At 54.8% G+C, this 68,678-nt stretch overlaps 3 protein-coding genes and 1 pseudogene across 11 annotated transcripts; 2 read left to right on the top strand and 2 right to left on the bottom strand.

Moving 5' to 3' along the window:
- The first annotated feature begins 17,406 nt into the window (after positions 1-17,406).
- On the top strand, positions 17,407-35,069 carry FAM131C (family with sequence similarity 131 member C). The gene is made up of 8 exons (XM_025384302.1): positions 17,407-17,518; positions 29,001-29,116; positions 30,299-30,334; positions 30,631-30,724; positions 32,740-32,922; positions 33,356-33,416; positions 33,540-33,589; positions 34,969-35,069. The coding sequence occupies exons 1-8, from the start codon at positions 17,497-17,499 to the stop codon at positions 35,067-35,069; spliced, it is 663 nt and encodes a 220-aa protein (XP_025240087.1). The 5' UTR covers positions 17,407-17,496.
- A 1,202-nt stretch (positions 35,070-36,271) lies between these two features.
- Positions 36,272-41,526, top strand: HSPB7 (heat shock protein family B (small) member 7). Of its 9 annotated transcripts, XM_025385139.1 has the most exons (4): positions 36,272-37,789; positions 38,348-38,481; positions 39,787-39,819; positions 39,891-41,525. In XM_025385139.1, the coding sequence occupies exons 1-4, from the start codon at positions 37,591-37,593 to the stop codon at positions 40,188-40,190; spliced, it is 666 nt and encodes a 221-aa protein (XP_025240924.1). In that variant the 5' UTR covers positions 36,272-37,590; the 3' UTR covers positions 40,191-41,525. The 9 variants fall into 9 exon arrangements, with proteins under 9 accessions (XP_025240924.1, XP_025240950.1, XP_025240931.1 ...); XM_025385165.1 differs by having other exon boundaries at positions 39,787-41,526; XM_025385146.1 differs by having other exon boundaries at positions 38,333-38,481; positions 39,787-41,526.
- An 8,037-nt stretch (positions 41,527-49,563) lies between these two features.
- SRARP (steroid receptor associated and regulated protein) lies at positions 49,564-52,253 on the bottom strand. The gene is made up of 3 exons (XM_025385222.1): positions 52,128-52,253; positions 49,907-50,334; positions 49,564-49,860 (listed from the first exon to the last, which is right to left on the bottom strand). Exons 1-2 carry the CDS (start codon positions 52,207-52,209, stop codon positions 49,907-49,909), a joined length of 510 nt encoding a protein of 169 aa, XP_025241007.1. The 5' UTR covers positions 52,210-52,253; the 3' UTR covers positions 49,564-49,860.
- A 7,118-nt stretch (positions 52,254-59,371) lies between these two features.
- The window catches only part of LOC112623603, a 20,973-nt pseudogene continuing 11,666 nt past the window's right edge, over positions 59,372-68,678 (bottom strand).

The following is a 68,678-nucleotide window of genomic DNA, read 5'->3' as shown; positions in this document are numbered from 1 at the left end:
AGGAGGTGTCCCTCCCGTGGGTCCCTGTCCTCTTCCAGAGAGCAGGCAAGTGAGGCAGGTTCTTGGATTGTGGTATGCAGGAGAGGCTGACGGCTCAGCTTCAGCTTGCGCTGGCTCTGGCTCGGGGAGTTCTTGTTTTCCAGGCAGGATGTTCTCTCCTGGTCGCCTTCCAGAGTTTCATTTCTTTTTTTCTTTTCTTTTTTTTTTTTTTTTTTTTTTTTTTTGGTTTTTTGAGACGGAGTCTCGCTGTGTTACCCAGGCTGTAGTGCAGTGGCGCAATGTTAGCTCACTGCAAGCTCCGCCTCCTGGGTTCACGCCATTCTCCTGCCTCAGCCTCCTGAGTAGCTGGGACTACAGGTACCCGCCACCGTGCCCGGCTAATTTTTTGTATTTTTAGTAGAGATGGGGTTTCACCGTGTTAGCCAGGATGGTCTCGATCTCCTGACCCTGTGATCCGCCTGCCTCTGCTTCCCAAAGTGCTGGGATTACAGGCGTGAGCCACCGCGCCCGGCCCAGAGTTTCATTTCTTGAAGCAATGAGTCACAGCTGCAGAGTTGGTCTCCCCTACTAAGGATGTGGGAGCACTGGCAAGTAGGTCCCCGTGCCTGCTGTCCTCAGCTCACAGGGCTCAGCTCACAGCCGGCCCCTCCGCTGTCCAGGCAAGAGTGCTACTCTCTAGCCCTGTGGGTAGTTCCTGCTTCCTTGCATCGGTGTCTGGGTTCCGGGCATCCGTGGCCCAGGGTGTTTGGTGCTGTGGTGTTGAGAGAGGCAGGAGGCTTTCTTTGTTCTGCCTCAGTTCCAACCTCACTTTTGTTACGTTCAAAAGACAAGAGGGATGGACTTCACACCCCATCAGGTACACAGTGGGCCACGACACCAGGAAGAGGAGGGGCTGCCTGACTCCAGCGCCTGCACCTCCAATTTCCCTCCCTCCCTCCCTCCCTCCCTTCCTTCCTTCCCTCCCTCCCTCCCTCTCCTCCTCCTCCTCCTCTTCCTCCTCCTCCTCCTTCTTCTTCTTTTCTTCTCTCCCCTCCCCTCCCCTCCCCTCCCCTCCCCTCCCCTCCCTCCCCTTCCCTTCCCTTCCCTTTCTCTGACAGAGTCTTGCTTTGTCACCCAGGCTGGAGTGCAGCAGCACAATCTTGGTTCACTACAATCTCTGTCTCCTGGGTTCAAGCGATTCTTGTGCCTCGGCTTCCCAACGTGCTGGGAGCCACCGTCCCCTCTCCTCCCCCTCCCCCTCCCCCTCCCCCTCCCCCCTTCCCTTTCCCAGGCTGGAGTGCAGTGGTGTGATCTTGGCTTACTGCAACCTCCACCTCTTTGGTTCAAGTGAGTCTTGTGCCTTGGCCTCCTAAAGTGCTGGGATGACAGGCGTGAGCCACTGTGTCCAGCCTTCAATTTCTTTATTTTTCTTTCCTCTCCGTCAGTCATAGGCATCCATTAAAGCTTATTCCCTCATCCCTCTTCTATCATCTCACTGAGGCCCAAGCTGTGGTATCCTCCTTTCACCTGGGCTCTACCCTCCCTCTAGCCTCCAGCCTGGCCCTTTCCTGCACCCTCATCTGATCACCTCCCGCCCCGGTGCTGAATCCTTCAACAGCTCCTCTTTGCCTCCTGATGAAGTCCCGACTAGTGGCTCTGGCCTTCAGTGCCTGCCCTGCGGAAACTGGCCAAGCGGTGAACCACGTGGGCCTGCGGGGCCTTCTCCTGACAGCCAGTGTCCAGGCGCTGAGTCAGCCCTGTGTGTGGAGGTGAGGGAGACAACGGCTGCATGAGTCGCTGGGGAAACTGAGGCCCTAAAAGGGGCCTCAAGTCCCATGCTCCAAGTCCCACGGTGGGGAAGCTCAGCAGAGGCCCTTTCTCCTGGGTCTTGCCCCTGTGGGCACTGGGCCCCTGGGAGCCAAGTGGCCCATGGATAAGGCTGAACTCTCCTCCTGCCCTGTTGGCTTCCCAAATCCCCATAAGTCAGAGGTGAAGAGTGGGTGGCATTCTGCGCAAATCACGCTCAGTGCTGTGTGTACCCATTGGCCCTGCTGCCCGCCTGCTGCTCCCCGGGGCCGTGCATATCAAGGAAGCAACAAGCCCAGCTACCCTTCACAGGCAGGTTTGGGGCACAGGCCCCTGAGGACTCCTCCCAACTCTGTCCCGGGGGAAGCCTGCAGCTTGGCCCACTTCCCCCTCTCCAGGCAGCGAGGTCTCCACCCTGGTGCCCACCCTCCTGGCCCTGCCCAGGCGGCCTCCAGCAGGTTGTTTTCCTGGCTGGGCCTGGCTCAGCCTTCAGGGCCTGCCGGTCACGTAGCCAAACTCGTTCCTCTTCTCCTACTGCCCAGGCTGCTGAGCACAGCGGTTTCCTGCTGGGGAGAGTACAATGGAGCCCGCCCCAAGGGACCCACCCCGGGGAGGCGCCAGCCCAGCCGTCTGTGAGTGCTGTGTGTCCCAGGACCGGGCCCACGCCCTCTCTGAGCCTTGGTTTCCCTCCTGAGAAGTGAGGAGGTGAGGCGAGGTCATGGGAGGCCACTCTCCAGTAGTGACAGCCACCTTTCCCTGAGCACCAAGCCCACGCCAGGCCCAGCATCCCCACGTCCTCACTGCCAGCCTGCAGAGGGGGGCGGGGGCCAGGACAGAGTGTGGTTAACTCACTTGGCCACAGCCGAATCTCCCTTTTCTGTCCAACATCTCAGAGCTGCTTCTTGTCTCCTGTTTGGGAATCTGCTCTCCCTGTCCCCATCCCTGCTGTACCATCCCCTTCTTCCTCCCAGGGGGTGCCCAGCCCGGGCTGGTGCAGAGAAATAGGAGGAAGTATTAGAAAGTACAAATTAGATCAGAGGGCACCTGGACCAAGGTGGTCCTGGTCTGCCTGCCCCAGCTGGCTGGTGAGAAGGAGAAGGTTTGGGAGCTGTGGGGAGAGAGGCTGATGTGGGGAGGCACAGGGAAGAGGGAGAGGGACTAGGGAGGTTCAGAGGCTGAGTCAGTGGCCCTACAGAATTCTGTTCCTGCCTCCCTGCCCTCCTGCTTCCGCCCTCAACCCGAACAACCTCTTACTCCTCTTCCACCTAAAGCCTGGGACCCAGGGCTTCTCAATGGTGGGAAGGAGGGAGAGGGCTACCCTCCCCAGAGTGACACTGCCCCAGGACATATCAACGAGCAGGGAGCAGGGAGGACTCCCCAAGTTCTCACAACCTCAGTGTGCCTCCCCAGTGTAAAGCCATGTTGATGGGCTCCATTCCCAAGTCCTGGGTGAAGTTGAATTAATCCCAAATTGGAGCACGAGAAAACTGTTATTTGCAAATATTATTGTTACCATTTAGAAATATGTGCACGACCTGTTTTGTCTTTCAAGAAAACTCTCCACCTATAAAAAACTACCTTGACAAAAACAATTCTGGTTTGACTGATCATTTTGTTTCTTTCTTTTTTTTCTTCTTTTGAGATGGAGTCTCATTCTTGTTGCCCAGGCTGGAGTGCAATGGCACGATCTTGGCTCACTGCAGCCTCCACCTCCCAAAGTTCACGCGATTCTCCTGCCTCAGCCTCCTGAGTAGCTGGGATTACAGGCACTGGACACCAAGCCCGGCTAGTTTTTTGGGTTTTTTTTTTTTTTTTTTTTTTTGCATTTTTCGTAGAGACAGGGTTTCACTATGTTGGCTAGGCTGGTCTCAAACTCCTGGCCTCAGGTGATACACCTACCTCGGTCTCCCAACGTGCTGGGATTACAGGTGTGAGCCACTGTACCTGGCCCATTTTGTTTCTTTCTTTCTTTTTTTTTTTTTTTTGAGATGGAGTTTCACTCTTTTTGTCCAGGTTGGAGTGCAGTGGCGTGATCTTGGCTCACTACAACCTCCGCCTCCCGGTTTCAAGCGATTCTCCTGCCTCAGCCTCCTGAGTAGCTGGGATTACTTATAGGCATGCACCACCATGCCTGGTTAATTTTGTATTTTTAGTAGAGATTGGAGTTTTACTATGTTGGCCAGGCTGGTCTTGAACTCCTGACCCACCCACCTCCGCCTCCCAAAGTGCTGGGATTACAGGCGTGAGCCACCGTGCCCGGCCTCGCATTTTGTTGCTTTAAGCAGTAAGTGTATGCAGTGTGGGTCCTGGGTGAGCCAACATTGCACTGTGGATACATTTCTATGTCCACATGCTATTCGAACAGAAGGCACCCTAAATAGAAATGTTGCTTTGAAGCAATATTTGCAGAACATGCAAGCTTCTGTGTTTGTATTTGGAAAAAATAAAACAGATTCTTGTTGCTAAAGGAAAAAAAAAAAAGAACAAGGCGCCAGGCACAATCGCCTAGGCTTGTAATCCCAGTACTTTGGGAAGTTAAGGTGGGAGGACCGCTTGAGCTCAGGAGTTCAAGACCAGCCTGGGCAACATAGCGAGCTCCATCTCTAAAAAAAATTTAAAAAATTAGCTGGGCCTGGTGGCATTACTACTCAGGAGGCTGAGGTAGGAGGCTAGCTTGAGCCTGGGAGGTTAAGGCTGCGGTGAGCTGAAGCCAAGCCAAAAAAAAAAAAAAAAAAAAAAGCAAGCAGGCATGGTGGCTTGCACCTGTAATTCCAGCACACTTTGGGAGGCTGAGGTGGGAGAATGGCTGGAGTCCAGTAGTTTATGACCAAACCTGGGCAATATAGTGAGACCTTGTCTCTATTTAAAGAAAAAAAAAAAAGTGACCGGACTTGGTGGCTCATGCCTGTAATCCCAGCACTTTGGGAGGCTGAGGCTGGTGGATCACCTGAGGTCAGGAGTTCGAGATCAGCCTGACCAACATGGTGAAACCCCATCTCTACTAAAAATACAAATATTAGCCAGGCATGGTAGTGCACTCCTGTAGTCCCAGCTACTTGGGAGGTTGAGGCAGAATTGCTTGAACCTGGGAGGCAGAGGTTACAGTGAGCCGAGATTGCGCTACTGCACTCCAGCCTGGGCGACAGAGCGAGACTCCGTCTCAGAAACAAACAAACAAACAAACAAACAAACAAACAAACAAAGGCACAGCCCAGACCCTCCACCTGACAGTGCCATGGTGTGTCCCCAGAAAAGTGGGTCCCCAATGTGGGACTTCTTCAGAGCACCGCTGAGGTTTCTGGTGAGAACCAGGGAGATGGGGAGGAGCAGTCCTTCCTTGGCAGGGCCTGGGAGGCTCCCTTAAAGGAAAGAGGAAGTGACTACTGTCCCCAGAGCCACATCTCTCCCCTCCTCAGTCCGAGGCCTGGCAAACACGCTTGAAGCCCACCACCCCCAGCCCTCCAGGGTCAGAAAGCTTGACCTTGCCGCTGCCTAGCCCTGAGAAGTGTCAGCAGAAATCCAGCCCTGAACCCCGGGGTCCACAGAGGGACGTGCTCCATCCAGCCCAGCTGACCCACGCTCTCCTCCTCCCCTCCTATCTCCACCTTGAGATACGGAGAGCTGTGCTCTGGATGCCCTCTCAGGTGATGGAATTTGGAATCCTAGCACTTGCCTTTCAGAGCCTCAGTTTACTTATCTGCACAACCATCCTCTAAATAATCCCACTACCTCAGCTGGTTGTGAGGACGAAAAGGGACAATGTACATGAAGAGCCTCACCCAAGAGGTACAGAATCATATGAATGTTTACTTGTGTTTTTTTTCTTTTTTTTTTTTTGAGACGGAGTCTCGCTCTGTCGCCCAGGCTGGAGTGCAGTGGCGGCAATCTCAGCTCACTGCAAGCTCCGCCTCCCGGGTTCATGCTATTCTCCTGCCTCAGCCTCCCGAGTAGCTGGGACTACAGGCACCCGACACCACGCCTGGCTAATTTTCGTATTCTTTTTTTTTTTTTCAGATGGAGTTTTGCTCTTGTTGCCCAGGCTGGAGTGGCATGGCACGATCTCGGCTCACCACCTTTGCCTCCTGGGTTCAAGCAATTCTCCTGCCTCAGCCTCCCGAGTAGCTGAGACTACAGGCATGTACCACCACGCCCAGCTAATGTTATATTTTCAGTAGAGACAAGGTTTCTCCATGTTTGTCAGGCTGTTCTCAAACTCCTGACCTCAGGTGATCCACCTGCCTTAGTCTCCCAGAGGGCTGAGATTATAGACGTGAGCCACCGTGTGCAGGCTAATTATTGTATTCTTAGTAGAGATGGGGTTTCGCCACATTGGCCAGGCTGGTCTTGAACTCCTGACCTCAGGTGATCACCCTCCTCGGCCTCCCAAAGTGCTGGGATTATAGGCGTGAGCCACCGTGCATGGCCATGAATGTTTATTTCTAATTGTTTCGCCCGCCCTCTGTGTCTCCCACCCAGCCCCTTCTTTCCCACACGTCCGGCTTTTTAATTTCCACTGTTGCCTCCTCTTTGGCTTCTAAGTCTGTGGAAGTTCCCACTTCCTCATAAAATGTGTCCTGGAGCCTGTTTCCTCTCACCCTTCCCCACCTGGCTTCTGTCCTTCCCAGCAGGTGTTAAAGCCCAGTTCGGGGAGCCAGGTGTGGCGGCGGCGCCTGTAGTCCTAGCTACTCGGGAGGCTGAGGCAGGAGGATTGCTGGGGCCAGGAGTTCACGCCTGCAGTGAGCTATGATTGTGCCACTGCACTCTAGACTGGGAGACAAAGCAAGATCTGTGTTTTAAAAAAGTGGGATGTTGGGGAATTTTTTTTTTTTTTTTTGAGACAGAGCCTTGCTCTGTTGCCCAGGCTGGAGTGCAGTGGTGTGATCTCGGCTTACTGCAACCTCTGCCTCCTGGGTTCAAGAGATTCCCCTGCCTCAGCCTCCTGAGTAGCTGGGACTATAGGTGTGAGCCATCAGGCCCGGCTAATTTTTGTATTTTTGTAGAGATGGAGTTTTATCATGTTGGCCAGGCTGGTCTCGAACTCCTAGGCTCAAGTGATCTGCCCGCCTCAGCCTCTCAAAGTGCTGGGATTACAGGCATTGAGCCACCACTCCTGGCCGGAATTTTTTTACAAGAAGGGAAAAAAGTCCCATCTGGGGACCTCCTACATCAGTCCCTTATCCCCCACCCCAGCAGGGAGCTCAGAGTTCCTACCAACTTAAGGAACCAGGACCTGGTGGTGAGGAGTGGGGGTGGCAGGACTGTAGAATCTGCACATTCAGTGAGTTTGCTGGGGGGCTTCTGCCCACTGTTTTTCCCCCAGGAAGGAACATCTTGCAGGCAGGTGAGCCCTGGGGCTCACCCCTCAGCTGGCCTGGCCTTGTGTCCCCTTCACACCTCTGCTGGGAAAAACACTTTCCCACAATGTGAGTTTCTCCCCCACTTTCCCACCCGCTTTTCGGATTGGGAAGGCAGGAATGGGCTGGGCAGGGCTGGGCAGGGCTGGGCAGGGGAGACCAGCTGGGCTGTGTTTGTTTTTGGGGTTTTCCTCTTAGACTGGTTCTCTAAACAAAAGGCCTGGATGGTTGTGGAGACAGAGTCAGCCCCAGCCCCTCCTGGGGCCAAGGGGGTTCCAACAGAAGATTATGTGGGAGGGGGCATTTAGAGTCCCCCAGGGCCATGTCATCTTAGGGAACATTTGAAGCCCAGTGACATGGGTGCTATTTTCCTATTTTACAGAGGAGGAGACTGAGGTTCAGAGAGGCCCAGTGATGCACCCAGTGACAGCTGAGAAGGGGCTGGCAGGGGGTGTCTCAGCAGGAGGGCTTATTTTGGGGTTGCACTGGGTGCTTGGCTACCCTCTCCTCCTTCAAACTCCCTCTCTCCCCTCATTGCACCCTCCCCGCGAAGTCGTGTTTCCTTCCCCAAATCTCCCAGCCTGCGCCTCTCGCTCTTTCTTCTCCAGGCAGCTCCATCCTCAGCTTTGTCCTCATCCGTCTTCCCCAGTGTGGACATAAGCCCCTGGTGGCAACATCCAAACCACTGACACCGGGTTATAACAATGCCATTTCAGGCGTTTGCATGGGCCATGCTCTGTCCTAAAAGGCGTTACCCAAAATTAGCTGCTCATTCCTCACAGCAGCTCTGGGAGGTGAGTCTTCTTATCCTTGCTTTGCAGGTGAGGAAGCTGAGGCCCAGAGAGGGGACGAAACTGACCATAGGTGGCAGAGCTCTATTCAAACCCAGGCAGCCTGGCCCCAGAGCCCACACGCTTGCTTCTCCAGGTTGCCCCTCTGGCTCTCCAGCCTAGACCTCCGACCTGGGCTCTCCCAACTAAGGAGAGATGGGAGCTATGGTGGCAGAGGTGCCCCGGGCACCATCCCTGCCTAGCCCCCACCATAGCTCCCATCTCACTCTGCATTCGGCCTAGTTGCTCCATGACCCCACCCTACCCCCTTGGGTCCCATTCATTCATGGTCACGTCCCCATGCCCAGCACAGCAGACGTGGCACACAGTAGGACCTCAGCTGTGTTCACAGAGGAACAAAGCGGATTCCAGTCCTAGATCCAGCCCCAGCTTCCCCAGAGTGCCCTCTGCTGGTCAGACCAGACACTGCCCCAAGCCCTCCAGGCCATCAGCCCTGCTTGATCCCGCATCATCTAATAAACCCCTGGGTTTATAGAGCTCCTTTCTCCCACCGAGCTCAAAGCACTTTCCCATCTGTGATCTCTCTGGCCTGGGACCCACCCCAGAAGTGTGGGAGGGCCGAGTATTCATCTCCCCATTTTACAGAGACGAACCAAGGCCCGGAGAGTGATGGGACGAGCCCCAGCGTGCTGCTGGCAGCTGCAGAAAAGAACTTACAGGTCCATTCATCCAGCCCTCTAGGGTACAGATGAACACACTGAGGCTCAGAGGGGAACAGACTTGCCCGAATGAGTCCTGGGCTAGAACCCTGGTGTCCTAAATGCCATCCAGGGCTTTCCCACGACATCAAGATCTCTGCCTGCAGAGACAAGGAGCAAGGCCTTGGCCAAGTCATCAAACATAAGGAGCCTCGGCTGGGCACGGTAGCTCACGCCTGTAATCCCAGCACTTTGGGAGGCTGAGGCAGGCGGATCACGAGGTCAGGAGATTGAGACTATCCTGCCTAACATGGTGAAACCCTGTCTGTACTAAAAATAAAAAAAAAAAAAAAAAAAATTAGCCGGGCGTAGTGGCGGGCGCCTGTAGTCCCAGCTACTCGGGAGGCTGAAGCAGGAGAATGGTGTGAGCCCAGGAGGCGGAGCTTGCAGTGAGCCGAGATCACGCCACTGCACTCCAGCCTGAGCGACACAGCTAGACTCCATCTCAAACAAAACAAAACAAAACAAAAACATAAGGAGCCTCTGTTGTCCCGTTGTACTTCCCGCTCCTGCCTTCCTCCCAGGGGATGACTGACAGCGAAGTGCCACAAGGCCAGTTGAGGCCAGGTGAGGCCAGGTGAGGTGGTGATGAGAACACTGGCCCCTACTGCAGATTTGGGCGGGACCCTCACCCTGCCTGGCATAAACAACGACCCAGGAGGAGGCCCCCTTCCAAGGCTTTGCTTTCAGAGGGGCCAGCACACTCTCCGCTACCCAACCCTGCCCTGGCTGACCTGGTCGGGGATCAAAGGTGAAAATAAATGGTCAAGTAGTGTGACCCTGAGCGTCAGTTCCTGTCCCCTGTTGTACCCCTCCTGGCACTTCGGATTTGTCAACTAATTTATTCCAGGGACTTGTTTTTTTTTTTTTTTTTTTTTTTTTTGAGACAGAGTCTTGCTCTGTCGCCCAGGCTGGAGTGCAATGGCGCGATCTCGGCTCACTGCAAGTTCTGCCTCCGGGGCCCACGCCATTCTCCTGCCTCTGCCTCCTGAGTAGCTGGGACCACAGGCGCCCGCCACCGCGCCCGGCTAATTTTTTGTATTTTTAGTAGAGACGAGGTTTCACCGTGTTAGCCAGGATGGTCTCGATCTCCTGACCTTGTGATCCGCCGGCCCCAGCCTCCCAAAGTGCTGGGATTACAGGCGTGAGCCACCGCGCCTGGCCAGGGACTTGTTAATGTTGTCTCCTCTGCCACACTCTAAGCATCATAGTTCACTGTAGCCTCAACCTTCTGGGTTCTAGTGACACTCCCACTTCTGCCTCCAGAGTATTTGGGACTACAGACGCATGCCACCACGTGTGGCTAATTTAAAACATTTTTTTTGTATAGACAAGTACTAACTATACTGCCCAGGTTGGTCTCGAACTCCTAGGCTCAAGTGATCCTCCCATTTTGACCTCCCAAAGTGCTGAGATTATAGGCATGAGCCACCAGGTCCAGCCTATTTTCAGCTTTGAGGGCCCTGCCATCTCTGTCTACACCACTCTGCCAGGGGAGGGTGAGGCAGCCAGAGACAATAGGTAAACAAATGAGTGTAGATATGTTTCAATAAAACTTTGTTTAGGCCGGGCACGGTGGCTCATGCCTATAATCCCAGCACTTTGGGAGGCTGAGGTGGACGGATCACCTGAGGTAAGGAGTTCCAAGACCAGCCTGGCCAATATGGCAAAACCCCCATCTCTACTAAAAATACAAAAATTAGCCAGGATTGGTGGCACACACCTGTAGTCTCAGTTACTCAGGAGGCTGAGGCAGGAGAATTGCTTGAACGAGGAAGGCAGGGGTTGCAGTGAGCCGAGATCATACCACTGCACTCCAGCCTGGGTGATAAAGTGAGACTCCGTCTCAGATAAATAAATAAATAACATAAAATAAAACAAGACCTTGCTTACAAAAACAGACTGTTGGCCGTATTTGACCCATGGACCATAGTTTGCTGGCCCCTGCTCTTATCTCCAGGACAGCTGGACCACCTCCAGACCATGGGTGTGGCCTGAGCTGTTCCCTCTGCCTTGGAGTCCGAGCATGGCTATTCATTGTCAGCTGTAACCCATTGTAGGTGCTGCTTCAATCAATATTTGATGAATAAAGGTGTGAACGGAGAGTGAAACAGGCAAGACTTCTGTGGGACTCAAAGGATGTGTGAGGTATGGACTGATCGTGACAGGGTGAAATGTCCAAAGGCAGAAATGGGGGGCGATGCTCAGGCCCCAGGGGTTACCAGGCTCAGAATCACCCCCAAGGTCAAGATAGAGGGGAATGCCAAGAGTCTAAGGGCTGGCCCAGCATGGTGATGGCTTGAACCGCCTTCTCCCCCTCCTAGGGTTACTGGGAGGGTGAAACAGGACAGCAGGGAGGGTGTCTCCAGAAAGCTCCCGACACACAGAAAGGCCTCAGCTGCCATGATGATTATCGGTACTCTTTTGTTTCTTTGTTGTTGTTGTTTTTTGAGACAGAGTTTCGCTCTTGTTGTGCAGGCTGGAGTGCAGTGGCGCGATCTCGGCTCACTGCAACCTCTGCCTCCCGGGTTCAAGCTATTCTCCTGATTCAGCCTCCCGAGTAGCTGGGATTACAGGCATGTGCCACCATGCCTGGCTAATGTTGTATTTTTAGTAGAGATGGTGGTTCTCCATGTTGGTCAGGCTGGTCTTGAACTCCCAACCTCAGGTGATTCACCTGCCTCAGCCTCCCAAAGTGCTGGGATTACAGGTGTGAGCCACCTCACCCGGTCAACTATTGGTACTGTTAATAACCCAGACACCTGAAACTGCCCCTCAAGCTGCCACCAATGGCTTGACCTCGTCAGCAGGGCTCTCGCCACACTGGGGCCGGGCCCTCATAATGGCCATGAAATGTCTCTGGAGGAGCTGGGGACACCTGTTTACTCACTAGGCTAGGAGATTTCCCAACACAGGGACTGGATTCATCCATGTTCCCAGTGCTCAGGACAGGGCCTGGCAGCATGGCTGTGTCTCCTGCATCAGACTTGGAATTCCCTAAGGGCTCTGTCTCCCCCATCAGACTAAGGGCTTAACTTTTCTGTCTCTCCCTATCCCCCCTAGTCCAGCTGGTTGCCTGGGAAGGGCTGTGACCTGACATCCAACTCCAGTCAGAGCCTGGAAGTGAGAGTGGGCATATTCCAAGAATGGCCTGTGACTTTCTCAGGCTCCCCAGAAAGGGCCCAAGCCCCAGCCCCAGGGAACCCCCAGGCAGGGCCAGGACACGAGAAGTGACACCTAGCACCTGACCCCTCCAGACTGGAGCAGGGGGTCCTGCTGGCTGTGGGGTTCCAGTCCCAGCTGTGCTCCTAACTGGCCTTGGTTCCTTTCCTGGGGCTCAGTCTCCGCATCTGTACAATGGGTTGTCAGGACCACATGTCGTCTGACTTCAGCAGCCTGGCTAGGCTATACAGAGACTTTGTGCAGGTTTGTAAAAGGTCTTCCCTCTGGGTAGATGCACCCTGTGAGTGCACAGCTTAGCGGAGGTGACACCTTTGTGCCAGGAAAAAACCTGCCCTGTCCTGGGGCAGACACAGAACTCTACACAATGGTAGAGCTCAGGGCTTTGGGACCAGAGCATGGGCAGGTTTTGGTCCCCTCCCGCTCAGCCAGGCACCTCTGTGCAGGGTGCAGCATGCACCACCTGGAGCCATGACTGGGGCTGAGTTACCAGTGGGGTACTTTCTGGGTCAGCTGACCGCAGGAGGAAGGAAAGGACGGCAACAGAGAATGATGCTGTCTCAGGCTGCCCCCTGATGGCCAGCGGCTGCCTCACACTCACAGCTCTGGAAAAGCAGCGGTTCTAGCAGGGGGCCTTCCTCCCCACCTGCAGAGATCCTGAGATCTAGGAATTGGGGTACCAGCCCTCTGAACCTTGAGGAAGGGACCCTATCACAGAGCAGCCACCATGGGCCAGGACAGGGCCGGGCATCTTAGAGATGAACTCAGGGCACTTTTTTTTTTTTTTTTGAGATAGAGTCCCGCTCTGTCATCCAGGCTGGAGTGCAGTTGCGTGATCTTGGCTCACTGCAACCTCCACCTCCTGGGTTCAAGTGATTCTCTTGCCTCAGCCCCCAGAGTAGCTGGTATTACAGGCGTGTGCCACCACATCGGCTAATTTTTTTGTATCTTTAGTGGAGACTGAATTTTGCCATGTTGGCCAGGCTGGTCTCGAACTCCTGACCTCAGGTAATCCGCCCACCTCGACCTCCTAAAGTGCTGGGATTACAGGCATGAGCCACCGTGCCCAGCCCGGGACACCTCTTTACCCACCAGGCTGGAGGCTCCCAGGGAGCGGGCTGGTCTCACCCCAGTGTCCTCATGCCCGGCACAGTGGCTGTGTCTCCTCTGTTAGACTTGGAGCTCCCTGAGGGCTCTGTCTCCCCCATCAGACTGAGAACTTACCGTTCTCTCTCTCTCCCTAGTCCAGCTGGTTGCCTGGGGGTGAGGCAGAGAGATGACCTAACACCCAACTCCAGTCAGCAGCCTCTGGACCCAAGCCTGGAGCTGAAAGTGGGCCCATTCTGAGGTCAGCCTGTGGCCTTCTTTCTCAGCCCCCACCAAAAGGCCCCAAGTCCTGGTCCCTGGAACCCCCAGGCAGGGCCGAACCTCCAGAGAAAGCAGAGAATTCTCCTGGAAACTCATTTGCGCCTCCATCTCACCGAGAATGAATGGAGCAGGATTTGGTTCACAGATGAGGAAACAAGAGATGTGCTTTGGACAAAGACCGGATTCCACTGCGAGGCCCTGCAGGAACTGCCATCTCTATCCTCCTCCTGGGACCTGGTCCCTCCCTCCCACCTCCAGTCCGTGACCGTGACCATGGCCTAGCCTCTGTGCCCAGCCCCTCTGCCTTGGAGGCCCTCCCCTCTCTCTGCCTAGCTAAGTCCCACCCATCCATCAGCTGTGGGTTCTGTCACTGTCATTTCTCTGGATGTGCCCTTCATGCCTAGGACCAGATGAAGTCCTCTTCTCCACTCTCAAGGGCTCCTTTCTGAGCGCTTCCAGGGCCGTGATTGTAAATGTATCTGGGTCATTATTGGATTAACACCTGCCTCCCGCATCAGAACTGTAAGCTCCAATGAGCAGGGGCCCTTGTCTGTCTCATTCATGCTGTAATCTCGGCACAGACTGCACTTGTCACACAGGAGGTGCTCAGTGAGCAATTGCTGGATGAATGGAAAGTTGAATCAGTCCCACGTTCTAGATGTGGGACCTTGGAAGAGTCTCACTTTCTTGCATTCATTCAGCAAATACTTACTGAGCATCAATCTACTGCATGTTGGTTTTGGCACAGGATTCAAACCCCAGATCTGACTGGCTTCCGATGCTGTTCTCTTGCTGCTTTTTAACCTCTGCCTTTCTTGCAATGTTTGGGGCCCAGGGAAGCGGTCCAGCCCCACCCTCTCCCACTGGTTCCTGGATGTCATATATGCCAGTCTGCTGTGGCCCTCTGCCTCCAAACCTTTGTGCACACAGAGCCTTCTACCACCAACAGCCCACCTGACCTTCTAGGGTCACGATCGCCTGAAAGCCATCCCCACAGCCCTTGGCAGAAGTGACTCTCCTGTCACACACTTGGCTGGCATGGAGATGCAGCACTGTCCACCCTGACCCTGCGCTATTTATGCACGTGGCTCCTGCAGCATCCCCACCCCACCCCCCAGGGCTGCCAGGGCAGGGCCTGGTCTGATTCATCACTGTAACGGTTGGCCTTGATTAATCTTTCTCTGATCAAACCCTGCAGCAGCTCCTCTCCACGCTGCAGCGCCCAGCCAACCAGGGCCGGGCACTCAGGGCTGGTGCATGCTCAGAGCAAGGCCACAGGAGTGGGGGTTCTGCCTGGATCCCCAAAATCATGACAGGAGAATGGGCTGCCAGGTGCGAAGGGCACAGCATGGACACTCTGTCCTCCCCACTTGCCCCAGCAGCGGGCATGGCAAAGAGGGCCCTGGGGGCGGAAAGTGGAAGGTCACAGGGCAGATGGGGTGTGCGGTGAACTGGGAAAGGACAGTGTGGCCCCGGGGAGGACAACCACACAGCTTGGAGCTGTCTGGACATCGTCTGCTTCAGCAGAATTCCAAGGTGAATGTGAGTATGCAAGGAGAGCCACCGCCCCTGCGTGGCCTGGTCTCAGGCTGGTGCCAGGGCTGGGCTGACAGGCAGGAGACCTGGGTTCTAGTCCCCACTCTTCCACTGATTTGCTGTGTGACCTTGGGCAAGCCCCTGCCCCTCTCTGCGTGCCAATGTGTACAAGGAGAGGCTTGAGTCAATGTGGAACTGACCAGCATGAACACCAGAGGCTGGAGAGCTAGATCTCCAGCCCAGCCACATCTCTGAGTGGGTCAGCAAGGGACTCCAGGTGGGGCCACTGCCTAGCCCTCCCTCCTGTCCCTGGCTTAGGCTAAACGGGGCACAGTGGGGTGCCCAGGCATCCTCTCCCTTGTAAGCTGCCCTGTCCTCTTCTCAAGGGTCCCTCTCCCTGTCCCATCTACCCCCAAAGCTGTCAGGCTGCCAGCAGGGAGCATCAGCTGCCATGACGGAGCATCCTGCGTCATAGTGAGTCAGAGCCCTCCTTCCAAGCCAGATCCAGTCACTCCGTGACAGGAAGAAGAGAAGGACACCGCTGCCTTTCCAAGCCCAGGCGACACAGGATGGGACCCCAGAGCCTGGCACAGGCAGATCCACCTTTCCCTCTCCGCACAAGGGCAGGCACACACCTGGCACTGGAGCATCCAAGGTGATAGAAGGCCATCCCTTCTGAGCCACCCCCTCCAAGGGCAGACCTGGAGGGTACGGTTAGGGAGGCTCTGAGCCACTGTGACTGAATACAGTGCTGACTCAAGGATTGGCACATCTGTCTTGTTCACACTGGCACACAGTAGATGCTTTATATGTATCTGTTGAATGGAAGTTCTCAGGCTTCCCTGTGGTTGTCGGGAAGCTGTGGTGGAGTAATAACACATCACACCTGTTTGTGTTCACTATCACTATTATTTAGTCTTAGTCTTAAGTTGAGTACCTACTACATGCCAGTCATTTTGCATATATTAATTTCATTAGCCCTCACAGCAATCCCATGAGGCGAGATTTTTTACCCTAAGTTAATGGATGAAAAAACTGAGACTCCGAGAGGCGAATCAACTTACCCGAGGTTACACAGCTTGTGTGAGCTAAGCCCTCATTCACCCAGGTCTGCTGATACCAGGGTCAGGCACAGAACTGTTCTCTACCTGGGATTACAGGCTTGTGCCACCATATCCAGCTTTTTTTTTTTTTTTTGAGACGGAATTTCTCTCTTATAGCCCAGGCTGCGGTGCAATGACATGGTCTTGGCTCACTGTAACCTCCGCCTCCTGGGTTCAAGCGATTCTCCTGCCTCAGCCTCCCGAGTAGCTGGGATTACAGGCACCCACCACCATCTCAAACTCCTGACCTCAGGTGATCTGCCCACCTCGGCCTCCCAAAGTGCTGCGATTACAGGCGTGAGCCACGGTGCCTGGCCCCTCCTTATTCATTCTTCAAAACCTTTCTCTGCTGCCACCAGCGAACCTGGCTGCCTCAACTGGAAAACAGACAGAAGAGTGCCTGCCCTGCCTGATGCACAGGTGGGCGTGAAGGAGAGAGCGAGATGCCGTGTGAGAGTGAGGGTCTCAGATGCTGACACTGAGTGCTGTGCACATGGGAAATTTTGCTAAAGGATGTTCACACCTTAGGAGCTGGGATGTGTGTGTGTGTAAAAGCAAGGGTGCTTCAATGTGAGTGTGTAACTGTCATTGTGCGGGTGTGAGTGGGTATGTACACATGGGAGACTGTGTGTATTCATGTGTAGGTATGTGAGTGTGCGTGCCTGTGTGTGAATGCAAGTGTGCATATATATGTGTGTGTATGACCATCAGTGTGTGAATGAGGGTATGTACACATGGGAGAGTGTGTGTGTAGGCATGTGCGTGTGAGTGTGAATAACTACAGAGGCCGTCCAGGGCTGGGGGAAAAAACCCATGCCTCAGTTTACTTTGCCCTAGACAAGCCCTGAGAGGCAGCCTTGCTCCCCTCTTCAACCATCGCTGGAGACCTTCATCCAGCTGCCAGGCCGCCAGCGCCACTATCTACCCCCACTCTCTCTACCCCACCTCTGGGCATATATTATTTTGCGTATGTTAATTTCAATCGCTCTGAATGAGGCGTTGACAGTCAAAAGTTGCTGAACTCACAGCTTAGGGCTCTCAGGCAAGGCCTCTAACTTCTGTGAGGCTCACTTTCATCCTCTGCAAAATGGGCCCAACGGAACTGTTGTTCTTACGCACACCCCTCCTCGCCCCCAAGCCCTCGTGCCCAGTCGTCGCTGTTGTGGTTAAATTCATGTTGTTTACTTTGTGCCCCAAATGCCAGGAGTCTCCCCGCCCCTCTTTCCCCTTCCCTGACCTTCAGCCCGGGCAATCCCTGGAGATGCGGGAGGCCCGAAGGGACAGAGGTGGCCCTCCCGCGCGCCGCGGCCACAGGTGCGCCCAGGCCTCCGGGCTGCGCTCCCCCGGGCCCCGCCCGCCGCGCCCCGCGGTGTCGCCCTCCCCTGGCAGCGGCGGGCGCTGCGCGGGAGGCAGCGGCGCGGGAGGCGGCGGCGCGAGGCGAGCCGGGCGCGGCGGCAGCGGGGACGACCGGGGCTGGAGTTGAGGCCAAGCCAAGGGCGCCCGAGCCCCCCGCCCGGCGCGTCCTCTGGCTGCGCAGTGCTCAGCTCCGGGCCCGCGGAGACATGAACGCCCCGCGGCCTCACGCACCCCGGGCGCAGCGGCCCGGCCCCGCGGCCCCGTGATGGGCTCCTGCGTGTCGCGAGGTGAGGGGGCTCGGCCGGGGGTGGGGGGATCGGGCGCCGGGGACCGGTGCAGTCCCCTCGCCGCTGGGAGACCTGGGGGGTGGGGCTGGTGACCCGCCCTTCACAGCCCGGCCGCATCCCCGAGGACGCGGCGTCCTGAAGGGGACAGGGCTGGGGACGGTGGGGGGCGGGGAGCAGCGCAAAGAGTGCACGTGCAGAGCTCACTGCATCCCCGCCCCGGTTTGCAGCCCCGCAGGTGACACAAAGCAGGGTCCAGTGCCGCGCTCTCATCCCTACAGCCACACACCCCCTGCCGGGTGCCTGGGAGGGGAGGGAGGCTCCGGTTCTTCTTGGCTTCGCGGAGGAACTGCGGGGCACGGGGAGAACTAGCAGACCCTCCCCGTCCCACCCTTCCCCAAGACACAGGCCTTGCCAGCTCACCCCCACAGCCCCTTCCTACGTCTTACCGGGTGCCCCCATCTGCACAGTCCCTGAACGCTGTTGTCAGGAAAGGGTTAATGGTGGGGAACAGGTTATAAAGAAGGTTCCCCTGCCCCCACCCTTATCCCTAATCCTCCTCCCCACCCCCATCCTTGGTCAGGGGACAGAAGGGCCAGAGCACAGCTGATGTTCCCAGTTACCACCTGGGTCTTTCTCTCTTGTGTCTGACCTGTCACCCTCTGCTCTCCCTGAGGTGGTACCCAGGGAGGTGGAGGGACCTGCCCTTGCCTGGGGGACCAGGGCAGGCCCTGGCCTCTTCTATCTGTGAGTAGGGGACACAGAGTCTTGCACAGAGATTGGGGGATGGGCAGGTTGGTCTTTGGAGCCCCCTACCTCCACCCCCACCCATCACCACCAGCTTTCCAACAGGCCACTGGGCAACATTTTAGACAAGCAATTGGGCTGAGCTCTTCTCCCACCTTGGTCTGTTCACCCCACAGTGGGATCAGGGGGGTGTGGCTGGGAGTGGGGGTGGCTTTGGCCTTGGTTCAGGCTCTGCAGGCTGAGGCCAAACCCACTGACCACTACCACACCCATCAACCCTAGTAGCTTACCCAGAATAGAGAGGACCTTGTCCTGGGGGTATTGAGCAGGGAGCATAATGCCCTTCCCCGATCCTCTGGACCCTAAGGGCTTCTGCTCAGGAGTTCCTGTGGGCATTCAGGTAAGTGGCTCAGGATGTCTCTGGGAGGTATCAGGCGGAATCGCGGCTGGGGAAGGGGAAGGTACAGGGTTAGGCTGTGTGAGGTTCCTTTACTTATCTATGCAAAAGCTGATATTAACATGATAGCTGCCATGTGTCAGGCACCGTGTGCATGCTGGGCATCCAGCAGCAAGGAATCCAGCACAGCACCTGGTCCATGAGGCCTGCAGCCTAGCGGGAGGGGAAGGGAGTTTGAAGAGTGAGAAGTGCTAAGGATTCTTTAGGAGCACCAGGCTCCAGAAACCCCAAAGGTTCTAGGCAGTCTCTGGCTCCAGGTGGAGGGGATCTGAGTGTTTCCTCAGTGGCCAGGTCCCTTCCCCTTCATTTGGCCACCCCATGCCAGGCACCTTGGGGTCCCAGCCCCAGTGGACTGGCCTTTGAGCTGAGGACCCACTGAGTACGGAACAGAGGCTGAGGAGGAAGAGACGCCTGCTAAGGTCACCCTGAGAGGCTGGGGCCCAGGTCCTCTGACCCCACAGCTGGGGGTCCCTCCACTGCCCCCTCTGCCAGGGCTCTTTGGGGCCACAGCAGCCAAGATGCGCTCCCTCCACCCTTCCTTCTGCAGCCTGGGCTTCCCCAGTGCCCCCCAGATCTAGTTGTATAGTCCAGCCTTGTCCCCCTCCTGAGAAGATGGGGCCCTTGACAGTCTCAACATACACCCAAAAAGTTGGATTGAGGTGAAAATAGTATGGGGAGCCACGTGGGCAGGGGACGGCCAGGGTCCCAGAGACTCTGGGTGGCTGCATCACTGACCCACCCAGCTCTCTCCTCCTCACTGATGCTCTCCGAGTGCATACTAGTCTGAAAGTTTTAGGCAGATAAAGCTAGTTTGGGTTATATATGAACACAGTCCCCGTCTTACGAGTGGGAAAACAGAGGCAGAGGGCAGTGGAGAGACTTGTCCAGGGCCACACAGCTAGGAAAGGATAAGCCAAGATTTAAACCACGGCATGCTGACTCCACAGGCTAGGGCCTCAGTCTCTGTACTCACAGCCAGCCCTCGGCCCTGGTGCCTGCACCTGTCTACTCTCCTGGAGCTGCAGGCTCCTGTGGGCTCCTGTGCCCCCACCTGGCCCCTGCACTGGCAATCGATTGCTAATCGTAGCCTCTGAGTGCTGAGTGCCTCCTAGGCCAGGTAGGCACTGCTGCAGAAGGAAGGGTGAAGGGAGTGCGTCCACCCTTGGCCAAGGCCAAGGATTGCAGGCCTCAGGCTGATGCCCATACTGAGCCCAGAGCTTGCACCCAGCCGGGGCCATCCAGCCAAACCCCAAAACCTAGGTCAGGCCACACCTGGGAAAATCACCCCATCCCAGCATTGGCAGCAGTTAGCATCTGCATACTTGGTATAGAGGCTAGGAGTGCAGAATAGGAAGCAGGGCTCCACCATTTACTAGCTCTGTGACCTCAGCAAGTGACTTGACCTTGTGTGTGTATCTCAGTGTTCCCATCTCTAAAATGGGAATTATAATATTATTGATGTCATAGGGTTGCTGGGCGGACTAAATGGCTTTAATTCATGTAAGGCATTCAGACCAGTACCCAACACATAGTAAGCACTCATACATATTAGCTATCGCTCTCATTTTTACTTTTAATGTTAATATTGTATATATTATAATAGAGATAGGCTCTCACTATGTTGCCCAGGCTTATCTCAAACTCCTGGCCTCAAGCCATCCTCCTACCTCAGCCTCCTAAAGTGCTGGGATTACAGGTGTTAGCCACTGCGCCCGGCCTTTAATTTTTATTACCTGTCTGTGCAGACAGCTAATACAGGCCTTCATGGCTGAAAGGGGAAACCTACGGAGGTTTTTAGCCGCATCCTGCCTCATGGGAAAGGCAGTGGGTGGCAGGCACTCGAGGTGCTGAGGACATTGAGAAACTGATTGGGACCAGATTAAGGGAACAAATGCTGTTTCCAGGAGCTATTTTGTGTTCATTATCTATTTTTAAGCTACCGTTTGTTGAGCGCTTATCCTGAGCCGGGCTGAGCCTTTGCTCTCCTGACCTAGTTAGTTCTCATTCAACCCTGTGACAAAGGACATGGGGCTCAGAGAACGGGAGGGTCTTCCCTCAGGTCACATGGCCAGGGCATGGAGAGGCAGGACTTGAATCCAGGTCAGTGCGACCCCAGAGCCTGAGTGTGGAAACCCTGTCCTTTGCTTTCTTATGTCCCTAGAGAGAGAGAGGTGCTGTGGCTCACGCTTATAATCTAAACACTGGGAGGCTGAGGTGGGAGGATCACTTGGGCCCACGAGTTCAAGACCAGCCTGTGCAACATAGTGAAACCTCATCTCTACAAAAAAACTTTTAAAAAATTATCTAGGTGTGTTGGTGTGCGCTGGTAGTCCCAGCTATTTGGGAGGCTGAGGCAGGAGGATGGCTTGAACCCTGGAGGTCGAAGCTGCAGTGAGCTGTGATTGCTCCACTGCACTCTAGCCTGGGCAACAAAGATCCTGTCTCAAAAACAAAAAGAGGTGCTCAGTATACGGCCAGTGCTTAGAAAAACAATCTCTTGGAAAACTTGAATGGTCCCTATTTGTTTGGGGCTCTGCAACCAGTGGCAGTCTGTATGGAACAGAGAGGAATATTTGCCCTGCTTCTCTCCAGTTCCAGGGGCTCAGTACCCACTCCATGCCCTTGGTGCCATAACCACTCTGCCTGCCCACTCATGCCCCAGCCATCTCCTCCAGGCCAACTGATCAGCCTCCTGGCCCCACGTTGGGGGTCTCCAATGCACTGGGGGCTGGTGGGGTCAGAGGTGAGAGTAGAAACGAGAGACCGAGAATTTTCTTCTGGAAAATCAGACATCTGGTCATGTCTGGGTGAAGGCACAAGCTCTAAGGGGACCCACCAGAGCCACCCATAGTTTCCAAGCAGTCCTATACCAGGGACTGAGGAAAGGGTAGGTGGGACCTTGCCCTTCAGGAGCTCACAGTCTGATGAGAGAGGTACAGCTTTGTCCGTGGAGTAGCCTAATGGGGGAGGCAGGATGCATGAACCCTTGGAAGGATGACCCGAGGACCCTGTCTGGAGATCAGCCCTGTTTAGTGGTTGGGGCACAGGCTTTGGAGTTTCACACGGGCCAAAGTGTGACCCTCATCTCTGCTGCTTATTAGCGGGTGATCTCGCGTAAGTGATTTATCCTCTCTGAACCTCCGTTTCCTTATCTGTAAAATGGGCATAATACCTACTTTGCAGGATTGTTGTGTGGGTTAAATGAGAGATCATGGGTGAATAGGCCTAGGACAGTACCTGACACAGTACTGTCGCACCTGCTCAGTAAACAGTGGCGGCAAATCACTGCAGGCCAGACTTTGGCCATTAGGGCCACAGGTGAGGGAGTCACCTAATCCAGCAGAGGCCAATCTGGGCAGGTTGCTTGGGAGAGGTGAGGCTAGAGCAAGATGTTCCCAGAGACCAGGTCACAGGATGGGAGGGAGCCTGGGGAAGGAAGTAGGGAGGAGCTGGAGTGTGTGGAAGTTCCGGGGAGGAGCCCATTTTCTCTCTCCATCCTTGCACAGGGAGGGAAAGGGACCCCCTTGGAGAGCTCTGAGCTGAGCCAACGCATGGATGAGCTACTGTCACGGCTCAGGTGACCCGTAAACAAACATCCTAGGGAGGGAGGGGACACTCAGTCCACTCAAGGCCTGGCCTCTGCCAAGCTCTGTGGCCTGCTGCCCTGGCAGTGATTCAACAGGCAGAGAGGCCAAGGACTCACCCTCAAGGGCTTCCCTTTGCGGAGCCTCCAGGGCCAGCTCCAGCCCTGGGGACAAGACCAGAGGAGTGGCTGACTAAGATGTGTCCCTTGTCCAGAGAGAGACACTGAGGGGAGAGGGCTGGAGCGGCTGCTGCCTACAGACTGCTTGCTGTGGTAGGTGCTTCGTCCTTGCTGCAGCCCTTTCCGGGCTGGTATTATTTCACAGATGAGAATCCAAGGCTCACAGGGGCTAAGTCGCATGCCCACCCCCTGAGCAGAAAGTGAGAAGTTGGGACTTAAACACAGCTCAGGGACTGTAAGAGGAATGCCTTGGCCGCTTATGTTCTCTTCAGAGCCAAGGGCAGAGCCCGGCATGTCACAGCTGGGCAGTACATACCCGAGCAACGGTTGGCTGGAGGGGCCGCATTGGCTACAGGTGCCCTGAGAAGCTGAGCGGAGAAGCCCGAGGCTGGCCGGGGAGGAGCATCAGGGGACACTTTGACCCCAGGCTGCTGCTCAGTTCCTGTGTGGTTTCAAGAGGATGTTTACCCTCCCTGGGCTGCTGCAGAGTCAAACGTGGTCCCTCTCTGCCCTCTGGGGTACAGAGCCCTGGGAGACACTCTTGGGGTAGATGGAAACCATGGTGACTAATGGGCTGGGACACAGAGCCCCAAAGAACGGCTTAAAGGAGTTGGAAGACCCTGAAGCAGATGAGAGGAGCCTGAGGGTTTGTGCTGCAGACTCACCCAAGGATCAAGTAGAGAAGACGAGTATGGGAACTGCAACAAGAGGGGTTTAGGCTGGACATCAGGAGGAACTGTCTGGGAGGTTAGACTCTAAAGCAGTTTGAAGAGGAGCTGGCATAGGAAGGCAGGAAGCACCCTCAAGATGCAGAGGAGAAGCTCTGGTTGAAGATAGAGGGATGGAGGAGACATCTGGTTGACACCCTCTCCTTGAAGGATCAAGATGGCACTCTTCAGGTTGCCATGGCAACCAGAAGCCTGTCACTCTTGTGGACAGAGGAGGTGGGGGAGGGAGCAGGTCTGAGAAGGGATCTCTGACCTTGAGGTCAGGAGAGTAGGATGTGGACTGAAAGAAAGGAGGTGTCCTTCTGGGAGAGGGAGCCACAGGAGCAGGTGCTAGCGGTCCCCTCGGTCGCCTCCCAGCCCCCACGCCACATGACACTCTGTGTTTTTCCAGTTGCCAGTGGTGACGTGGCCACCAGTCCCAGCTGGGCGAAGAATAGCCTGTGATTTCACCCTGGGCTGGTTCATTACCTGACGTCCCCATGGCAACCAGCCTGTGACATCACGGGGCCAAAGTCCTCAGGGGGAGCAGGCAGCTTTGGCGGAGACACCCGAACCCCAACTGAGGTGGGGAGCCAGGTGGACTGGGGAGGGGGTGGGAGCCAGGAGTCCTGCAAGCCCACAACCATCTCAACGAATGACCTTTTTCAAGTCATGCCTCTGCCAGGCTTTGGCAGCACCATCAGCCTCCTCCGTGCCCGGCTCCCCTCCCCATCAACCTTGCTCCCTGGTCTGTGGCTGGAGAGTTGTAAAAAAGCTTCAGGGGGTGGCCAGGGGTCCTAGAAATACCCTAACGCCTCTCAAGTTCCCAGGGTCAGCCTATGGCCAGTACCACCTGTCTGTACCTTGGCGGGCCCTGGCTTGTCCAAGACGTGCAGAATTTCCAGAACCTCAAGATTGGCAACTTGCAAACTTTTTTGACTGGACCCATAGGAATAATATATTTTGCATCATGACCCAGAAAATTTTTACTGTGTGTGTGTGTTGTGCACACACATCTGCACAGACTTGTGTCTGCATAAACAGAAGCTTCATAAAGTAATACTTAACGTGACTTGCAGTGGGCTCTGATATTTTCCATTCTATTCCATTAAAATAAGGCCTAATCAATAAATGGCTGCATGACCCACTGAAAGATGCACCCCTAGTTTGAACATTGCCTTTGAAGGGCCTGGACAACATGGCCTTTGTAGAAATGGAGGCCCTGGAGCCCAGAGAAGGGCAGGACTAGCTCAGAGTCACACAGCAGGGACTCAGGAAAAAGAACAAGATGAGCTGAGTGCTATGGTGTGCAGGCACATGGCTCAGCCCACGTGACCCCATGTGGTGGGATCTCCTCCTTAGGCCTCTCACCTCCTTAGGCCTGCCTGCGTCATGGATGGAGTGCTCAATGAGATCTTTCCTTGGCTCCAGTCTCTGCGTCCAGCTTCCCTGACTAGCTCACCTGCTTACCTTTGGGTAGATCCCAGAAACCTATGGTCTCTTCTGCAAACTAAATCTAATCCAGTTGGAATGAAAACTTTAATCTCAGGCTGGGCGCGGTGGCTCACACCTGTAATCCCAGCACTTTGGGAGGCCGAGGTGGGCGGATCGCTTGAGGTCAGGAGTTCGAGACCAGCCTGGCCAACATGGTGAAACCCTGTCTCTACTAAAAATACAAAAATGAGCTGGGTGTGGTGGTGAGTGCCTGTAATTCCAGCTACTCAGGAGGCTGAGGCAGGAGAATCGCTTGAACCTGGGAGACAGAGGTTAGAGTGAGCCGAGATCGCGCCACTGCACTCCAGCCTGGGTGACAGAGCGAGATTCTGTCAAAAGAAAAGAAAGAAAGAAAGAAAGAAAGAAAGAAAGAAAGAAAGAAAGAAAGAAAGAAAGAAAGAAAGAAAGAAAGAAAGAAAGAAAGAAAGAAAGAAAGAAAGAAAGAAAGAAAGAAAGAAAGAAAGAAAGAAAGAGAAAGAAAGAAAGAAAGAGAGAAAGAAAGAGAGAAAGAAAGAAAGAGGAGAAGGAGAAGAAGGAAGGAAGGAAGGAAGGAAAAAAGAAAGGAAAGAAGGAAGGAAGGAAGGAAAGAAGGAAGGGAAAAGAAAATAAAAGGAATCCTTAATCTCACCTTCAACTGAATGCCCACCTTCCCTGCCAGCTAGGGCTGGTGACCTGCGGGCCACAGTGGGATCTCTACCCTGCTGACCTCTATCCCCTCTTGACATTCCTTTTTCCTCTGGCATGCTGGGGTGTGGCATGAGGGATTTCAGAGAAAGGGTCAAGACATGGTTATTTTATCAGGGGCTTTAGGGTCTCCCTTGACCAACACCGGCTCACTGTTGAGACGTCTGTGTGGCAGGCACCCAAATATTCATGCCTTCCTTCTTACCCAAATATGCAATGAGTGCCTATGTGTGCCAGGCCCTATGGCAGGTGCTGAGGCGGCTGTGGTGAAGAAAACAGACAAGGGCCCAGCCCTTGCAGAGCTCATATCCTAGTGAGAGTCAATAAATGAGATGGACACCCACGATGAGGAGGGAGATGGGAGCTATGTCCCAAACAGGATGGGGACCGAGAAAGGGTCGGCTGTAAATCAGACCATTGGGGGAGGCCTCGCTGAGGTCCCAGCATTGGAACAGAGAGCTGTGTGGAGTGAGGGAGTGAACCCCTGGGTGTCTGGGAGGAGGGAGCTCTGGGCGTGGGGAGGAGACGGCCAGTGCAGAGGCCCTGAGGCAGGTGTGGCTGGGCAGCTCTGAGGACGCCCCAGGAGAGGGATCAGGGTGGCCAGAGGGGAGTGAGAGGGGACAGTGGTGTGGGTGAGGTGGAATGGGGGGGCCTGGATCTCCCAGCTTAGCGTGTGTGAGTTCTCTGGGGAGCCATCTGGGTGTGGGGGGGTGGGGGCTGCTGACTATAGAGCCCCTGTCATGGGAGGCCTGACCTGGCTTGACCTCTTCCACTCCCTGCCCAACTTCCCTCTCCTCCTAAAGTGCTCCCCCTGCAGCATGGGGGCTGTGGTCCCCTCACCCTGCAAGCAGCCCTCTTAGCGGTCCCAGTGAGGCCTAGCCAGGACTCCTTCCTAGTTGCCTGCTTTGCTTTGAACATCTCACGATCCTTGCCATAGCACAAGCTGGAGGGCTGGCTGCTTCCCGGCCCACCTCGCCCCCACCTACACCGCCTGCTGTCTCTCACTGATTATAGAGACATTTAACTGGGGCCACGTCTGCCTCTGCAGGCATCCCACATTTCTGCACGTGATCCTCTGGGAACCTCCTGTTAGCATGTGGGGACATGTGGTTGGTTGGAGTCAGAAGGATGGTTGATGGCTGGGGTTGCAGAGCCCGTTTCGGCCACATTAGAGATGGGGTCATCTCCCTCCCCACTGGCGACAGTGGTTTGCTTGGAAACACAGGGGCTCCAAGGCTTCCATGTTCTCAGTTTTGGATCCCACTAGACAATTCCTGAAGAACAAGAACAGTCTCCCTCAATGGCCCACTCTACAGATGAGGAAATGGGTGAGGGGAAGGCACTTGCTCAGGTCTCGTAGGTGGTAAGGGTGGAGCTGGGATTTGGACAGGACAGTCTGGCTCCAGGCCCTGACTCGGAGAGCTTTGGAGCAGCTCCTCAGAAGCTGCTCCTGAAATGAGGATTTGGGTACAACTGATATGAGGTGAACCTTCCAGACGAAGCCAGTAGGGAACGGAGCGAGAGGAGGATAGAGGAGGCCAACCAGGCAGTGGGGTGGTCTCAGGCCTGGCCTCAGCCTCATCCTGCAGGGTACTCTGGAGGGTAAGTGAAGGGGAATTTTCTGATCCCAGACAAACGAGTCCTGCACCTGGCAGTCATTGGCTTGGGGCTGCTCCAGGTGGGGCCAACAGAAATTTACCTAGGGCAGCCCCTGTAAAAGAGCCACAGGTGGTGCCTCTTAGAAGCCATGCAGGGCATGGGGGCAAAAACAGGAAAAAGGAATCCAGGGGAATTGGGGACAGCACCCACATGGTCCCCTAACCCCAGTGACACAATCTGGCCTAGAGCATAAAGTCCCTCCGCTGGCGGGCAGAGAGTGAGCGCAGGGACCATTGTCTTCCAGGCAGGGAGGATGCCTGCAGCAGGGGAGCCCTGGGAGAAGGGAGCGGGGAGACCTGGGATAGACCTAGGAGAGGGCTAATAGGATTTGCCGGTTTACTGGGTGGTCCCCGGGAGAATAGGGGAAGGCAGGACCCTGAGAAACTCCTAGGGTTGTAGTTGGTGCAGTGGGGGACTAGGGGAAGGTAGACCCGGATGTGGGAGTCCTCTTTTGCCCAGGTGTGCTTGAGGTGCCCTTTGGGCATCCATGTAGAGAGCTGGAAACTCAGTTGGGAGCTCAAGTGAGGAGTCAGGGCTGGAGGTGTGCACATGGGCAGTGGGCAGCGGAAACACGAAGGTGAGGCCTCCTGGGGAGACAGGGTGGTGAAGGGCCAGGACGGAAGTGTGGTGCCAGCCAATGGGCAGGGGTGAGCCAGGGAGGAGTCACAGAGGGGACCCAGGACAGCAGCCAGAGAGGCCGGAGGCCAGGATAAGAGTGAGGCTCAAGAGGGCAGGCAGGCTGCACAGCTCTAGCTCCAAGAAGAGGCTGGAGCGGCCCCCACCGGAGTTGGCCCCATGGAGGTTCCTGGCAGCTTGGCAAGGGCTGCCTCATGAAAGCCTGCTTGGAATGGGTGGAGGAGAACTGGAGGACAAGGAAGTAGAGGTGGGACACAGCTCTCTGCACATCCGGCGAGAAGGGAGCAAAGGAACGGCTAAGTCGCTGGAGGGAAACAGTGGTCACAAGCTTCTCAAAAGACAGGAGATGCTGGGATGCTGATGGCCCCACCCAGTGGTAAGGGGACAGAGGAGTGAGAATGCGGGAGAACATCCAGAGCCCAAGAAGCATGGCAGCATATGCCGTGCTGGCTGAATGCTTCAAGGCGGACGGAGTGGAGAGCAGTGACTCCGCAGGAGGGAGAGCAGAGCCCCTGAGGGGAGGGCAGGGGCAGGGTCCAGCCCTGGGTGGATGCGCCAGAAGGTCTTGGGTGCAGCAGGAACAGCTCTTCCTTCGTTGCAGGAGGGAAAGGTGACGATGTGGGCAAAGGTGCAGGCAGGCTCTGGTGATTTGGGTGGAAAGATCCAGGTGAAACCTTTCCAAGGATCCTGGACCCAGTGAGGGGGGGCAGAAGCCCCCAGCAGTGTGTGGGGTCGGGGAGGGAGTGTGTTTCATGTCTGAGAAGGAAGATTGGGGTGAAGTTGTCAGCCTGGCAGGAAACAAAGGCAGCAGGAAATGGAGAAACAGGGAAGGATCCGGGCAGCATCCCACAGGAGGCTGGGGCTACAATCTAGCACATGGCAGTCACTCTCTCCAGCAACATTTAGCTCTTCAGATCCAGGCACAGGGCAAGAGGGTCAGACTCAAACCCGGGTGAGAGGTAAGGGCGTCTGCGAGAGACAGCTCAGAGGCCGTGCTGGAGGGTCAGCTGGGCCAGGAGCAAAAGAGGAGCTAGTCAGGAAATACCAGGGCAAATGGATTAAACATCTCCACGAGGCCAAAAACATGCTGGAGTGTGGGTCCTAGAAATTGCGAAAAGGGGGTAAAATGAAGATGAGGCCAGTGATTCCCGCTGAGGGGCACAGGCAGGAGGGCATCTGGCTGGACCCCTCCCCTGCTGTGGACTTGAGTCAGCTTCCTCTACAATGATGCTGGATAAAAATAAGGCCACACCCATCTTATGGGGGGGCCTTGAACATGCCTTGTAAGCAAGAGAGGGCTGGGCTTTGCTGAGTTCCTCCTCTTGCTCTTATTTCCAGACCTGTTCACAAGTGCCCACAAGGACTGCCCCATGCCCCAGGGCACGGACCCCTTGAACCCAGACCTGCCCTCGGGCCGCACTCCCACCGTGGCTGTAGACCCTGTCACTGGCAAGGTAACTGGTTGCTCCTCATCCCTGTGCTGCCTGTGCCCCAGTTCCCGGCCTGTCCCTTACAGCTCCCCGCAGGGAGCAAAATCCATTCCAGTCTCCTTCCTTCCCTGCCAAACCCTCTTCTCCCTGTGGGACCAGGGGCCCTAAGGCCTGATATTCAGCAGCATGAGAGACTGGACTGGGCTGAGCATCCAGGGGCTGGACCAGGCTTGTTTAGAAGACCGTCCATCCTGAAGGTCTTCCTGCACAAATTAATGCTGCCTTGCAGACAACACATTCTGCTACCAGCCCACTACTCCTGAGCAGCCTCACGAATGTTATATATAAGTTATGTAATATATATAATTATATATTATAATTTTTATAAATTATATATGAAAGTTTATTATATTATATAAAAATATATTATATTATATATAAGTATATATAAAATATAAATATAATATATAATATATAAATATATTATATATAAGTATATATAAAATATAAATATAATATATAATATATAAATATATTATATATAAGTATATATTAAATATAAATATAAAATATATAATATATAAATATGTTATATATTATATATAAATTGTATGTTATAATTTTTGTATACTATATTCTATATAATTTATATGAATATAATTTATATATAATATATATTAAAATTTTACATATGTTTCTCAGTCCAGATTGATTTAGAAGATGTCACTAAGGATCACAAAGGACCCCAAATTCTGGTGCATAATTTCCACCCTTGCCTTAGGGTCTGTGGCATGAACCCACCAGTTGATGTAATTACCATTCCCCCCACCAGCACACCCCTCCTGCTAAGCACCGCACTCAGCTCTCAGCCTCCATTATGTTATTTAGGCCTCACCACAACTCGTGAGGTGAATGACATTGTCACCATTTTGCAGAGGAGGAGACATGTTTGGCAAAGTGAGAGCCCACACCCAAGCCCGCTCTATAAGCTGCACCCGCTGCCTCTCCTCCCAGCACCACTGTTGCCCCCTCCTTCTTACTCTGCATGCCGGGGGACACCAGAGCATGACCCATGAGAGGACAGACCCCGACCTCACAGAGCACCAGAAGGCTGACCCCCATCCCCGCCCAGGGCCGCAGGACTCGGGCCATCTGCCAGGACAGCGTGCCAGGCCCTGCCTGGTCCTCTCTCTCCTCTTGTTTTAGGACAAACAGATGGATTTCTGTTGGGATCCTTGGCAGGTCAGTGCACTTGTGTGTCCCCCAGTCTAGCCAGCCCCAGCTGACATCCCCATCCCTCTATCCTTTGTGCCCAGCCCAGGCACACAGTCCTGCTGGCCCTGGGGGAGAGGAGTCTGATGAAACAGTGGGTGGGGGTGGTCCTGTGGGAGTTGGTAGGATCTCCCTGACTTGAGCTGCCCTGTCCCTGCCCACTGGCCAGAGGACCTGGTGGTCTGGGAGATGGGATGGGTGGGACTGGAGGGATGTCGGCCAGCAGCCTGGCCCACCCTGCTCACTCCTCCTGCCCCTTCCTCCAGAGGTGCTTCCAGACCACCAACGGCTACCTGTCCGACTCCAGGTCCTGCCCCAGCAACTACAACGTGGCAGCCCTAGCCACCTCGTCCCTTGTGGGTAGGTTCTGGCTGCAACTCTCCTGCCCTTGGAGAATGCACAGTCCCACCGTAGACCCTGGCTGTGGGAAGGGCACAGCTGAATTGCAGGTGGGAGGACGGCAGCCCTGTTGGATTCTCCATTTTCTAAATGCCAGAGTCCATGCTGGGTTATGCGGGTCATGGGGGGACCAGTGGCTCAGGGTTCTGTTTCCACGAGTTAAACTGCTGGGTTCTCAAGAAGCTCTGCGGGGGTGGGGCAGAGTTTTTCAGATGTCTGTCTGGCATGGTCTCTTTGCCTCTCTGCCAGTCACAACAACACCTTAGTTCAGGTTCCCTGGAAGCAGAGCCTGACATGGCATGACTGTGCAGGTGATTCCCTGGAGACTGGCCCTCAAGAGAAGCGAGCAGGTAGCGGGGAAGGCAGAGGGGGCTGGGGAAGGGGCTCAGCAGGAGTCTAGCCCTGCCCACCTAGTCCCACTGGGAGCGTGGGAGCACGAATTGATGGGGCTGGACTTTATATTCCCCCATTGCTGCCTCACTGGCTGCCCCTGGGGAGGACTCCGCAGCCTCCCGGCATCTCCAGGTGAGGAGGCTCCTAGGAGCTCACAGTGGTTCTCCAGATAAGGGTGTGAGCTGACAGCAGCAGCACCTGAAGCAGCTGGGTGTGGGCTCCCAGACCAGTAGAGGGGGTTTCGGTGGCCAAACCACAGCATCAGGTGACCCCAGCACTAAATCCCACCCAGCTCCCCTGAGGCCCCTGGGGCCCTCCCTCCCCACATTGGCCTGTGCCTTTCCTCCATCTCCAGCACCTTCCTCCACCTCAACTGCCCTTCAAGGGCCACTTGAACCCCCACTTCCTACAAAACATCCTCTCCAATTGCCAACACTCGCCAACTAAGTGGGTGGGAGAGTCTCCCCTTTCTTCCACACTCCCATCTTTCCTGTTTTCCCCACTCTCTAATTACCTTTGTGGATACTCCTCCTACTTAAATATTGCCATTCCTCACATCACATCATGGCTTCGGGAACCTGGGTGACTCCCAGATCTGTTCTCAGCCTTGGTTAATGGTGATGCTGAACCATTCCTGGCAGCCCCCTCTCCATTTTACACATCCAACAGCTCTACTCCTAAAGCCCCCGACCCCTCCTCTCTGTCTGCCCAGCCCTTGCCATGTCTGCAGTAACCCCTAATCCTCCAACTGGGGTGCTCTTCCTAAATAGCTGTGCTAACTGCTCACTCTCTTGCTCATTTCCCTGCTGGGGCTCCCCACTGCACAGGAACGTCTGAGCCCTCCACCTCGTTCTCCCCAACCCTGTTCTGGCCCTGATCAGCTCCCAGCTTCTCCTGTCACCCAGTCCTAGTGTGGACCCCATGTCTCACCCCAGCTAGTCCTGGACTCATGCCAGACTCTTCCATGCCTTCATCCTCTTCTCATCTCTGAAATGAAACCTCCAGTCTTGCCTCTATCTGTCCAAACCCAACACACCTTCAAATTTCAATCTCAGGTCCCCTCTTCCAGGAAGCCTTCCCTGCCTGCTTTACCCACCCAGCTCTCACCTTCAGCAGAGCTGGCAGGCTACAGAGATGGTCTCTCAGAATGTGTTTAATGGATCATGGAGAAAGCTGGGGGCTCATGAGTGGTCCTCGGGTGGATCTCCTTGGGCGGAAGGGTCTGAACTTAGTCAGAAAGGGAGTGAGGGGTGTGGGCGATCTGGGGAAGAAGCACCCAGTGGGTGGGAACATGGACTAGGAGTAGGATGCTGGGAGGAAATGCGGATGCCAGTGGGTGGGAGCATTGAGGGGAGGGGGCTGCAGAGCTCAGAGGACTCAGGGCAGGAGTGAGGAGGCGGCTTTGGAGGGCGTGAAGAGTTAGATGGGTATAGGCCCCTGGGGAGGTGTGGGGCACTGATGGAGACTGTGGCACACTGAGGGAATGTGGGGTACAGGCCACCAGGTGGGCCTGAGGCACGGGGACCAGGCCCTAGGCTGGGTCTTGTGTCAGAACAGTCACCCAGATGCCCTCCATGCCCCAGGGGTGGTGCAGAGCATCAAGGACCACATCACAAAGCCCACGGCCATGGCCCGAGGCCGCGTGGCCCACCTCATCGAGTGGAAGGGCTGGAGTGCCCAGCGGGCAGGCTGGGAGCTGTCCCCAGCTGAGGACGAGCATTACTGCTGCCTCCCGGACGAGCTGCGTGAGGCCCGCTTTGCTGCAGGTCAGTGAGGAGGGGGATTGGCCAGGGCTCTGTGGGGGTGAAGCTGGGACATTGAGGGGCCCAGATCACTGCATGGGCATTGTCTGGGCAGGAAAAAATAATGGCATAGGGTGGGGGGCTATTAAGTGAGCATTCTTGACCACTGGGGCGTGGATGGGCANGTACCTGTGTGTGTCATTTTGTGGGATGGGGGTGGGATTCCTAGGTGTCCCTCCCGGTGTCTAGCTGCAGACTGGGCAGGCACAGGCTGGAGCCTAAGCCCTGCTCAGAGCCCCTTCCCCTTCTGTGGCCGCTGCTCCCACCCTTCTGGGTCGCTTGGTGCTTCCGCTGCTGGAATCAGTCTCTGCCCAGGGCTGTGACTCTCTCACTGCAGAGTCCCATGGATGGCTCTGACTCTCCCTCCCCATCTCGGAGCACCCTCCTCTCTCCCCAGCCGCTCAGGCCACAGAGGCAGGAAAACCCCAGGAGCAGAAGGAGGCATCTGCAAAGCCAAAGTGAGGTGCTGGCTTCTGCCCCTACCATCCCCTCTGCCCTGCCTGCCTGGCCCTGCCAGGTTCATACCCCAGTCCATGCCCAGAGACCCCTCACCTGTCAGTCCTCCTGCTGTGGCTGAACAGGCCCTCCTCTCAGAGCCTCCTTTGCTCCCAGCTCCAGTGCACCTGGACAGGTATGTGCTCTACCAAGCATCATTCTCCCCCCGCCACCCCCACCCACCCGGCCTGGGGTTTACAGTGGAGATTAAAAATGTCCTTGACAAATCAACCAGAACTGTGGAGGCCAGAGCCATGCAGGGCAGAGCTGCCAAGAGGGAGGGGAGCAGGAGCTTCTCCACCCACCACAGTGGCACAGAGGGTGGTGCCCGGCTGTACTCAGTCTCCTGGGTGCTACTGGACAGGGGCTGGGGAGGGGGAGCTCACTCACACAGCAGGACAGTGAGGGGCTATCTGCCAGGGCTGAGGCTCAGGGCTCAGGAGTCTCAGAACTGGACATGGAAGGTTTGGAAAAGCACAGAGGGAGAGGGGAGGAGGCTGGGCAGGGAAGGAGAAGGCAGGCCGGCAAAGGTGAGTGGGGTCAGCATGACCACAGCCTCCCTGTGTGCCAGGTAGAGAGTCAGCCTTCCCCAGATTAATTACCCTGGGTGCCCATGGAAATCCCACGAGGCAGGCAGTGTGATCCCGTTGTAGAGAAATGGCGTCTCAGGGAGGCGAGGCTGCCTGTCCAAGATCACAGAGGCCAAGGCAGAACTGGGATTCCCAGCCCAGGTTTACCAGGCTCCAAAGCCTGCAGGCTGTGCCGCACGGTCCCGTCCTGATGAGCCATCTTGTCCAGGGCTGGCGAGGAGGCCGACACCTGGGGCAAGGCAGTGAATTGGGGTCAGGAACTTGGACTTGATCCTTGTGTCCAGACCCTCCAGGCTCAGGAAATGCCTCTCAAAGCACACGTCCAAAGGCCAGCGGCTCTGTCTGGGGACTTCTGGGTAATTCCACAGACTTTGTCCCACTCCAAATGGGAGCACAGGTGTGAGGGGACATGACGAGGAACAAGCACGTGCTATGTGTCAGGAGCTTCCGATCTGCAACTCAAATCTTTCTCCCTGCACTCTGTGAATGGGGAGAGCATCGTCATTTTGTAGATGATCAGAGAGTTGAGTCACTCATCCAAGGTCACACAGCAGAGGCTGAACCCAGCCCTCCACTGTGCAACTCTTTCCCTGCCCAAAGCTCCTCCAGCTCCTGAGGCTGAACCAGGGCAATGGTTTGGGCACAGAACAGAAGAGTTGAGTCTGATGCCACTTTGGGCAAGAGGTTGGGGACAATTGCCTCCACTCCCACCAGAGAAAGCCACTCTCTGAAGCTTATGATGGCCCTTGAATGATTGATTGTTAAAATGTGGGACCATGGGCTACCTACCCTCTGCCCCTAGATGCCAGGCAAGTCAAATCAAAATCGAAGATGTGTGTTGTGGGAGGTGGGATGGGGATTGCTGCTCTGTATGGACTCGAGCCCACCTTCACCTTGGCCACCCCGACCTGTTGACTCTGCACAGCACCAGAACTGGCTGCCCTGTCGACATCCCGATCCCCAGTGTCTGGTGTGGGGCACCTGCTGGCCACGGTCCCACAGCCGGCACTGCATATCCACATCTGACCTCACCCCCAGCCCTGTGAGCACCAGGAGGCCGAGAAGAGGGCAGCCAGGGGGCGCAGCAGGATGACGGGTTTGAAGCCAGCACAGCTCTGCTGACCCTAACTCCTTCATCAACTAGAGCCTCAGTTTCCTCTTCTGTCCGATGAGGTGAGCCTGGAAACCGGCCTGTCTCTGCCTTATTCATCTCTGAGTCCTTCAAAGCCTAGAACTGTGCCCAGCACCTATTTATAGCACAGTTTCAATGAATACCTGCTGAGTGATGAGGGCTTCATCACTGGCCTATGAGCTGGCTGTGTGGGGAGCTGATGGGAAGAGATGCGAGGTCCCTTCTCCAGATCCCAAATCAAAATCCTGAGGTCCAAGGAAAGGGTCCGTGTTTGTGAAAAGCTCCCCTGGGTGACTGGGATTCAAAGGACTACATCATCTTTGTAGCTCCTTCTGTCCCTGTGATCTGAAGGTAGAGGCAGGGGAATGGCCTTGATGACCTTTTGAGGTCCCTCTGGGCCAGTGAAGCCAGAGGACCAAGTATTTGTGTGGGTGATGCCTCAGGAAGTGGGGAAAAGGGGAGGAGGGATGGTGGGCGGGGTGGGTAACGGGATCTGACATCCAGGGGCAGTGACTCAGGCCCTCAGCACCATGACAGTGTGTCTGCATTTAGCCACCGGCTCCTGTTTCCCTGGCGAGCGGCAGGCTCTGGGCCCCCCACCCCGCCCCACCCTCTCTCCATCTCACCTCAGTGCTGGTGGCTTCCCAGTGGCCCTAGAATCCCCTCAGCCAGGCTGGGTGTCACAGGCCCTGACACGGGCAGGAAACTCTGCCAGGGGTGACAGGCCCTGTTGCTCCAGGCACCAGCCTGGCCCACCACTGTGCCCTGTGCCCTGCTCTGCTTCCACTCCACATACCACTAGCCCCGCTAAGACCCCTGTAGAAGGATCCCTCCAGGATGAAGCTCCAGACTGGGTTGTAGGAGGCTCTGATAAAACAGAAACTGCCCATCTTCAGGAACCTTCAATCTAATGGGGAGACAGGTGAACCCTTGCCCCCATGGGAACTGCCAGTTGGATAGGGAAGAAGGGACACAGCAGAGAGTCACAGCACATGGGGAGACCATGTCACACTGCCAGGTGCTGTGGGAGGACTAAGACAGTCAGTGCTGGGGGCATCTGGACCGGGTGTGGGCCCATGTGAGCAGGAGCAGTCAGAGAGGCCTCCCTGTGGGAGGAGGCATTGGAGCTGATCTGGGATGGTAGGGCCGGACGGGAGAGGACAGCAGAGGCCCTGAGCTGCAACCTGGGCAGAGCAGAGGGCCTGGCTGCCTCTCAGAATGGCCTCCACCCTGGCCCAGTGCAAGGTCAGTCCTGGCTTTGCTGAGCAAGCAGGTGGGTAGGGAGGGGCTTCTCTGGCTCTTCCGGGCCAGCCTGTCTCCATAGGCGTATGTTCAAACCACCTCAGCCTCTGAAGGGCTTTGGGTCCAACACACCTCGGTTCAAATCCCAGCTCTGCCACTTATGCAAGTGCAAGCTCCGCCCTTTCCAAGAGGCTTCACTTCCCCCTCCATAACATGGGAAGAGCGCCTCCACCCTCCCAGCTGTGCGGGGATCAAACGGGGCAACACTTAGACAGCTTGCAGCCAGGAGCCTGTGCCCAGAAGGCACTCCAGAAGTCAGGGCTAGAATAATTGTCTTCCGGAATTCTCTTTTACCTCTGACTGAAATCCCACCTAAGGCAGTCGCAGGCATCACCTCTGACAGGGTGGAGCAGACAGCTGTCAGGAACATGACCTTCTAGACCTTTAAGGAGAAAGCTGCCGGCTTTGTCCTCTTGGGGCCTCTACATGTTCTGAGAGTCAGAGGGAGTGCAGGTACAGAATCCAGGTCCCCGTGGGGGCTGGCAGGGGACAGCTGCACATTCTACACCCCCTGGCAGGGCTCAACCTTTCCTTAGAGATGGGCTGTGAAGGTTGTCTGCCTTGAGGGAAGGAACTCCTGGCATCACACAGCAGTGGTGCTTCCACCTACCCCGTCCCCAAGGAGCCTGCACACTGATGGGGGAGGCACAGCCATGGAAGAGCACCACAGTCTCGTGGGGAGGCACACTCCTCAGGAGCCCCCAGGCTGATGGGGGAAACAAAACACACAAGAAACCCCAAACTTGCAAGGTTCTGGGGCAGGCACTGAGGTCCAAGTGGCAAGGAGACAGGATCCAGCCCTGTGCAGTGGTGAGGAGGCCCCTGGGGCTGCTGTGGTCGGCCTGGAATGTCAGGCTGTGAGCTCAGCCCTCTCGGCCTGCGTGTGTCGGGCTGTCAGCAGGGCCGGCGCACGGGAGAAGATTTCCAGCCCCCTCTGGGCCATGGAGAGGCCTAAATTTAGCTAGTAGACAAGGGGCTGGCCCCAAGCCCAGGGACAGTCGGCCTTATAAAGCGGCCGCAGTCGGGGCCCGGCACGCTCCCCCAGAGGCCTGTGCCCACACCCTCTCCTGTCCAGCCCTTGCCCGCCTGGGCAGGGCCCGGCGCCGCCCGTGGATGAGCCACAGGACCTCTTCCACCTTCCGAGCGGAGAGAAGTTTCCATTCCTCCTCCTCTTCCTCCTCCTCTTCCACCTCTTCCTCGGCCTCCCGTGCCCTCCCGGCCCAGGACCCACCCATGGAGAAGGCCCTGAGCATGTTTTCCGATGACTTTGGCAGCTTCATGCGGCCACACTCGGAGCCCCTGGCCTTCCCAGGCAAGTGATCCGGGCCCTGAGGGGAGGGGAGGCGCACAGGGAGGGGACATCTGCTCCAGGGCGCCACCGAACAGGCTGCGGCTGCCGGTCCGCCTGGAACAGGTGCTGCACAGCCTGCAGCCATGTGTGGCCACCAAGACAGATGTGGCCACAGGGACAGATGTGGCCATGAAAACAGGTGGGCCTCTAAGGAACAGTCGTGGCCCCGGGGGTTGGACATGGTTCCATGGCCACCCATGCTCTGGAACCGCAGCCAGTCCCAGCTGGAGCCCTGGAGGGCCGGACGGGGTGAGGGGTGGGAGGCAGCCCCCAGGCTCCAGGCCTGGGGTGGGGTTGTTACAGATCTAGCCTCATATACACACACACTGTGTTGGGTGAGGCCCCATCCCCACCCCAGAAAAGGTGGGCTGTAGGAATGAGGAGAAACTTAGGGAGAAACAGCTCAGGGGGAGGTAGAGCCTGGGGGAGCCGCCCCTTGCTCCAAGAGAAGGAGCCAGAACCCCCAGATCTGCACGCAAGGCCTGCTCCATGCCTCACTCACAGCAGCCCACCCCACAGCCCGCCCCGGGGCGCCAGGCAACATCAAGACCCTTGGAGACGCCTATGAGTTTGCAGTGGATGTGAGGGACTTCTCGCCTGAAGACATCATTGTCACCACCTCCAACAACCACATCGAGGTGCGGGCTGAGAAGGTGAGCCCCCGCCACCCACCGCAGCCCAAATTCGCTCCTAGCTCCAATGCCTCCTACTCCCCTTTCCCATCCTGGAACTCCAGACCCTGGCCAGTGTCCCTTCCCCACCCAAACACTCCCAGGGCTAATTGAAGGCCTTGTCCCTTTAGCCCACGGCCATGGGGCCCCTCACTGCCTCTCTTTGCACCAGGGTTCCCAGATCCTTTCTTCCAGGGCCCTGGGCAGCTGAGGGAGCCTCCGGGGAATGGGAGAGGGATGGTGGGATGTGGGCAGAGGGAGCCTGAGGTGGGGGGGCTTGAGGGTGGGAGATGACGGGTGTGAGATGGTGATGGCAGAGTGAGGACAGCTCCTCTGGTAGCTGTAGAGGGTGGATGCGGGTAGCTGGGGAACTCACCTGGTCTGTGGGGGAGGGGTTTCTCCATGTGACACACCTCAAGCCCTCTTCCCTCCCACAGCCAGAGCTCCATCCCCCATCTTGGGACTCCTAAATTAGGCCCAAGGCTGGGCAGGGACGCTGCAGTTTAGGGTCACACACACTCCAAACCACACACACCGTCTGCCCACAGGTCTCAGGGTCACTGGGTCTCTAGGGTGTCTGAGTCCGAACTTGGAAGAGGCTCTGGGGCCTCCACCCTGGGGAGGGCATGGCCAGGCCTGAAGAGGGGCGTTGCCCAGGAACAGCTACGGCTGCCAGGAGAGAGGACAGGACCTGCCCCAGGCCTCCTCCTAAGCCCCCAAGGGCTGGCTTCCTCCCTTTCACATTCAAAGGTGGACTCCTGGGCATCCCTGCCAGGGATGCCACGGACTGGGGGCACCAGGACCCGCGGGCAGCACGTGCCAGCCCTGCCACCCCCAACAGTGACTCAGCCGCCCCTAACTCCCCTGGACACTATGTGCTGGCTGAGTTGCGGGGGAGGGGCCACGCTCAGCCCTGGCGGGCAGATGCCCAATGTCTCTGGGGCTCCAGGAAGGCACGGCTCTCCTCTGTCATCTCTGCGTTCCCCACGAGCCCCAGATGCTGAGCCACTGCCATGGAGCCGCCTCTCTCTCCAAGCCCCACCACTTCCCCATGCCCCTTGCCTGTCCGTTAGAGCTACTGAAGCTCCACGGAGCACCCCTGTGCTGTCCCTGCAGAGCCCTCGGCCTGTGGCCATCACCACCCTGGGCAGCCCCTCCACACCTGAGGGCAGAGCCCCTCGGCATGTGGGGCCTGGCTGCGGTTAGAATAGGGAGAAGAGGGCTGTAGCTTGTCACAAGCAGGACAGGGATCGGGGCAGCCTGCCTGATGGGTCGCCCCTTCCCCAGCTGGCGGCTGACGGCACCGTCATGAACACCTTCGCTCACAAGTGCCAGCTGCCGGAAGACGTGGACCCGACGTCGGTGACCTCAGCTCTGCGGGAGGACGGCAGCCTCACCATCCGGGCACGGCGTCACCCGCATACAGAACACGTCCAGCAGACCTTCCGGACGGAGATCAAAATCTGAGGGCCTCTCCCTTCCCTTTCCCTGTCCCCCTGCCCCACGCCTGCCAGCAAAGCCTTCCTAACCCCATTACAACAGCCCCAGGACATCTCAGCCCAGGTTCCAGCCCCAACGCTCCCCAGACCCCAGGTGGACCATCCTCCCAAACTAGGGCCCTCCACTCTATCCAGAGCAGGCCAGGGACTCCCTGTCCTTCCCAGATTTCAGATATGGCCTCCCCCACTTAATCCAGAGTATAGGGGCTGGGGTTAGGGAAGGAAGATCTAAAGAACCCGTGGTGGGTAAGGGGAATGGGACCAGCAGGACACCTGGGCAAGCTCTGCAGGACAGACAGACAGAAAAACCCTCTGATCTATGAAGTCTCTGCAGGGCAAGGGGACCAGGGACCTGGAACCCCCTTGGCCAAGGGAAGTGGGAGAGACAGAGGGAAGGTCACAGGCAGGGGTGCCTATCTAAGTGGAACTGATGCCCAAGAGCTTAGCAAGGCCAAGAGGAGACAGTGGTGCTGGTAAACTTCCCCTCTGCCGGCCTCCAAGCCCCACGCCAGCGAGCAGGCTGCCTGCCCACCCTGTGCCCCCAGCCAGCTGGCTGTGCCAGGGCAGAGCCACGCCACATCTGTATATAGATGGGGTTTTTCCAATACAGCTGGTTCGTGATAAACTGCATGAAACTCCTGCTGTCCCATGCCTGCTGGGGCCTCCAGGCAAGGCCACGTGGGGTTGGGGGCGGGGCTGGTCCTTCTCCCTCCCACAGGCCTGTGTTCCTGCGGCTGCTCCCATGCAGACAGGGTCACCTAACAGAGATGGAAGCCAGGGTGTGGATGGAGTTTTGGGTCCTCAAGGTTGGACCCCAGCTTCTTGCCACCTTCCCCTCCGGGTAGTCGCCTCCCCATCCATCCCCCTCTTTAATCTATGACTCTATAGGCTCGTTGTGTGTAACACACACACACACACACACACCCCCCTATCGTTGTCCTTCGAATACGCAGCATTACCATTGGTTGAGGCCAAATTCAGAGCTTTCTCAAATCAGATTTACAATCTCCATTTTCATCAATGGGGAAACAACTCCGAGCCACTGACTGCCCGGCTTCGTCGCTGAAGGTTAGATCTGAACCCAGGGTGTCAACAGCTGCTCTGAATTCCCCATCTCTGGGCACTGAGGAGTATTTCCCCTCATTCTACCTCTCTAGGGCTATGCACCCCTCCCCACATCTTCCAGCTGGAGGATGGGGGGAGTCATAGGAAAAGCCCCCACCTCCCATCTGGTATAGGGATATTCCATCAGCCTTAACCCTGGGGAATGCCTGCTGCCCCCAGTGACTCTCGGCTTCATCTCCCACATACAGAAGCAGGGTGGAGGGGAGGGGTGGATCTCAGTTAGCAGAGGTCCCCAGGGCAAGTGGCAAGCCAGCCTCCTCCCTCTTGCCTCTCTGGTCAGTGTGCCTTAGGGTGGCCTCTCACTCCCACCTTTCTGGGCCCCTTGGGGGAGGACTGGGGAGGGGTCTGTGGGAGAGCCCTGACGCTGGAACCTGTATACACAATAAAGGACAGTCTCACAGACTTCTGGAGGCCGCCTGCCTGGAGTTCTCTAACTTAGGACAGGGCTGGAAACCTCGAGAGAGAAACAGACACACCTTCTTTGAGATTTGGGGGTGGGGGTTGTAGCTCAAGTTAAAGCTGAAGACCTCACAAAATATGGGCGTTCCTCGGCCTCTTCCGTGAACTCCCCAGACACCCCTAGGCAGGAACCCCAGGATTGTTTCTGGAAAACCCTTGCAACAGCCTCTCTTCCAACTGCCTGCCCTTCCCTTTTCATTATTTCTTTCCTTCCAGAGATATTTACTGTCTTGCTATGTGGCGGGCACTGTGCCGAGCACTGTCTCAGTCCCAGGCGCAGGGACGCAAAGGTGGGCAGGAGAATCTTGAAGCCCTTCCTGTACCTAATGGGGATTCTGCGGCCCAGAGAGGCTGAGTGACCGGCCCAGGATCACACAGCCCCAGAGGCAAAGCCAGCTGGAACTTGGGGGGTGGTGTTCTGGCTGGTTCAGGGAGCCTGGGGGGGAGCACTCCGGAGGGGTCCCCCACCCCTCACATCCCCAGGCGTGCTCCCCAGCGCAGCTCCACCGGCTGCGGTCAGGAGGAGGGGAGGGGATCAGAGGGAGCGCGGTATTTCCAGCCTCCATGACTCACTGATTCCACCGGGCTATTTGCAGCCCCGACACTCACTGGCGCGATGTTGGGGGAGGAGCCAGCCTGGTTCCCCCTCCCGCGCCCCCCACCTGGGGTCAGGCTCACCTTGGCGTATCGATCCCAGTGAGCCCTCCCTTGGCCGGCCCGTGCTGGGAAAGGAGGCAGCTTCCCAAGTGGTCAATGGGGCCGAAACCCCCCGCCAGCCCCCAGCAGCCCCCCCACGAGACAGCAGTTTGCGAGGATGAGGACAGCTCAGGGGACCAAGCGGCCGCTGGGCCGCTGGGGCACGTCGGGTCTGAAGGAGCTCTTGGCCGCCAGCCCGGCCAAGGTGACCCTGCGGTAGGGGAGGGCGGGTCGGCCGCGGGGCTTTCGCCGGCTCCGCCCCCTGGGCGCCCAGACTGGCAGCCGCGCTTTGTCTCCCAGCGCCCCCAACCTCCTTCCAGGCTAAATATAGGCCTGGCTGCAGGCGCTGCGCCCCGCCCCCCACCCGGAAGAGTAATTATAGCCGTCCCATTCATTGAGCAACTAGTGTGTGCCAGGCACACTGCTGATTCCCACAAGAGTCCTGCAAAGCAGGTTACTATGATTAATGGTGTGCCGAGGACACGGAGGATCAGCGAGGTCAGGCAACTGGCCCAAGGTCACCCAGCCTGGAGGTGGCACGGTTGGGATGTGAATCCTTGCTATGGCTCTGGAAAGCCCTCTGCTGGGTCAACCTGGATCAGTCGCCACCACCAATGGGCTGAGGCAGCTCCCCTCCTCCCACCCTGGCAGCCCCCACATGGAAAGGTGATTCTTGCATCTTGTAGCTTTGCGGGTGGGCCCGGGCAGGAGGTAGGGGAAATTGAAAAGACGCAGCTCTCTGGGGCTGGAGACCTGTGAGAAAGTCCAGGTCAGGTAATACCAGAGACTGGGACTGGCAGAGAGGACCTAGAAGGTTTCCTCACTCTGAAGGCCTAGCCCAGGCCAAAGGCCTCCTCCTCCAGGAAGCCCTCGAAAGCCAGAGCACAAAGAGCCCAGGCAGATGTTCAAAGCCCCTTCCTAAACCCTGTCTTCAAACTCGGATGGAAGTAGCACATGTTCAGGAGGCTGAGGTGAGAGGATTGCCTGAGCCCAAGGTTTAGAGACCAGCCTGGGCAACACGACAAGAACCCGTCTCTACACAAAATACGAAAATTAGCTGGTATGGTGACATGCACCTGTGGCCCCAGCTACTCGGGGGGCTGAAGTAGGAGGATCCCTGGAGCCTAGGAGATGGAGGCTTCAGCGAGCCGTGATCACACCACTGCACTCCATCTTGGGTGACACAGTGAGACCCCGACTCAAATAAAATAAAATAAAAAATGGCCGGGTGCGGTGGCTCACTCCTGCATTCCCAGCACTTTGGGAGGAGGGTGCTGAGGAGGGTGGATTGCCTGAGCTCGTACTCAATAAATACAAAGCCTCCCCGTACCCACACCTGTGCGGCCGGAGCCTCCCCGAGGAGCACAGCCCCCTGTGTTGCGGCACCCGGTCCCATCGGCCGTCCAAGGGCTGAGGAGTGCGGGTCCACGGTGCGCGCCTGGCAGGCAGCTCCGCCTTCAGCCCCAGTGCGGGATCCACCGGGTGATGCCAGCTGGGCTCCTGAGTCTAGTGGGGACTGGGAGAACTTTTATGTCTAGCTAAGGGATTGTAAATACACCAATCAGTACTCTGTATCTAGCTCAAGGTTTGTAAATACACCGATCAGTACTCTGTGTGTAGCTCAAGGTTTGTAAATGCACCAATCAGTGCTCTGTATCTAGCTAATCTAGTGAGGACTTGGAGAACTTTTCCGTGTAGCACTCTGTGTCTAGCTACAGGATTGTAAACACACCAATCAGCACTCTGTGTCTAGCTACAGGATTGTAAAAGCACCAATCAGCACTCTGTCAAAACGGACCAATCAGCTCTCTGTAAAATGGACCAATCAGCAGGATGTGGGTGGGGTCAGATAAGGGAATAAATGCAGGCTGCGGGAGCCAGCAGTTGCAACCGGATTAGGTCCTCTTCCACACTGTGGCAGCTTTGTTCTTTCACTCTTTATAGTAAGTCTTGTTGCTCGCTGTTTGGATCCACGCTGCCTTTAAGAGCTGTAACACTCACCGCGGAGGTCTGCAGCTTCACTCCTGAAATCAGCGAGACCTCTTGAACCCACCAGAAGGAAGAAACTGCAGACACATGTGAACATCTGAACGAACAAACTCCGGACACACCATCTTTAAGAACTGTAACACTCACCACAAGGGTCCGCAGCTTCATGCCTGAAGTCAGCAAGACAAAGAACCCACGAATTCCAGACACACCACTATACTCCAACCTGGGCGATAAGAGTGAGAACCTGTCTAAAAAAAAAAATATATATATATATATATATATATATATTTTGTATTTGACATCTTTCACCTGGTATAATGTTTTCGAGATTCACCTATATTGTAGCATGGACCAATAATCTGTCTCTTTTTAAGGCTGAAACATACTCTGCTGTATGGCTGCGCCACAATTTGCTTACCTTTTCATCAGCTGATGGATGCTTGGGTTGGTTCCACCCTTTGGTTTTGGTGATTAGTGTTGCTCTGTGCACTCGTGCAGATTTTGTTTTTTTTCTTTTTGAGATGGAGTTTCGCTCTTGTCACCCAGACTGGAGTGCAATAGTGCAATCTCAGCTTTCTACAACCTCTGCCTCCCGGGTTTGAGTGATTCTCCTGCCTCAGCCTCCTGAATAGCTGGGATTACAGGCATGCACCACCACGGCTGGCTCATTTTATATTTTTAGTAGAAATGGCGTTTCACCATGTTGACAAGGCTGGTCTCGAACTCCTGACCTCAGGTGATTGACCCACCTTGGCCTCCCAAAGTGCTGGGATTACACCGGCCACCACGCCTGGCCGTTTGTGCAGATTTTCACATGGACGAATGTTTTCACTTCTCTTGAGTATATATCCAGGAGCGGAATTGCTGGGTCCTCTGAAAGCTCCATGTTTGTTTGAGGAACTGCCAGACTGTTTCCCAAAGTGGTTGTACCATTTTACATTCTCACTGATGATTTTACTTAATTCATGGTTAATGAAGGAACCAGTAAGATGTTACAACCAGTTCAAAGAAGAAGGCAAAGAACAGATGATATCTGTAGGTCAGGGAATATTGAAATGAATGTGCACAGAGGTAACACTGACCTCTTCCACAGTGGGGAAGGAGAGTCTACTGGACTTGAACAGGACAGGACAGAATCTGCTTGTCTGTAGACAAGAAGTATGTTGCATTTCTATGGGCTACTTACAATAGACAAGAGTTGTAAAATAGCTCAAAGGCAAAGAAAAATGCTCACTCCCTTGAGAATCAGACAATGCATAGATGGTATTGGATATTTTTTGTGATTTTTTTGCTTATTCCAAATTTTTCACATCTTTGTCACCTTGGGCGTAAAGGAAATAATGTATACAGTGGTCCATTTCCAAAACAAAGTGGCTTGAAAAGGTTTGAGTCCCCAAAAAGAATATACTAGGCCCCTGCTTTGATAGCCGGTGCCTGCTTATCGGGGGCCCCCTTAGTTGCCCTCACCCAAACTAAAAAAGTTGAGTCTAAAATGAAAGTTTACTAGCCTGCAAAATAGCTCGCTTTGTCTATTCTTAACAGCTTGCCTGACTACCTAGGTCATTAAGTCAAATACTTGAGAAAGCCCTAAGCTATGATTGCAATGTATTGTGGGCTGCAACAAAATGCAACAAGAAAATCCTAAAGAAAACACCTAAAAACTCCTACCCAACAACCAATAAGCGACATCCAGGAAGATTGTGATCCTACAGTACTCAGCCTATGAGGAACCAGGGGAGGGACCTGCGCACTAGGGTGTAAATTGCTTGTAACTGTGCTGGGTATCCCTGCCCACCAGACACCTGATCTTGTAAGACCTTCATTAAAAGTCTCTCTTCCACTGTTGTCCGTGCCTCTGAGTCCATTCTTTGGGTTTGGACAGGTAAGTTGGTTTCTCACAGGGCTGATGACTGGTTTTACACCTCACCTTCCCAGAGCAACTTCATCACCAACCTCTATACCAATGCAGCCCCATTGCCAGCCTCAGCTTCTGACCAGAGCTCCAATGAGGAATGGGCCACCACCTGCCTGCATCCCCCACCCCCGGCATGTCCCACAGTCCCTCGTGCGACATCCGCCTCCTGAACCTGTCATCTCCCCATGTCCCCACTGGCTCCGCCACCTGTGTGCTCCATCTCAGCGAGGGCCCCACCACCCATTCAGTCCCCAGACACTCCCCACACGCTGCCGGGTCCCGGGCTGGGTCATTTTTCACTCACTGATTGAATGGCTGTGACCAGTGTGGTTACAGCACAGTATGGGACTGCAGGCGCAGTGTGCAGTCATGCTGCCTGAGGTTTGGATTTGGGCTCTACTGGTTTCCAGTTAGGGATCTTGGGCAAAGTATTCAACTTCTCTGTGCCTCAGTTTCCTCTGTAAAATGGCAAGAGAAATCGTGAGAAACCCCTCACGATTGGGGTTAGGTGAACTGATGAGGTGTGGGGTGCATATTCAATTGCCCTGTAATGATGACAGCTATAGTAACTGACGACATCAATAGTAATGATGACAGCTCCCTTTCCAGAGCAAGGATAAGTGGTATAAGTGCCTGGTTCCTCTGAATCCTCACCAAGACCCCCAGGGTTCAATTCTGAAATGTCACTTTGCTGGGTGCCTGGCATAAAATAAACATTCATTATTCCGGATGAAAGGAGTATTGGTTAGAATGAGTTTGGCTTCTGGAAAACAGACCCACTGGTTGGCTGGCCCCAAGGCTTTGGCCCCAGACCCGGCAGGTCCACACCTTCCCTGTCCAGGCCTGGACCCAGTGTCCCCAGTGTCCTCCTGTCTGATGAGAGGGTGACACCTGCTGGTGAAAAGCTGGATGTGCAGCCACAGGCCGCCTTTCTCCTTGAGGGTCTCAAATTCCCTCTGCAGCCTTGTCCTTGGGGCCTTTAGGAGAGTGCAATGGGCATATGTCGCCCAGATTGTACTGTATCCTCTTCTCTGGTCCAAACCATTGCTCTCTTTTGTCAGGATTAAGACTCAGCCTCCTGTGCCTCCTCTCCTGCAGGCAGAAGTCCGGGAGGGATCCTTTTCAAAGGTATATCTGGCCATGACACTGTCTGCTCACAATTTCCAGTGCTGCCATCTGGGAATAAAATCTAAGATCTAAAGGTCTTGTTGTAGCCTGCCAGGCCTCACCTGATGCAGCTCCTGCCACTTTTTTTTTGTTTTTTCTTTTTTTTTTTTTTTTGAGACAGCCTTGCTCTTGCTGTTACCCAGGCTGGAGTGCAGTGGCAAGATCTCGGCTCACTGCAACCTCTGCCTTCTAGGTTCAAGCAATTCTCTCGCCTCAGCTTCCCAAGTAGCTGGGATTATAGGTGCCCGCCACCACGCCTGGCTAAATTTTGTATTTTCAGTAGAGATGGATTTTCACCAAGTTGGCCAGGCTGATCTCAAACTCCTGACCTCAGGTGATCTCCCCCCGCCTCCCCCGCCTCCCCCGCCTCGGCCTCCCAAAGTGCTGGGATTACAGGCATGAGCCACCACCGCGCCTGACCTCCTGCCACTTTTCTGATCTGTTTGTTTTGTGTGTGTGCATTGCCTGTCTCCCCCAACTAGAGGATAAGCTCTTTCGTGGCTGGGCCTCATTGTCTTATTCATTGCTCCATCACATGGTCTAGTCCAAAGCCTGGCATTCAGTGGGTGCCCAACAAATACTTGCTGAATAAATAAATGAATGATGATTACCCTAGCCAGACTGAATGACTGCTCCTTCTGCCCAGAGCACTCCCCACTTGCTCCCCCACCCCACCCTTTCGTATAGCTTAGTCACTGGTCAGATCTCATTTTAGGCATCACTTCCTACAGGAAGCCCTCCCTGATCTCCTCTTTCCGGAGTGGAGTGGTTGCCCTCCAGCATCATTCTGTGTTGCCCTTACTGTTGCACTTCTCAGAAGTTATGGCAATTGTCTGCCTTCTTTCTGGCCTCCCCAACCTGGCTGTGAGCTCCTTGAGGCCAGGGTTACACTTATTCTCTGCGTGCCCTCTCTGCCTAGAAGAGATGCTACCAGGATGAGAGGGTATATACCTCACAGTTACGAGCAAGAATATGGCCACCAGGCTTGCCTGAGTTCTAATCTCAACGGTACCAGTCTGTGGAACTTTGAGTCCATTCTTCAACCTCTCTGTGCCTCAGCTCTCTAACCTATAAAATGGTGGCAAATATAGTGCCCATGTTGTTTATGTGACACAGTAAACGGTCAATACATGTTAAATGTTAGTGGGTATTATTTGTAGGAACCTAGTAAAATAGTCATTGAATAAATTAATGACCGGATACGGTGGCTCACACCTGTAATCCAAGCACTTTGGAAAGCTGAAGCGGGAGGATAGCTTGAGGCCAGGAGTTCAAGACCAGCCTGGGCAGTACAGCGAGACCTCTTCTCTACTAAAACTCAAAGAAGTCAAGCTGGACGGAGTGGTGCACCTGTAGTCTCAGCTACTCGGGAGGCTGAGGCAGGAGGATCACTTGAGTCCAGGAGTTTGAGGCTGTAGTGGGCTGTGATTGTTCCATTGCACTCCAGCCTGGGTGATAGAGTGAGACTCTATCTCTAAAATAAATAAATACATAAAAACTCAGTGATTTTTATCTGGGAGCCTTGAGACTGACTTCCTTAAATAGGTTGATTTAGGGTTTTTTACAGTGCTGTGCATCTCTTAGACTTACAGACACCCTCACGCCACACCAGTAACCCCACCTCCTACTCAGGGAACACAGTTACCCTGAGGGGTGAACCTCCTCCCCTAACCTTTTTTTTTTTTTTTTATCCTTAGAAGGCAGCATGAGCCTGGTATGCAGTAGATGCTCAATAAATAATATGTCTCATTTTCATTCGTTCAAATATAATACTCTATTTCTGAGCACCTCCTTCCCTTTTGAGAAGCCAGGTCCCCTTATTTCCCATCTCAGATCCCCAGGTCCCACCTGGGCGGCCTTCTGGGATGGAGTCTCCTGGGAGCCAACTTCCCTAAGCCTCCCAGCCCCCACTGGCATGCCTTTGCAGTGACCTACACGTTCGCCTCTGAGCTAAGATGGCAGTAAGAAACCCGTTGCCCCTCCCCGTCATGCTGGGGCATTCTGACCTCCTCTCTGGCCTGCCCTGGGTAAGATGACAGCAGGTGACCCTGGGGAGGGTGGATTTTCTCAGGGCTGGCCCCTTCTCATCTTTTAGATCACACTTTTTTGCCTGCGCAGAGAGGCCCTTCCCAAGCACTGCATCAGGGAAGGTCTTCACCCCAATCACTCTCCATCTAGCATCCTGTCTCAGTTCCTGCAGAGCATTCGCCACTGTTCAAAATCATCTTTCTTTATTGGGTTACTTTATTTATTCGGTTTGGGTTCCCTCCACCCCAAAAATACCAGCTCCAAGAAAACCATGGTATCTCCCCAGCACTTTGCAGGGCCTGGCATGTAGAAGATGTACCAGTAATATTTGCTGTACGAATGAATGAATCTCTTCATGTGCGGGTGCCTTATCCCGCCTCTGCCACTCGATGGATGTTTCAGATGCCACTTAGCGGATCTAATGATCTTTCCTTGGCTCAAGCACAAAAGACTCCTGCTTATCTGGGGAAGCAGGGCCAGGCCCTGGGAATTGCAGCCTCCGGGCATCAGAGCCTGGCCTTTCCAGCTAATCTGCCTGCCCACAGACACAAGAGGACAGGGCTTTCAGCGAATCCTTGACTGTTCCCCAAGGCGAAGACCTCACAGGCACCGCCTTCACAGGTTTCTCCTTAGCCTCAGGAACCTCCTGGGGGCAGAGCGGGCTGACCGGGAAGGAAGCTGCGGTGGCAGCCCCTCTGCAGAGCGGCAGGGTGGCCCGGGCCTGGGCAAGGCATCCCCCACCCATGGGGGTCACCCGAGTCAGATGGGGCCAGTTTTCCCCACAGAACACAAGGTAGGTCTTCATTGGTGGGGTGACAAGCCCTTGACTGGGACTGGGGGCTTGGGGTGGTGATGCGGTTGCTGCCAGGGAGAGCTGCCTCCCCTGGGTGCAGTCAATCACAAAAGTCAGATGAGCCGTGGGGACGGTCTTCTGATGCCCGGCCAGCTTCCCACCTAGAAGGGAGGAAGAGACCGAAAGTGAGCACAAGCAAGGGATTTTCCCCTGAGACAGGGTCTCGCTCTGTCGCCCAGGCTGGAGTGCAGTGGCATGATCATGGCTCACTGCAGCCTCAGCCTCAGGGGGCTCAACCCATCCTCCCATCTTAGCCCCCTAAGTGGCTGGGACTACAGCCTCATGCCACCACACCTGGTGAATTTTAAAATTTTTTGTAGAGATGAGATTTCCCTATGTTGCCCAGGCTGGTCTCAAACTCCTGGACTCAAGAAATCCTGCCTCTGCTCAGTCAGCACTGGGATTACAGGCACCCGACCGGGACATGGTTTCCTGAATTCATTTGTTTATTCTTTTTTTTTTTTTTTTGAGACGGAGTCTCGCCCTGTCACCCAGGCTGGAGTGCAGTGGCCGGATCTCAGCTCACTGCAAGCTCCGCCTCCCAGGTTTATGCCACTCTCCTGCCTCAGCCTCCCAAGTAGCTGGGACTACAGGCGCCCGCCACCTCGCCCAGCTAGTTTTTTGTATTTTTTAGTAGAGACAAGGTTTCACCGTGTTAGCCAGGATGGTCTCGATCTCCTGACCTCACGATCCGCCCGTCTCGGCCTCCCAAAGTGCTGGGATTACAGGCTTGAGCCACTGCGCCAGGCCCATTTGTTTATTCATTCGATGGGTTTAACTGAGTTGGTTGATACCCCAACAGAGGAGGACAGTCAGGGTTTAAGTGTATGGATTTCAGCATCAGAGAGACCTGAGTTCAAGTCTCTGCTTATCATCCATCCATCTGCCTTCCAGGAGCACAGAGTCCAACATGTCAGTGCCTTTCAACTTTGCTGTTCCCATGAGTTGCCTGGGGAGCTTGTTAAAATGCAGAGTCTAGTGCAGTGGGGCTGGGGTGGGGCCTGAGACTCGCATTTCTAACAAGCCTCCAGAGGATGCCGATTTTCCTGGTCCATGGACCACATTATGAAAAGCACGGTCCTCAACCCAAGAGAGGAAAGCCCTGGCCATCTTTACAGGCGAGAAAACTGAGGCTCAGCCTGCACAAGTGTTGGTGGGTCTTAGGGAGCATCTTGCTACTCTCCCCCTCCCCACATAATCTTGTCCACAGCCTCAGAGAATCCCATCGGTACCTGGTGGCATCTGCCCTGGCAATCCCCCAGCTCAGATCCCAGCACAGGGGAAAGGGATGGACAAACCAGCCAGTAGATTTATCAATGAAGCAGGTGTCTGAGCAAGTGCATCTGAATCTAAAGCCTGTGCTCTTAAAAAGGGAACTTTTTGAGTTACCCAAATAACATACACATCCATTCTTTTAGCTACGTGCTGTGAACCATGACGTGGGCTCAGAAGGAAGCTTATGTTCTAGTAGGTTGGCTAGCACAGGAAATAAAACAAGCCCGCCCTTGGCTTGAGAATCCCAGCAACCCGAGGGAGGTAGCATGTTTGCCATTGGATCCCCACCCCCAGCTGGTCTTTCTTTTTTTTTTTTTTTTTGAGATGGAGTCTCACACTGTTGTTCAGGCTGGAGTGCAGTGGCGCAATCTCAGCTCACTGCAACCTCCGCCTCCCAAGTTCAAGCAATTCTCCTGCCTCAGCCTCCTGAGTAGCTGGGATTACAGGAGCCCGCCACCACACCATACATTTTTTGTATTTTTAGTAGAGACGGGGTTTCACTATGTTGGCCAAGCTGGTCTTGAACTCCTGACCTCATGATCTGCCCGCTTCAGCCTCCCAAAGTGCTGGGATTACAGGTATGAGGCACCACACCCGGCCCCCAGCTGGTGTTTCTTACCAGAGCTGGTCTCCAGGCCCGTCTCACGGATGGTGCCTTTGAGGTTGGCTCTCCAGTCCCTGCGGTCTTCTGAGGGGGCCATGTGGGTACTTCGGCGCCTGCTAAGCTCTGGCAGGAGGGGAGCTGTCCTCGGCCACTCTTCCAGGATGTGGCTCCCCCACTGTGGGACCGGACCTTTTATACTGACCGGATCCGGATTCTCTGAGTGCGTTCCACCAGGAGCCAAAGGAACTGGCCCAGAGCAGTCAGGGGATCGCTTTGATCAACAGGGTTATGTCAACAGGACTATTGTTGGGTCAATGGGAGGCAGACCTCCTACCAAACAGACCAAACAGACACGATTTCTACCAACTGCAGCTGCTTCCTGATTTAGGTTAGGCCTCTGGAACCTTCTCATCCAGCCTCAGTTTCCCAAACCTCAGTCATTATCCAGGGGTTCCACCAGTTTGTTTTTTTTCCCCCTGTCTAGGAACTATATGTAATACTACTTACTTCACATGTCCTTGAAGTCAGCCAACTGTTTTTACTGAAAAAGAAGTGCACTTGGCCGGGCGCGGTGGCTCACGCCTGTAATCCCAGCACTTTGGGAGGCCAAGGTGGGTGGATCACAAGGTCAGGAGATCAAGATCATCTTTGCTAACATGGTGAAACCCCATCTCCACTACAAAAAATTAGCCGGGCAAGGTGGCGGGCACCTGTCGTCCCAGCTACTTTGGAGGCTGAGGCAGGAGAATGGCGTGAACCTGGGAGGTGGAGCTTGCAGTGAGCCGAGTTTGCACTACTGCACTCTAGCCTGGGCAACAGAGAGAGACTCCGTCTCAAAAAAAAAAAAAAGAAAAAAGAAAAAAAAAGAAAGAAAGAAAAATAAAAAGAAGTGCACTTTATTTTATGTATGTATGTATGTATGTATGTATGTATTTATTTATTTTGAGACAGAGTTTCGCTCTTCTTGCCCAGACTGGAGTGCAGTGGCACGATCTCAGTTCACCGACACCTGCACCTCCCAGGTTCGAGTCATTCTCCTGCCTCAACCTCCCTAGTAGCTGGGATTACAGGCATGCACCACCACACCCGGCTAATTTTGTATTTTTAATAGAGACAGGGTTTCTCCATGTTGGTCAGGCTGGTCTCGAACTCCTGACTTCAGGTGATCTGCCCACCTCGGCTTCCCAAAGTGCTGGGATTACAGGTGTGAGCCACTGTGCCTGGCCGGAAGTGTACTTTATTTTAATTTTATTATTCTTATATTATTTTAGGTGGAGTCTTGCTCTGTTGCCCAGACTGGAGTGCAATGGTGTGATCTCAGCTCACTGCAACCTTTCTCTGCCTCCTGGGTTCCAGTGATTCTTCTGTGTCAACCTCCCAAGTAGCCGGGACTACAGGCGTGTGCCACCACACCTGGCTAATTTTTGTATTTGTGTGTGTGTGTGTGTGTGTGTGTGTGTGTGTGTGTATATATTTTTTTTTTTTAGTAGAGATAAGATTTCATCATGTTGGCCAGGCTGCTCTCAAACTCCTGACCTCAAGTGATCCACTTGTCTCAGCCTCTCAAAGTGCTGGGATTACAGGCGTGAGCCTCCGCATCTAGCCTATTGTACTTTATTTCTGCTGCTGGCCCAGATGAAAGAAATGCACTTTGAAAGGAAATTTGGTATTGCTCTACTAAATAGAAACAGTATCACTTCCAGAAATAAGAGGTACCTATGCCTGGTAGCCAAGTTAGCCACCAAACATATCCACACCCTAATCCCCAAAGCTTGTGAATGTATCCCCTTACTGGGCGAAAGGGACTTTGCCGATGTGATCAAGAGTATGAATTTTGAGAAAAGGAGATTATTCTGGAGTACGTGGGTGAGCTCAATCTAATCACATGAGTCCTTAAAATTGGAGAACCTCACCAGGCGCTGTGGCTCACACCTGTAATCCCAGCACTTTGGGAGACGGAGGCGGGTGGATCACCTGAGGTCAGGAGTTCGAGACCAGCCTGGCTAACAAGGCAAAATCCCATCTCTACTACAAATGCAAAAATTAGCTGGGCGTGGTGAAGCATGCCTGTAATCCCAGCTACTGAGGAGGCTGAGGAAGGAGAATCGCTTGAACCTGGGAGATGGAGGTTGCAGTGAGCTGAGACTGCACCACTGCACTCCAGCCTGCGTGACAGGAATGAGACTCCAACTCAAAAAAAAAAAAAAAAAAAAAAAATTGGAGAACCTCTTCTGGCTGGATTAGAGAGATGTGATAACAGAAGAAGGCCAGAGAGATATGAAGTGAGGATTCAACCCTCCCTTGCTGGCTTTGGAGGGGGAGGATGGGGTCCTGAGCCAAGGTATGCCAGTAGCCTCTAGACGCTGGGAAAGGCAAGGAAAGTGATCCTTCCCTGGAAACTCCATGAAGAAACTTCCTGCCAACACCTTGATTTTAACCCAATGAGACCCACGTTGAACTTCTGACCTACAGAGAAAAAATTTGTGTTGCTTTAAACTACTAAATTCTGATACTTTATTTAGTATCAATAAAAAACTAATACACTGTGCAAATAACAAAGAAAATTTTTAAAAATTAAATTTTAGCTAAATGTTGTTGCCTGTGTTATATGACTTAAAAAGTAACTGGGTAATTTATATCTTACTACAATGTCTTGCTTTCTTCAGGGTCTCACTCTGTTGCCCAGGCTGGAGTACAGTGACACAATCATGGCTCATTGCAGCCTCGACCTCCCAGCCTCAGCAAACCCTCCCCCCTCAGCCTCCTGATTAGCTGGGACTACAGGCTCATGCCACCTTACCGGGTTAATTTTTTTAAAAACCTTTTGTAGAAATGGAGGGTCTCACTATGTTGCCCAGGTGGGTCTCAAACTCTTGGCTTCAAGTGATCCTCCTGTCTCAGCCTCTCAAAGTGCTGAGATTATAGGTGTGAACCATCGTGCCTGGCCCACAGTTTTTTTGGTTTTTTTTGTTGTTGTTGTTGTTTTTTCTTTGAGACGGAGTTTTGCTTTTGTCACTCAGGCTGGAGTGCAATGGCACGATCTCAGCTCACTCCAACCTGCAACCTCCGCCTCCCGGGTTCAAGTGATTCTCTTGACTCAGCTTCCCGAGTAACTGGGATTACAGGTGCCTGCCACCACGCCCAGCTAAATTTTGTATGTTTAGTAGAGATGGGTTTTCACCATGTTGGCCAGGCTGGTCTCCAACTCCTGATCTCAGGAAATATGCCTGCCTTGACCTCCCAAAGTGCTGGAATTATAGGTGTAAGCTGCTGCGCCTGGCCCCACAGTTTTTTCAAAGAAGTAACTGGACACACGTGATAGCAGACACCTCTGATACCATTGGACAAGAAGGGTACTTCATGTCTGTGGTCTCCGACCCCAAAACTCCTAACCCCAGTCTAAATATGAGAAAAACGTTGGACAAATCCAAACTGAGGAACATTCCGTAAAATCCACGTGCAATCCCCAAACTCTCAAGATCATGAAAAACAAGGGGAGACAAAAACTGTCCCAGGCCAGAGGGGACTAAAGAGACATGAAAACTTGCTACAATGGAGGTATCCTGGATTGCATCTTGAAAAGGACGTTGCAGAAATACTCGTGAAATCTGAATAAAGCCTGGGGTTTAGACGCTAATAATGTACTGATGTTGCTTTCTTAGTTTCGACAAACATTCCATGGTCATGTAACATGTTGGCAATAGGGGAAATTGGATGTGGTGTGTACAGCTCTGTATAACCTTTGCAGCTTTTCAATACATTGGAAATTATTCTAAAATTTAAAAATTATTATTGGTCAGGCACCGTAGTTCATGCCTGTAATCCCAGCACTTTGGGAGGCTGAGGCAGGTGGATCACTTGAGCCCAGGAGTTCTAGATCAGCCTGGGCAACATGGTGAAACTCTATCTCTATTAAACATACAAAAATTAGCCAGGCTTGGTGGTGCATGCCACAATGCACAGTGCACAACCATAGCTCACGGGAGCCTCAAACTCCTGAGCTCAAGTCATCCTCCCACCTCAACCTCCCAAGTAGCTAGGAATACAGGTGCACACAACTATGTCCAGCTAATTTTAAAAGTTTTTGTAGAGATAGGGTCTCGCTATGTTGCCCCGGCTTAAAAATTATTATTATTATTATTATTATTATTATTTAGATGGAGTTATACTCTGTCACCCAGGCTGGAGTGCAGTGGTGCAATCTCGGCTCACTGCAACCTCTGCCTTCAGGGTCAAGTGATTCTCCTGCCTCAGCCTCCTCAGTAGCTGGGATTACAGGCACACGCCACTGCTCCTAATTTTGGCTTATTTTTGGTAAAGACGGGGGTTTCACCATGTTGGTCAGACTGGTCTTGAACTGACCTTGTGATCAGTCTACCTTGGCCTCCCAAAGTGCTGGGATTACAGGCATAAGCCACCACACCCAGTCAAAAATTATGTTTTAAACTGCGCATGGTGGCTCATGCCTGCAATCCTAGCACATTGGGAGGCCGAGGCAGGAGGATCACTTGAAGTCAGAAGTTCCTTGCCAGCCTGGGCAACATGGCAAAACCCAGTCTCCACAAAGACTGGGTGGTTCGGCCCTGGTGCAGTCATATAGCTCCCTGCTAACTGAGCTGAAATTAAAACCCACTTAGCGCCAGGCACAGTGGCTCATACCTGTAATCCCAACATTTGGGAGGCCAAGCCAGGTGGATCACCTGAGGTCAGGAGTTCGAGACTAGCCTGACCAACATGGAGAAGCCCCATCTCTACTAAAAATACAAAATTAGCCGGGCGTGGTGGCATATGCCTGTAATCCCAGCTAATCGGGAGGCTGAGGCAGAAGAATCACTTGAGATGGAGGTTGCGGTGAGCCGAGATCGCACAATTGCACTCCAGCCTGGGCAACAAGAGTGAAACTCCATCTCAAAAATAAATAAATAAAACCCATTCAGTCTGGCTCCTACATGGCTCATGGGGCCGTGGACTGGACTCTCCTTTTCCCTCCACACCCCATCTGCATTCAGTCCTCGAGCAAATCATGCAGATGGCACCTTCACAATGATGCTGAGGTGACACTTCTCACCACCTGCCTTCTCCTACCTAGGTTGAGCACCTTCATCACTTATCCGGACTAGCCAGCTGGTCCTCCTCTCCTTCCCGACAGTGCGATGTGGCCTGTTAACGCCCGAGCCACGGCTGAGCCCTCCTCTGCCCAGGACCCTCTGCTGGCTCCCCAGCTGCTCCGAGTAACAGCTAGAGCTTTGCACCAGCTGCAGGCCTTTGAAGCTGGGACTTCTCTCCCTGAGCTGCCTGCCGCTCTCCCCTGCTCACACCAGGCCGGATGCAAACTTCTCCTCTGGGTCTCAAACATACGGATCACGCTCCTGCCTCAGGGCCTTTGCATGAGCCATTCCCACTGCCCGGAATGCTCTCTGGTCAGATAGCTGCTTGGCTGACCAATCACCTCCTACAAACCTTGTTCAGACCTTGCCTTGAACTCTTGGCTTCAAGTGATCCTCCTGTCTCGACCTCTCAAAGTGCTGAGATGATAGGCGTGAGCCACTGTGCCTGGCCCACAATTTTTTTGTTTTCTTTGAGACGGAGTTTTGCTCTTGTCGCTCTTGTCACTTGGCCATGCATCTAGAGGGCGTCCAGCACAGAGTATGTGCTCAATACACAGATGAAGAAGGACAATCCACAAGACAGCTGTCCCTCTCCCAGGACCCTGGGAAATGCTGGGGCTGGAGAACATGTTCAGATGTCAAGAGGAAGAGGGTCTAGTGTCTGGGCTGTCATTTGAGTGCTCTTCCTGTTCACAGGAGTGGATGGGCTGCACAGATAGAGCAAAACCGAGATGAGTTTTAAGGGCCACTGAGCATCTTCCCCACTGGCAGCCTTTCCCAACGTCCAGGGAGATACACAGCTGTCTCCTGTGTGGTCCTGGATCCCTGGAGGAGGGGCCAGGCTTGGAGGTGGAAGGAGAGCTCAGTGGGGAGGAGGCAGAGAAGGGACTGCCCAGATGTGACACATCTGGAGTCTCCAAATCTGCACCAGGACAGATGAGTAGAGCTGCATTTTTCCCACCCTGCTCTTGTCGGCCTTTTGTGAACTTTGTTTCTGCCCTGTGTGCATTGCCCTTAGGTATTCATTGCTACCTGTTATCACTGGAAGAAAAATGGCCATGGGCCTTCTGCTCTTCCTTCACCTCTCTCTTCTCCATCCCTTCCTTCTTCCTTCTTCCTTCTTCATCTGTGTATTGAGCACATACTCTGTGCTGGACGCCCTCTAGATGCATGGCCAGGGTTGTCCTCATTGACAAGGCAAGATCTGAGCGAGGTTTGTAGGAGGTGATGGGTCAGCCAAGCAGATACCTGGGCAGATAGCTTTCTGGGCAGTGGGAATGGCTTGTGCAAAGGCCCTGAGGCAGAAGCGTGATTGGTATGCTTCAGGCACAGAGGGGAGGTCTGCATCTGACCTGGTGTGAGCAGGGGAGAATGACAGGCAGCTCAGGGAGAAAAGTCCCAGGTTCAATGACCTGAGGGCATTGTAAAGCTTTAGCTCTCGCTCAGAGGAGCTGGGGAGCCATTGAGCAGTGCAAGAGCCAAACTGAATGGGTTCCAATTTCAGCTCCACTAGCAGGGAGCTACGTGACTGCACCAGGGCTGGGCCAACCCACCTGTGCATGAGTGACAGCACCCCACGGGTTCCAGAGCTCGCATGTCCATGATCTGGCTTAGTGCCTGGCACGCCAAGAATACTTGGGAAATGGCAGCTAAGACCTGCTGCCTCAGGAGGGTCTCTTCTCATTTCCAAAGCTGTCTTCTGTTTGGTGAAATGCATACAGACACTGGAGATATATCCAGAGACTGACCGAGTTCCCTGCCCTTGTGCTGCACTCCCCTCAAGGAGACAGATGATGGGGTCATGTAAGGAGCTAAGATATCCTGAGCTGGGAAGGAGGGAAGCAGGGGCTGAGGGATGGAGGCAGCTGGTGGGGGCAGGTGGGGGTGACCGGGATGCCTGGAGCCCAGGACTAGGGCCGGACTCTGCACTGCTTTGCTTGGGGACCTACCTGGGCTCTAAGTCACTAGGGCAGACAGTGGCCAGGGTGAGGCTGGCACAGTGCAACCCCTTCCCCACTGCTGAAGATGCCACCTTTGTGGGGTGGGAGCACAGGCTTTGGGGAGTTGAGAGCCATCCTCATCCTAGAGGTGGTTGTTTCTGGAAGCAAAAATCCAGGGTTTATGTTCTTGGGACAGGGGAACCCTGGGGCCTCACGTCCTCCCCATAACCTTGGCATTGGGCAGTGAAGGCGTCTTCCTGTTGAGTCTGAGGGATAGAGAAGTGGTGTCACTCGGGGTGTCAGCTTTCATCTCACTTAGTCCTCACAGTCGCCCTGCGAGGTAAGGACCACGATTAGCCCAATTTACAGATGAGGACACTGAGGCTCAGAGAAGTTACATGGTTTGCCCAAAGTGACACACTAAGTGGCTGAATGGGATTGAACCCAGTTCTTTTTTTTTTTTTTTTTTTTGAGACAGAGTCTCGCTCTATTGGCAGGCTGGAGTGCAGTGGCGTGATCTCGGCTCACTGCAACATCTGCCTCCCGGATTCAAGCAATTCTCCTGCCTTAAGCTCCCGAGTAGCTGGGACTACAGGTGTGCGCCACCACGCCTGGCTAATTTTTGTATTTTTAGTAGAGATGGGGTTTCACCATGCTGGCCAGGATGGTCTCGATCTCTTGACCTGGTGATCTGCCCATCTTGGCCTCCCAAAGTGCTGAGATTACAGGCGTAAGCCACCGCGCCCAGCCTGAACCCAAGTCTTTCTGAAACAGCCCAAGCTGTTGATGGAACCCTCTGGCTAACGGATGAGCAGGTAAAGTGAAACAAACACTTTAGAATGCTTTGGGGGTGGGGGTATAGGGAATTGAGCCTTGTATGGGGCCTGAAAGATTTATAGTTGTCCCTCGGTGTGTGTAGGGGAATCAGTTTCACCACTTCCCACAAATACCAAAATCCACAGATGCTCAAGTCCTGATATAAAATGGTGCAGGATTTACATACAGCCTAAGTACATCTTCCCGTAGACTTTAAATCATCTCTAGATGACTTATGCAATCACGTGTCAGGTAACGATATTTCAGTCCATGCCAGAATGCACATAGGATGCTGGTCCCATAAGATTATAATGGAATTACCCTATACAGGTGCACATCACTAAAAATTGATATCTCAAAAGAGATGGGGTCTTTTTATGTTGCCCAGACTAGTCTAGAAGTCCTGGGTTCAAGTGATCCTCCCAGCATGGCCTCCTAAAGTGCTGGGATTGTCGGTATGAACCATTACACCTGGCCAGGTGTACAATTTTTTATCATTTATACTGTATTTTTATGATCCTTTTCTGTGTTTACATACACAAATAGCCACCATTGTTTTTGTTTGTTTGTTTGTTTGAGACAGAGTTGCACTCTTGTTGCCCAGGTTGGAGTGCAATAGTGCGATCTTGGCTCACTGCAACCTCCGCCTCCCAGGTTCAAGAGATTCTCCTGCCTCAGCCTCCCAAGTATTTGGGATTACAGGTGCCCGCCACCATGCCCGGCTAATTTTTTGTATTTTTAGTAGAGGTGGGGTTTCACCGTGCTGGCCAGGCTGGTCTCAAACTCCTGACCTCAGGTGATCCAGTCGCCTTGGCCTCCCAAAGTGCTGGGATTACAGGCTTGCGCCACCACGCCCAGCCCACAAATAGCCACCATTGTGTTACCACTGCCTGCAGTACTCAGTATGGTAACATGCTGTAGAGATTTGGAGCCCAGCAGCAATCAGCTCTGCTATTCAGCCCAGGTGTGTGTTTGGCTGTAGCCTCTGGAGGAAGCTAAGGAGCAGTGACCTAAAGGCAGAGGGTGAGTCTGAGGTGGGATCCCAGGACAGGTACAAGAATTAGGCAAAAGTGGATGAAATCTGAATAAATTTCACTGTGTTAATATAATTACTGCATTAATAACCTTAGATAATAGCTAACATTATTTAGCTAACAGGAGTGCACCCATGTTAAATTAATTTTTTTAAAGAGGTGAATTCTCACTCTGTCACCTAGGCTGGAGTGCAGTGATGCGATCATAGCTCACTGCTTCCTGGAACTCTTGGGCTCAAGCAATCCTCCTGCCTCAACCTCCTGATTAGGTGGGACTATAGGCACCCGCTACCACGCCTGGCTAATTTTTTTCACTTTTCTCTAGAGACAGGGTCTACCTGTGTTGCCCAGGCTGGTCTCAAACTCCTGGGCTCAAGTGAACCTGAACCTCCTGCCTCAACCTCTCAAATTGCTGGGATTACAGGTGTGAGCCACCACAGCCAGCCTAAATGTCTTAGTTTGGACAAATGTGCCATGGTAATGCAAAGTGTCATTACTAGGGGCAACTGGGTATAAGGTTTAGAGTACACTATAGTGTCTTTTCAATTTTTCTGTGTATCTAAAATCATTTCAAAAGTAAACATTTATTTTAAAACATGAAGGTGGTTATCCTTCCACGAGTGTAAAGTACAAAACACAGGCTCACAGTGTCATCAGAAGTCAGAACACTGATTGTGGGCCCGGGGGCGCTGGAGTGGCTGGCCATGGTTGGTTTTGTGATCTGGGGGCTGGTGTGTTCCATCTGTGAATGTCTTTTGAGCTGCACACTTACCAGGGAGGTAAGTCATGTCTTAATAAATTTTCTTTCTTTTTTTTTTTTTTTTGTTGAGACGGAGTTTCGCTCTGTCGTCCAGGTGGAGTGCAGTGGCGTGATCTCGGCTCACTACAAGCTCCGCCTCCCGGGCTCACGCCATTCTCCTGCCTCAGCCTCCTGAATAGCTGGGACCACAGGCGCCCGTCACCACGCGTGGCTAATTTGTTTGTATTTTTAGTAGAGACGGGTTTTCACCATGTTAGCCAGGATGGTCTCGATCTCCTGACTTCGTGATCCACCCACCTTGGCCTCCCAAAGTGCTGGGATTACAGGCATGAGCCACCGCACCCGGCCTTAATAAATTTTCTTAAGTTTAACACCAAATAAAACGAGGATGAGAAGCTCGTTTGAGTTGTGGGGATTTGGGTGCTTATCCAGCCATGAGCCCTGGTCTAGATGCCTCTAGAAGCCTGGAGGGAACCGAGAACATTCCAAGTAGAGGTGGCAGAGCCAAGGCCCTGAGGTGGGAGCACACTGCTGCACGTCTCTCGCTGTGAATGAGGTGCCCTGGTCGGAAGCAGTGCTGTGTGCCCTGCAGGGCTGGCAAGTCCGTGTCCACCTTGTGGCTCAGTGCAGTGAAAGCCAATCTCACCCCCTCCGCAGTGTGATCAGCCTGCCAGCAGGGGGCCAGCCGGTCCTCCTGGGAAACTGTGCCACCCAGGGACTGGGTGCGAGTCTCTTGTCCACAGATAGGGCACTCAGCAGTGGTGTCAGCCTGGTGAGCCTTGGTAAGGGCACGTGCAGGATGCTGAGCCTCTCCCATCCCCATGACCGTCTGAAGGCCACTTGCTCAGTGGGCATATCCAGCAGGCGTGGGGGACGAGAAAGAAGCAGGCTCCATCCACAGGGCGTGCCATTTTGCTCAACTCAGGACCCAGAATATCCTCCATAGTAATTCTCTTCGGTGGGAGCACTGGGAACATGAGCCACAGATACTTTCCGAGTCTGAGCTGCTGAGGCGAGGGCTGCAGGGTGCCGGGCTGTCAGGAAAGCCTGCACCGGCAGCTGGAAGGCACGTGGTGGGGGCGCCTGCTGCGGCTGCAGCAATGGCTGTGAGGCTTCAGTATCTCGTCCGGCTTCTGCGAGGTGAATTGTGACAGTGCAGAGCTCCGCAGTGCCAGGGTCCCCTGCAAGGTCATGCTGACTGCAGCTGGGAGCCCACCACACCCCTGGTGCCCCTCTCTTCCCAGGGCTGGGGTCTAGGCCAGACCCCTCTTGGCTTGGGAATTGTGCCCTGGGAGGGGGACACAGTCCCACAGGTGGGGACAGAGGCCCCAGGCGTGCTGCTGGCTGGCCGGGACGGCGAGGACGTCATGCTCACCTTTCTCTCTCGTGGCCTTGATGGGACCGGCTTCCCCATTGAACAGGATTTTCCGAGGTGTCTGGGGCTGTGGTGCAGCTTGCGGGGTGCCACACTGACTCCTTCCACACATCCCAGTCACTGGCCACCAAGAGGGCCAGATACAGGTGCCATGCTGCAGTGGGGGTATCTCCCGACCTCCCTTTTAGTCCTGATGAGCCTGGGCAGGGCCCGGTGTTGGGGTCGCCATGGACTTCCTGGGCTAGGCTGTCCCATGTGTCCAGGACACATTTGGAAGGGACTTGGACCCAGCAGCTCTGTTCAAAATCATAACGGGGGCAACAAGGGCCCCCCACATCCAAATTCATAGGAAGCTGTGGCATGGAGTTCCACTGAAGGAACCTCCAGGAAACCCAAGGTCCCCCATGAGCCAGGGCCAGACTGGGCACACCCTGAGTCCCCAGTGCCCCCAGAGAATGGCCTGCTGCCCTGGGTTCCATGGAAGCCTCCTCATGCCACTGGGCCTTGGCCTCGTGGACAGTCCCATCAGGATGGGGTGTGAAAGGACGAGGCGCCCATGGCGGGGAAGCTGACCAAATGGGCCACTGGAACCAGGTTGGTGGCCAGGAGGGACCTGCTTATCCCCCTGCCAGAGGGTCTTCCTGCCAGGTGAAGCCAGCACAGGCCTGGGTGTCAAGGAGCCTTGCTTGGGTTTGGCTGAAAGAAAAACAGACGTGGTCAGCATCTCCAGTGAGCCTATGTAGTCCTTTCTGGGCCGGGCTCTACCTGCCTGGGTCTTTGGAGTCCTCAGGGTCTCTGTGTGGCCCTTGTGGTCTGACACTGAGGACACACCTGCAGGCTGCTGATCCCAGAGGGAGGGGTCTGTGCCTCCTGTGGTGGGAAGCTGTCGGGGTACCGCAGGTGGCTTCTGGGACTGCCCTCCCCCAGGGTTCAGTCTGACTGGGGGCTTCCTGCTCCACGCCCTCATCCCAAGACTGTTGGGCCTGGGATACAGCCTCCAGTCAGAACTCAGGTGGGAGGGGCCTTGGATGTCACCCAGCCCCCTTGCCACCTCACATGGGGACCTGTCTCCATGGTGGGTGAGAGAGCCCAGATACAGAGCCCCCTCTGCCCTCCTGGGCTGCCCAGTCCATGCCAGGACTGACTGTTTCCACACCTGGCTGAATTGGCTCCGGCTCTGGTCCAGGGGTCCCCCCTGTGCCCACCCCCTAAACGCTCTGGGGGCGTTCAGGACACAGATTCCCTTGTCTCCCTGGCTCAAGGCTTGTTGTCCTGGCACCCTTGGAGGGGTGTTCAGGAGTGAGGGCCCTCTGCTGCTCTCTGAGGCTGTCAGTGCTCGCAGGGAGGGGTGGGGGATCCCACAAATGGATCTGGCTCCTCCAATGCCCTTGAGGGCCCTTTGAGGGGGAGAGTGGGATATGGTGGAAAGTGGGAGGGGGCTTGTTGGAGAGTCTTGCCCACATCCCACTCCTGCTTGTGCAGCACGTCCAGTACACACGCACTGAGCGTCTGCCCTGAGGACCAGGGGGCCTATTGTACTTTCTTAGAGTCCAGGAGGAAGAGGAGGGAGAACAGGTGAAGAGAAAGCCCCAGGTAGCAGTGTTGGGGGTCCCGGGCACTCCCCGACTACTGACTGCCCCAGAGGGTGACTCGGGAGGGGACCTGGTACTGCAGCCCATCTGGGGGTGGCAGATCCCCACGCTTCCTTGTTAGTTTCCTCATAGAGGTCCGAGGGTGTCTGAGAACTGCATCGTCATGCAGGGCCCAGGTATGGGAGAACTGGTCCTGAAAACATGCCCACGGCCACCCCTGGACATCTTCATGAGGTGCTTTAGGGACAGGGTGGTCATCAGGCCAGGAGAGTTCCCTGGGAGGGGTCAGAGCCCATACCCCATTGTGGCCACCCCAGGGTTCCAGATGTGCACAGGAGGCTGTGGCTGGGAGGCAGCCTGCCTAGGGAAGTGCTTACCACACTCCTGACTTTCATCTGGGTCATGTGGGGGATGGGCTCCTACAGGAGGGGGTATGTCACTGTTCCCTGCCCAGCCCACCCAGCCAGACCTCCCTCTGGGCCAGGGCAGAGGATCATGGTGACAGTGTGAGGAAGCTGCCACTGGGCCAGTCGGGGTCTGACCCCTGTGCTCCCCAGACCCCACTGGGCACACGTGGACTTACTCCTCCGAACCTTAAAGACAGTGAGTGCCATTGGCATCAACACCTGTTCCACTTCTAACAAATACACGTCCCAAAGGCTCAGGGTGAGCCCGAGAGAGATCTGTGGGGACACCAGGTGTGGGAGGACCTCACCCTTCCAAGCTGGGGCTGGTGGCTCAAGCTGGGCCCACTGAGGCTTCAGTCCCCCAGTCACTGACTCTTCTCATGAGGGTCATCAGACCCCTTCAGGAGGCTGGGTCAGACGAGGTCTTGCAGCTCCTTGTGGAGGAGCACTCATTTCAATGGGGATGTGGCTTCTGGAGAGAGGGGCTTCCCCAGGACTTCCTTGAGCCCTCCCAAGTGGGTCCTGGCCCAGTTTGCCCATGAGGCTGGGCCTGAGCCCCAACCTCTGCCGTGGGATGACCCCTCTTGGGCAGAGGGCTTTGCTTGTGTGTACTGCAGATATCTACCTGTGCCTCCTGTGGGCTGGGGGTGAGCCGGACCCCTGGGCTGGGGGAGCAGGGCCCTGCAGGGCAAGGAGGGTCCCTGAGCCAGAGTTTCCCTGTGCCCCCTTACCCCATCGATCAAGCTCCAAAGAAACCAACCTAATGAGGAACCCTGAACGCATAGCCCTTCCTTGTCCTGATGGGAGGAACAGAGGTGCTCAGGTCCCTCTGGGTTGCCCTGAAAACCTCCCTCTTCCAGGGCCCTCTGAAGATCCTTCCCCAAGTGCAGAACACTGGGCGGTGTCCAGGGCTCCTTACACCTCCCCCTTCCCACACTCCTGGCGGACACACTGTCCTTAGCCCTGCTCTACGGGAACTAGCCCCAGTCCCTGTGCCTCTGTCTCCTCCAGGGCAGGAAAGGAAACCCAACTCCAGATCCATGGAGAACCCCACGTCCCAGGTCAGGCCGTGGCTGGAACTCAGCCTCTCACCAGCCGCACCAGGGTCTCCAGCCCCTGGCTCCTCTGGCCCCACAGGATGCAGAGCCTCTGGGGAAGAGCTGGGGGGACCATAAACTCACTGCGTGCCTCATGGTCTTGCGGTATGACGTGGGTGCCACATGTTCCTGGTAGTCTTGGAGTCCCTGGACCCTTGTGATATTTGGGCTGTGGAATCCCGAGAAGCCCCCAGCCCATCATGAAATCAGCCGTCTCCCAAGATGTGGAACCATCAACTGGAAGAGCTGGACAGCTGCAGAGGCCCCTGAACCCCGAGGCCTCCCACCCTCCCATCTGGTGAACCCGCTATGTGGCCTTGGCCCTGGGGACGAGGGGTGGGAATATCCCCTGACGCCTGGCTGGAGGTGCTCCTGGAGGCCTCCCGGACCAGGGTGCTGGGAGGGCAAGTCTGACTTTGAGGCCATGACAAAGGGCGGGTGCTGCACTTTGTGATGCTCTCCTGGAAGTGGGTTCAGGCCGGGACAGGATGGGGAGATGCTGCCATCAGGGTTTTATCAGCCCATCTTTGGGTACCAGGGGCAGCTGGAGCCCGGCCAGCTGGAGGGCAGGACTCTCAGGGAGGGGAGAGTCAGTTGTACAGAATCAGAGCCAGAGGGCGTGGCTCCAGGACACAGAGGGTGGCCACGGGGATGATGAGATGCCCTCTGCTGATGGGAGTGAAAGGCATCTGACTCAGGATCTGGGGGTCCCCGTTCAGCTCCGGGCCCCCGTGGGACCCTCAACAGAGACATCCTAGAGGCTCCAAACAAGCTGGCAACACAAGGAAGGTGCTTTCGCTGAAAGTTGAGATCACCTGCCCAGGGTGTCCGCCCCTGGGTCTGGCTGTGTGAGGTCCTGAGGGCGGCTGTCCACCTACCCTGCGGGGAGTGCCTCTCAGCAGCCAGCAGCTGGGCCAGTGCCCAGAATATGTCCTCCTCAGGCAGATAAAGGAGGAACAAGGCGGTGACGTGGCTCAGGTCCCTGCAGTAGCCCACCTCCTGCGAGAGCCAGAGTTATGGTGGAAAGACGTCACCTGAGAGGGCTGAGGTCACCTGGGAGGACTCATGTCATCGGAGAGAGCAGAGGTGACTGGGGAAGCTTCCTCTGAAGAAGAGGCTTCCTCAGGATGCAAATTCATTTTGTGACAAGAGCCATGTCCATCAGGCAGTTCAGCAACGTGTCCAAGCTGTCTCCGGAGAGCACTGTTCTGTGTGCCGAGCTTTGGAGCCCAGGGGCTGCCTTTGGTTCCTGGATCCAGGGACACTTCTGGAGCCTGTGCCTGGGGCTTTCTAGGGCTGGAGGTGGTGGGGCAGGGGAAAGGGCGGGAGAGGAGGCCTTGCATGGTAGAGTTCGGGGCAGGAAGCGAGCCAGGGACCCATTTGCAGTGACTGCTCCCATCCCCACCCCCACCTCCAAACCCACCCCTACCCTACCCTGGTGCAGGGTCGAGCCTGGGCGGGTGTCCTCTGCTTTGGCCTCAGCAGATCACAAGGAGGAAGCCGGCAGCCCGGCGGGTGTACCACTCGAGCCAATGGTGACCTACAGCTTCTGCTTCATGGAGTGTGGGGCACCCACCCAGGAAAGCCCAGGCACACCCCACACCACTGACCTTCAGGGCATGGGGAGGTGGGAGACCAAGGTTCTGCAGCCCTGTGCATGTGTCCTGAAAGGTGGCCTAGGAGTCCTGTGTGCACCCGTCCAGGGGGACCCAGAAGCCTGAACACTGGCAGGAGACGAGGAGGGAGACAGAAGTGGAGAAGAAGGAGAGAGAAAGAGAGATGGGGAGAAGGGAGTGAGATCGAGAGAGAAGAAGAGAGATGGGGAGACAGACAGAGGAGGCTGAGAGGAAGAGGGAGAGAGACATAAAAGGCAAAAAGAGAGACAGGGAGAGAGAGGTGCATGAGTAGGAGTTCAGGTCACTCTTGATGCCAGTTCCCAGTGCAAACTTCGGTTGCTATCACCTATCCACACATGCAGTAAAGTCTTCTGCCTGCTGCTTCTAGCCCCCAAGAACCCCTTCTCCTGGAGAAAAAAAATCTTTTTTGTGTGTGTATGAGATGGAGTCTTGCTCTGTCAGCCCAGGCTGGAGTGCAGTGGTGTGATCTCGGCTCACCACAAGCTCCACCTCCCGGGTTCACGCCATTCTCCTGCCTCAGCCTCCCAAGTAGCTGGGACTACAGATGCCCGCCACCACGCCCAGCTAATTTTTTGTATTTTTAGTAGAAACGGGGTTTCATCATGTTAACAAGGATGGTCTCTATCTCCTGACCTTGTGATCCACCCGGCTCGGCCTCCCAAAGTGCTAGAATTACAAGCATGAGCCACTGCACCTGGCCTCCCTTTCCTTTCTTTGATTCATTGTTTGAATCTTTTGAGGATTGAACAAGTGTGAAGTTCAACTGCATAGTGCCTTCACTCCTGACAGTCACATTCTCG

The sequence above is a fragment of the Theropithecus gelada genome, chromosome 1 (genome assembly GCF_003255815.1).
Source record: "Theropithecus gelada isolate Dixy chromosome 1, Tgel_1.0, whole genome shotgun sequence".
In the NCBI taxonomy this organism is placed as follows: Eukaryota; Metazoa; Chordata; class Mammalia; order Primates; family Cercopithecidae; genus Theropithecus; species Theropithecus gelada.
The sequence above is the reverse complement of the archived record's forward strand: the minus strand, read 5'-3'. Positions and strand labels throughout refer to the sequence as shown.

What these genes read in the sequence shown, in the direction of transcription:
- FAM131C (XM_025384302.1), top strand. Translation starts at nt 17,497, where the DNA reads ATGGGCTCCTGCGTGTCGCGAG. An exon ending in TCTGTTGGGATCCTTGGCAG is followed by an intron (nt 30,335 to 30,630) that starts GTCAGTGCACTT and finishes CCCTTCCTCCAG; the next exon opens with AGGTGCTTCCAGACCACCAA. An exon ending in GAGGCATCTGCAAAGCCAAA is followed by an intron (nt 33,417 to 33,539) that starts GTGAGGTGCTGG and finishes GTGGCTGAACAG; the next exon opens with GCCCTCCTCTCAGAGCCTCC.
- HSPB7 (XM_025385139.1), top strand. Translation starts at nt 37,591, where the DNA reads ATGAGCCACAGGACCTCTTCCACCTTCCGAGCGGAGAGAAGTTTCCAT. An exon ending in GGAGCCCCTGGCCTTCCCAG is followed by an intron (nt 37,790 to 38,347) that starts GCAAGTGATCCG and finishes CCCACCCCACAG; the next exon opens with CCCGCCCCGGGGCGCCAGGC. An exon ending in TCGAGGTGCGGGCTGAGAAG is followed by an intron (nt 38,482 to 39,786) that starts GTGAGCCCCCGC and finishes CCCCTTCCCCAG; the next exon opens with CTGGCGGCTGACGGCACCGT.
- SRARP (XM_025385222.1), bottom strand. Translation starts at nt 52,209, where the DNA reads ATGGCCCCCTCAGAAGACCGCAGGGACTGGAGAGCCAACCTCAAAGGC. An exon ending in GGGCCTGGAGACCAGCTCTG is followed by an intron (nt 50,335 to 52,127) that starts GTAAGAAACACC and finishes CCTCCCTTCTAG; the next exon opens with GTGGGAAGCTGGCCGGGCAT.